The sequence below is a fragment of the Psittacula echo genome (genome assembly GCF_963264785.1).
Source record: "Psittacula echo genome assembly, chromosome: 1".
NCBI classification, from domain to species: Eukaryota; Metazoa; Chordata; class Aves; order Psittaciformes; family Psittacidae; genus Psittacula; species Psittacula echo.
In genome coordinates, this window is record NC_137735.1 from 85,033,891 (window position 1) to 85,105,758 (window position 71,868).

The 71,868-nt window shown below is 45.0% G+C and overlaps 3 protein-coding genes across 3 annotated transcripts in view; 2 read left to right on the forward strand and 1 right to left on the reverse strand.

The window, feature by feature from the left end:
• Positions 1-1,728: 1,728 nt before the first annotated feature.
• Positions 1,729-22,114, forward strand: FAM234B (family with sequence similarity 234 member B; the record flags this gene model as incomplete). Its single annotated transcript, XM_080636503.1, has 13 exons — positions 1,729-1,765; positions 8,543-8,935; positions 9,879-9,977; positions 11,743-11,931; positions 13,387-13,517; positions 14,170-14,317; positions 14,672-14,813; positions 15,457-15,600; positions 19,072-19,153; positions 19,381-19,536; positions 20,149-20,266; positions 21,400-21,626; positions 22,040-22,114. The coding sequence occupies 13 exons, from the start codon at positions 1,729-1,731 to the stop codon at positions 22,043-22,045; spliced, it is 1,872 nt and encodes a 623-aa protein (XP_080492629.1). The 3' UTR covers positions 22,046-22,114.
• Positions 22,115-25,070: 2,956 nt separating this feature from the next.
• On the reverse strand, positions 25,071-31,895 carry GSG1 (germ cell associated 1; the record flags this gene model as incomplete). Its single annotated transcript, XM_080629307.1, has 5 exons — positions 25,071-25,386; positions 26,494-26,605; positions 26,712-26,864; positions 29,042-29,089; positions 31,577-31,895. The coding sequence occupies 5 exons, from the start codon at positions 31,893-31,895 to the stop codon at positions 25,071-25,073; spliced, it is 948 nt and encodes a 315-aa protein (XP_080485433.1).
• Positions 31,896-61,258: 29,363 nt separating this feature from the next.
• The window catches only part of EMP1 (epithelial membrane protein 1), a gene marked incomplete at its 3' end in the record, with an annotated part of 12,803 nt that continues 2,193 nt past the window's right edge, over positions 61,259-71,868 (forward strand). The window contains exon 1 of the mRNA XM_080630655.1: positions 61,259-61,324. The remainder of the gene's footprint in view (positions 61,325-71,868) is intronic.

Genomic DNA, 71,868 nt, shown 5'->3' on the forward strand with positions numbered 1-71,868 from the left:
GCTCTTGCAGTGTATGTGTGCCAGATGTTAGAAGATCACAAATGAGGACAGCAGATTTTCCACTGCTTGCTTCTGGCGGTTTCTGCCATACCTTTGCTCCCAGCTCTAATTGGTGCCAGAAGCATTTTCTTAGAAAGAGCCACTGGACAGCTCTTGCTCCCGTGTATCACAGGCATCGCTAACTGAGACTTGAAAAGCATCCAAGATCTCTCCTGTAAACATTTACACAGATACAAGGTTGTCACTGCTCTTAAATCAAAAAGCAGAGGAAGGGAAATGGCATATGGATTCTGCACTCAGAAAGACCTGGAAGGAAAAGAAACATGATGACTGATGCCTTCTCCAGAATTTGCCAACTGGGACTGTCCCCACAGGTGCTGTGTTCTCAGAAAGGTTCTGAGCTGAAGCCTGATGACATCAGTGGAAAAAAGCCCTCTGGTAATAAAAGGTTTTGGACCAGACCCTGTTTACCATTCCTATCTGAAGAAAAATATCTGTTCACCAGATAAACCACTAGGTATCTCTCTTCTGCTCCCTTTTTATTGCAATTATATAGAGTTGAGGACAGACCTGGACAGGAAAGGGTAAGCACGTTATTTGCAGGAACAGTGCCTGAACCAGGGGAAAACAGCAGCAGCAGATGCTGAGGAAACTCAGCGTGTTCTTTAGCCAGTTGGACTCTCTTTTGATGTATTTAGCCAATACGCCTTTCTCTTCTTCAAGGCCTGGGCCTTGAGGGCTCTCACACAAACAATGACTTGAAAGTGGTGGTGTTGGATGACCCGTGTATGGGCCTGGGAATTAGGAAGCTGGAGCCTTGTGGCTTTGGGGAAGCCACAAAACCCTGCTTGTTCAACATCCCCATTGTGGGAAAGGAAGAGTTCACTTTTTCATTTACTTCGGAAGGCTGTGGTGATGGCTGAGGACAGCTTTGGAAAGTGCCCTGGCAGTCTTCTGTAATTAAGCAAAAAAACAAACAAACAAACCAAAACAAAACAAAACAAAAAACCTCAAAACCAAACCCCAAACCCATTGCAAAATAAAACAAAGTGAACAAGTCAGATTTAATCCAACCAAAAACTTCCCAAGAATGAGGGCATATATTTATACCAAGAACAACTCAAAGGACTGGCACTTTCTGCGTAAACCACTTGGGACAACAAGCCTATTTTTGCATGTTTGTGCCCAGCACAGTCATGCAGGCTATAGAAACCTGGGTTGTCCTTTGTTACAGCTTGTTGACACCAGCCCCCACTGCCCTGAGGGTCTCTGCCCCTGTAAAATAACAGGGAGGAAATGAAGAGCAGTGGAACCAGTTAAGTGCTTCGGTTACGGTGGGAATCCCAAACTTATGCCAAATGGGCAGCCAGTGTTTGCTGGAGAACGACATTCACAGCTGAAGCCCTCAGTGCCATCCCATCCTGAAGCCTTCTGGCTCCTGGCAGGCACAGCCCCACTGGGAGAGGCCCTCAGGGCCCTCTGACCTGTGCCTTCCCACCGAGCTCCCCGTAACAGGGTCTCCCGGGCTGCCCCCAGCCACCTTTATCCCTCTGTCCCAATCGAGGGAGGCCGCCGGGGAGAGAAGCAACGCAGCTATGGGACCCCGCCAGGTTTGGGGTGTGCGCGTGTGGGGAGCTTCTGTCACCGCACAACTACAACTCCCAGCAGGACGCGGAAAGGCGCAGGGAAAGAGAGGGGTGGAGCGCATGGGCACTGCGCCTCTCCAGCATGGCTACGGTGCTGTCGCGGGCGCTGAAGCTGCCGGGTAAGGGGTCTGCACCCGCGGGAGGGAGGGCGCCTTGGGCCGCGCTGAGTCGGGCCGGATCGGGCCAGGCCGTGGCAGCCACGTTCTGGTATGCGCCGGGCGGCGGGGAGGCGCTGTTTTGGCTGCCCGGGGGCGGTGGGGAGCGTTGCCATGGTGATGTGGCGATGTGGGGAGAGGCCCAGGCTAGGGCGAGGGGCAGGCCCGGCCGCCGTGGAGGCGCCGGCGTTGGGGAGTGAGTCTGGCGGCCTCTGCCCGTGTCCCGCGGCAGAGGGAGGGCTGCACCTTGGGGCTCCGGGGGCATCGCGTGCGCCGGAGGAGGGCTTGGGCCTGGCCGCGGAGCTGTGAGGAGCCGTGTGGGGCTGAGCGGGAGGAGGCGCCTTGGCCCGCAGGCCGCGCAGAAGTGGGCACAGGGCTCACACAGCCACCGCGAGAAAGCCGTAGTCCCTCTCTGATCCGGTCCTGGCGGGTTTTACCCCCAAAAACTAGGCTGGGAGTCCAGTAAGTGCCGCTAGCATTACCCAGGTAAATGTTTAAAGTCTGACAACCACCTGCATACTTTCCAGCCAGAGAACTTCACCGAGATGAAAGCATATTCAAGCATAAGGGACTATTGTGTTGGGGAACCAGATCTTTCAAAGATAAGGTTGCAGTGAGCAGCAGCCCAACAACCATTCTATTCAGTGAGCAGATTAAAAGAGAACGAAAACACATTGCAAAACCGTATCTTGAGATTGCTGTTGGATGGCCTGGAGACAGTGCCAGTGCACCTGGCTGCATTAACCCAATGGCAAAGTACATTGTTGCTTCTCCTGACCATGTCTTGCCTTTGGGACAGCTATGGGACAGAGACAGGGTCCCGCTGTGCACTGCTGGAGGAGGGGTCCTCCCTAGTGCCACTCACCACTATGGTCCTGCAGTGCCTCAGTCCATGAAACTGCACTCAGTGGGCAGCTCATACTTTGCTCTTCTGTTGGTCCATGAAGAGCACAGTAGTGTCTTCAGAGCCCTTCCCACCAACTTTTAGTAACTCATATTGGAAATCATTATTTTTAGTTTATGTAGTGCCTATTATATATAATTCAAGGAAGTTTTGTTTGCAAATCAGTTTCTTCCTAACTATATATGTGTGTCTGGTTGGGAAGGAGTATATTTTACATGAAGTTTGTTTAGCAGAAGTGCAAACTTGTGGTTATAAGTGTGTCTATTGGGGTGTGACCACTGGAGAACTGTACAGTAACAGGTACAGGTCTCTTCTGGGAACTCTGGAACCAGCATGATCTATTTGATATCTGCTGTTGGGAGGCACTGACTTGGAAAAGAGAACAGGCCTTGCAACTGCTGTTAAGAAAACTGTTAAATCGCATATATCATACCTTGTTTGTGTGGTGAAAAATGCAGCTTTCAACAGCAGTGAGAAAGCAGAAAGCCAGTTGCTAGTGCTGGTTTTTTTCCTGCTGAATGTCATTAATTACATTAATATGTGACAACTTATCTCCCCATGGGCTTAGAGGTATGTCTGCTAGGGCTCAGTGACTGGCGCCTGCCAACTGCCAGCTGGGGAAAAAAAAAGCAAAATCAGCAGAACATGAAGTGAGTACAAAGGAGACTGGCACCAGTATGTCATCATTGGAATAATGCACTGAAAATTGTACTTGCCTAAAGTCCATGATCTGCTCTTTTCACTCCAGAGTGAGTGCAAAAGAAGAGTCTTTCCAGTAAATCAAAACCAGAAAAAAAGATTGCAATTAATATCTTTCTAGCCGTCAGCACTAGAAATTAGTATTTCATTATAAGAGGGACCTAATTCCAACACAGGTCACCTCACAGATGCCTCCTTTCCAGATCATGGTCACGGGTCATCTTTTCTTCTTTGAGAGGTTGCATTCTTCTACTGCAATAGTTGGAAGAGCTGCCTGTGCAAAAAATACTATTAGGTGAATGCATAGGGGAATTTTCAGTTGAGAGTCTTAACTGCCCTTGAAAATCAATGTATTTGGGGCATTTTCTCTCTCTCCTGCCTTTGAAAACCTCCCTCTTCAGTACTTGCTTTTTCTTTCAGTGGCTGCAGGAAAAAAAATAAAACCCAGGGTGACATGACCAGTAATTTACCCAGAGACCACGAGCCACAGTTCCTCAGGTTGATTATGTTGGTTTTATCACTTGGTACCATGGGGGAAAATGAAATACGATTTAGAGCAGGTCAGAACAGAAGCAGTTTATTTATTTTACCTGTAGGAGATAGCACAGAGCAGCAAGTGACTTTGCTGCTGTCCTGGTTTAGCAGTAGCAGTCATTTTTTCTACTGGTGCAGTGCTGTGTTTTGACTTTTGGCCTGGGAATAATACTGATAAAGCTGATGTTTTCAGTTACTGGTCAGAATGTTTACCCTGAGCAAGGACTTTGAGAGTCTCATGCTCTGCCAGGGAGGAGGAGAAGCCGGGAGGAAGCAGGGACAGGACGCCTGACCCAAACTAGCCAAAGAGGTATTCCATACCACAGCACGTCATGCCTGGGGATGTAACTGGGAGCTACCCGGAAGGGCACGTCCTCTTTTCGGTCGGGCTCTTTTCCGGCGAGCGGTATCATATTTTCTTCCCTTGTTATTTCTCTTATCATTATTATTATTGGTGGCAGCAGTAGTGATTTGTGTTATACCTGAGTTACTGGACTGTTTTTATCTCAACCCGTGGGAGTTACATTCTTTCGATTCTCCTCCCCATCCCTCTGGGGAGTGGGGGGGGAGAAGTAGACTGCGTGGTTCTAATTTACAGGCGGGGCTTAAACCACGACAGCTGCTATGGTCTCCTTCCCTGTAAAGTAGATGCAAGGTTTATATACACTTTGAGAGACTATGCAAAAGACCGGTAGCAAGATGGGAATTATACAGATCTGGTACATACACAAGGCCGTGTAACTGCTCAGGGTAAGGTCTGGAGTCTCTTTTCTTTAGCACAGGGACTAATTTATCATGAAGGTTACACAGCATTTATTGGTACAGGAGATAGGGTGAGAGTTTGACCAAGAAGCTGGCACAGGGACTAACTTATCATGAAGGTTACACAGCATTTATTGGTACAGGAGATAGGGTGAGAGTTTGACCAAGAAGCTGGCTCCTATCTCTTAGCATTTATACTTTTGCGATGGAAATCTGGAAACTGCATAGGAGCATTGGATTTTCTGATAGCTGATCATTTGCAGCAGAGGCACTTTAAGCTTTCTCTTGATGGACAAACTGTCTTTCCCCAGCCTGAACCTTGTTGTTGACCAGAAAGGAAAGAATTTGACTTCTGGAGCACTTCTCAATAAATCATAATTCTCTAAGTGGTGTGAGACTGCCTTCGTTTTCATACGTTCTTTACTGATGTTTATGTCTCTTTATAATTTTCTGTTGAAAAATCGTTTGGGAGCGATTAGTAGAAGTGCTGTCCCTTCTTCCCACATGATGGATACCAGCTGTGGTATCCTTCTTCCCACAGCAAGTGACCTAAAACCTGGAGAAAAAGGTGTATTCCTTCTGCTGTCCCTCCAGCCAGGTGAATCATGAGTTATGTATTCTCTGTAACATGGAACAACCTTGGGATGCCAGGCTGAGCACGTCCTCACCAGCCCTCCAGACACATTCCCAAAACACCTACAGTTTGGTAGGGCTCTCTCTGAACAGTGGCAGGAGAGCATTTGAATCCTCTGAGATTACATATGCAATTGGATTTCCAATGAATGCTCCAATAGCCATTGTTAAAGGACAGGTTGCCCAGGGGGGTTGTGGAGTCTCCTACATTGGAGATACTCAAGGCCCACCTGCAGAAGTTCCTGTGTGATGTACTCTAGGTTACCCTGCTCTTGCAGGGGGGTTGGACTAGATGATCTTTTGAGGTCCCTTCCAACCCTTGGGATTCTGTGAATCTGTGACAGGGGTTTCCATTTTGTTGGCTTAAAAACAAAAAAAATTATTTTATAACTTTATGCCTGACTTTACTGAGTGGCTGTGCCTTGTGAGAGTGACAACTAATCTTCTGAGAAAAGATAGAAGGAATGCCAGTTTGTGGTTCCTGGTCAGGCTTAGCCATGAAATATGACTGAACACCTGTCTGCTTTATATCTCTTCTGTAACTCTATAGACTCTTTCCTGTGTAGATCACCTAAAGCCCTAAGTCGTTGCTGTGTAGCTGTTTTCTAGCCTTTTATCAGTGATTCTCAGCAGGAAAGATGTTCCTGTTCCCACAGATCATCTGTAGTTGACACCACTGTCAATGTTGCCAGCATCTCAGTCCCTGCCAGTTCAAGAAGTGAGTGAGACAGTTTCAAGGTCCTTTCTGCCTCCTAGAGATTCAGAACAAAACTATTCCAGGTAAAGCTTGTTCCCCTGTACGCTTTAATTGCCCCTAGGGTGAACAGCATGCTTCGGTCTTCTGGGTTGACTGTCGGGAATTAAAATAGTTTAAAAAAATGACAGTATATCTGAAGTAGAAGTATGCTGTTGAGTTGTTTTACTCAAAGCACACCAATTTCCAAAACTGGGAGTAGTCAAGTTAACCTAATTGCCTGAGTTTGACTTCCTGGCTACATAGCATTTACTCTTGGGCCAGTAGCATTTGCTTTAAATACCACTCTGTCCTGGCTTGAACTGGCACATCTGGATCTGTGGTGAGAAGTTGCAAATACCCTGCCAGCAACTCCTCTCTGGAATTTCTTATTTTCACTGAGTACTCTTTCAGCAACTTGTCAGCACAACCTTCTGTATAGACATCTGGGAAATTCACACTGTGCTGTCACTGCTCCCTGAGTAGAGAGCTGTGTGCCATCAAGGTCCATGGCCTTCTCTGCTGTTTGCAGGATGGAGCCACTGTTACCAAGATTTCTTGAAGAATCCACACTTTGAATGCATATTTAGGGCAGATCTGTGTGAAACAATGCAATGTCCCACAGGGGTACACTGGACTGTCCCATAGGAATGTAATATCTTTTAGTTGGGTGCTCTCCAGGAACAGCTTTTTGGAGTGTGTACGTGCACCAGATTGTTTTGATGTGAGTCTTTTGTAGAAGCCTCTAATTCAAAAGGGTCTAATTTAGGTATGCGATCTCGTTGGATATCTTTATTTCCCTCTGTTCAATGTGAGAGTGTTGTCGTGGCTGCTCCAGTTAGTGTGGGGCGTTTGGCCTTTAGTGATATTGACACTGAATGCCATTTAAAAGTGGTACAGGAAGTTAGAGTGAAGATCACTTTGTGGGGTTAGAAATGAGAGAAAAAATGAGTTGCACATGCTGCAAAATAGATTCTAGATGATGCAGAATAGGGGTGTTAGATATACAGTACATCTGTAACTGTGAGTCTGCCTTTAGCTGGAAAACCAGAAGTAAGGCTGGTTTATGTTATGAACTTATGCAGAAATATTAATCATGAAAGCCCTTAAATTTCCACTCTGCAAAACCTTCCCATCATCATACTGTCTGAGAGTGGTTACAGCTTGCATTTGTATTCTTGTTATTTATGCCTTGCATGTATCACTTTGAGCATCTTTTAGGCACAAGTTAGAGTCATCTTTAGGCAAAGGGAAATGAGGCACATATCTAGAATAGTAAAATCCCACCTTGAGATAGGAGAGAGAGAGAGAAATAGGCTGAGACCCTGCAATGATCAGAGCAGTGGCCATGCCTGGTGGTGCAGGGCAGCTGCCTGAGATGTGATCCTGCACTCAGCTCAGGGCAGTGAGTCTGCCCCGATAAACAGATGGCCCTGGCCTTAGGCGAGTATGCGCAACCAGGCTCTGCACATGTCCTCCTCACAGTCACGATCTCTGCATCTGTCTAGGGCCTGGGTGACAAGCCCTAGATGTGCCAGGCATCTGTGGGGGAGACACCTGAAGCTAAGCTACTTTCTTGCACCACCACGTGAAGGTGTCTGTACTATGTTCTTTATCTTGGCAAGGCCAAGCACAAGCTGTTGGCTCTGGTGGGAGCAGAAACAAAGCAGGAGCACTGTGTTTTTCTACTGTAGGGGCTGGAGCAGTTGCTGTCACAGTGCTGAGCCATGCAGAGAAGGTTGGTCTCTTAGAAGGGCAGCCTTGATCCCTTCAGACACCAGGATGGTGCTAGCCTAAAAGGGCAAAATCACTTTGCCCTCATCTTCAGGGAGTCTATGCCCATTTTTATCAACACTGCAAGAAACCATGCACAGTATTCTGTCTCTTCTATTCCTCATGAAGCAGGACAGCAGATGTGGCATACTAGAAGGCGGCAGTGCTGCCTGGACCAGGCAGGATGAGGAGGGGGAAAATGAGTTGCAGACGGAGGCCCCCTCAGAGAACACAGGCTACAAGTGAAGAGAGGCTGTGTCAGGGTTAAAAGCTGGCAAATTCTAAGGATGTTCAGTGTCTGAAGTCAAGAGAATGCTGCAGTTTAGGTACTCAGAGCATTAGCATGACTTCATGTCAGTGTGTCTCATTACCAAACAGTACCAGAATGCTATTAATTCCATATATATATATGTACACACACACACACATACATAATGTGTGTGCATATATGTATATAGATAATATATATTTACATCTTTATCTCAATGAAATAAACTGTTGGCATGTTTTCTCCTGCAGCTGCTACTCTGAAACATGGAGAGACCCTGTCTTCTCTCTCACACCTCTCACTTGGATCCATTCAAAATGCAGGCTGCTCTGTTATCCCCTTTGTATCACTCTCCACTGCAGCCTTTTTTTCTGCTGACATCTCACCAAAGTGAGGAATTCATGCTTTATCATCTCTCTGCATCTCTTTCCTCAGGAAAGAAGAGCCCGGACCTTGGAGAATACGATCCCCTCACTCAGGCTGATAGTGATGAAAGTGAAGATGACCTGGTACTTAACATCCAGAAGAATGGGGGTGTCAAGAATGGGAAGAGCCCCCCTGAGGAGGTGCAGGACCCTGACTCTGATGTGGAGGTTGGGATGACAAAGCAGCACACGTCAGAGAGCGCACCTGAGGGTTATCCTGCAGAGGCGGCTGGGAGTTTGGAGCAGAAGTCTGCTCCCTCCCTCATGCCATACCTGCGCACAGCGATCTTTTTGCTCACTGTGGTGATCTCGATGATTCTGGTGCTGGTGTGCGCATTTCTAATTCCCTGTCCCCCTAGAGACTTGCATAACACATGGAACCGCAACCTAGGGCAGGGAACAGGTGAGAAAGCCCCAGGAACAACATCTGGCTGGGGGAGGTGGCAGCTCCCAGAATGGGCATCGGTGGGAGAGACCTATCTGGGAGAGCCAGGTCAGAGCAGAGGCCCTTCCTCACCATTGCAGATGCTCCGAGGTAATAGACAGGCAGCTGTGTCCTGCTCACTCTTCAAGCTGAGGCCTGTGAAATCTGGCATCAGGAGATAACATTACCACAAAATTTTGTTTATGTCAACACCAAAAAACGTTTTGACTCTTCTCATATCCCACCTTTTTGTACAGATGGTGCACTTTGTTCCAGATGGAAGTGGCCGAGCTCACTTTAAAACGTATCATCTCCCTTTCTGCATCCTGGGTTTCACCAGCACCTCCACACTTAAGTGTGTGGGTGTATTCAGGAGGAGAGGGATAGAAGTCTTTGTGTCTTCTAACTGGCTTAGCTAACCTTATTTCTTTCGTCTTCTTGTCCTGCTTGAATCCATAAATCTATATTTGGGATCTTTTGTCATCCTATATGGGCCACTGGTAATATTTCTAAAATATCTCCTAATCTGACTTCTGCAGTAAAGTAACAGTGGTTTGTGAAATAAATTCTGCCAGGTCTAGATATGTCTCTCCCTCCTTGCTTTCTGCCCCTGGCTTCCAAATCTAAGCCTTTCATAAGGTATGTGGCTTCCACATCACTTCGGAAAGTGAGGTGGGAAGCAGAAATCATTTTCCATTAGCTCCTTCATTTTTACCTTTCCTTTCTCTGACCCAGATGATGTATTTTGACTTTTCCATGCAATGAAAGACCTCAGTGTGGTTTGAGCTGCCTGGCATTGGTGCCTAGCAGACTCTGTGAGGCTTGGCTGTCCATTAGTCTCTTTTTGGGTCAGCCTGCCTCTTCACAGTGGGCTGGGTAGCCTTTTTGACAACAGTGTGGTGGTTCTCTATGGCTGCTGCAGGTGGTGTGTTATCCCCGCTGGAGCTGTGTGATGTGAATGGCGATGGACTCTCTGACATCCTGATTGTCTTCACTGCCTTGATGAATGCTAGTGTCATGGGTAAGCACAGCAGCTCCTTTCCATTCCTCTTTCTGTACATGTCAGTACAGACCTTTGTATGTTTGCCGTACATGTGGGAAGAGTTCCTGCCACTGCAAATCCACCGTGTTGCTTTTTTCAGAGTTCCTTAAAATGGCTGGTGGACTGTGCCTGTCCTTGTGTAGTGCTGCTTATAATTTTCATTGCAAGCCTGCACTCCCATACCTGTTAGGTCAGGGATATCTGTTTCCCTTTATCTTGGGGCAAGTCCATCTCTTTGTCTGGTATTTGTGCACACTTGATTTGGAGACAGAGCTAAAGTGATCAGAAAGCACTGCTCTTCAAGTAGCAATTAGAAATAAGGTGGGAGTTTTCCCCCTTTGTTACATCTCTGTAAGCCCATCACAAAAGTATTTATCTTTCATCACAAACATGTACAGTTCTCAGCATGCTCTGAATGTAACTAGTCATACCTAGCTGCATCCTGGATTACAGGTATGTTGGAAGACAAAAACCAGACATTAAAGTTGGTGTAAACACATCACAGTCTTAAACACACGCAGCTGGACATCAGCCCTCCTGTAGTTAGTGCAAAAGCATTCACACAGTGTCAAGTAGGGATGAGCCTGGAATAGATACCTGATGGAGTAAGTTATGACATTGTTAGCTGTTTCTCCAGCTTGTACACACAACAGCTGTGAACTGCATTCAGGAGTTAGTTGTGCTTGGTCCCTGCCAACCCAGTGAAGAGAACTTGGGCTGGGGCAGCCCCCTAGGATTAGCTAGCTGCTCCTCAGTTTGAGAAGAGAGTGAGTTTGTTTTAGAGAGTGGGCTTAGACTTGCTTTTAGTCAGTGATGCAGATATGCCTTTTGTGTGGTCAGGTCACATGTTGTTTTGCTGGTAAGACAGGAGTCAACTGGGACTGTTGTTATTTTGAAATGGATGGGAGTTCATCTTCAGTTGTGATTATTTTATTATTATTTTATTATTATTTTTTTATTATTTTTATTTTTTATTTTTATTTTTATTTTATTATTTTATTATTATTTTATTATTATTTTATTATTATTAGTTTATGATATTGTTGATTACAATAACCACAATTATGTCTGTGGGCCGGCTGAAGTAAAAGTTGCTCACATTTGGAATCAGAGCCAGCAGTCCATTGAAGCAACATAGAGCTTTTTTTTTTTTTTACAGTTACTTTGTGCTAACTGGTGAATTGGAAAAGACCCCTGAGGGACACCAATTATTTGCATTTAATCTGTTTTCCACAATAATAAAACTCATTTGGAAAAAAAAAAAAGGAAAAACTCTCATTGCAAATCACCACCTTCTGCTCCAGATTTAAAAAGAACCCAGGTCTTTCACATGAGGTGGCATCTGCCTTGGGAGTCACTCAAGGTTACCCCTTGGTGCTAGCTATTGTCTTGAGGGAGAGTGGATCAGAAGGATCAGTCGATCAGTCTTGTTTGACAGCAGTACATTTCACACCAGGAAGTCAGCACAACTGAGCAGGTGATCTCCAGGGTCTTGTTCCTCTGTGCTCAGCTGGTCACATTTCGTGCTGTGAGCTCAGGTCCTCTAAGATTGTCTGTGCTGTTGGTTGACTGCCCAACTTGTCTGGACATCACTGCTGTGGGGTGGGATTTGACCTTTGTTTTCAGGCAGTGTGGATGTGGCTTGCTTGAGCTACTCAGCTGTAGGAGCTAGAGCTGGAACTCAAACGCAAAGACCAAAGGCAGCATGGGCATAGCCTCTCACTCTCTTTCCTGCCTCTTACAGGTGTCTCTAGGCCCTCTGTAACTGTGGTGGCCCTTTCTGGTATGAATGGCAGCACCCTATGGTCCATCCAGCTTCCAGAGGAGACGCGGAGTGTGCAGTGCAAAGGACTGTCACTGGGAGCACCTGCAGAGCCTGTCTGCCTTGTTACAGGAACATCAAAGTTCCTCAGCCTTCTCAGTGCCTCCACAGGTAGAGTGAACTACCAGCATATTAGAAATATGCTATTGGTTTTTTTGTTTTCTTTAAAGGACTAATAAACATGAATGATTCAATGCTGGCACTTCAGAGTGGCTGTTACCTAGTGATACACAGGAAGGAGTTGAAACAGTAGTGAGTTTCTAGTTACACAGGATAAGAAAATCTAAACCATTGCAGCTCTGTGGCAGCATCTTCATCAAACCATCTCAGAACATTTCAAAGCGTTAATCTGACCCTGTAGCAAATAGGTCTGCTCTCACCAATGTTGACCTTTTAGTACAACTCGGCATTTACCCAACAGCATTGAAAAGCTTGGAGAAGTTATATAAGGACATGCACTACAGCGAGGAAGCCTTCCAAAGAAATTAGGCCTGTAAAAGGATTGATTAGATGTGAATGAATACTGCATTTTTAATCAGTTGATCATGTGCACCTCCATTCTGTGATTGCTGTTTGGTTTACCACATTAATTCACTGGCAGAATCAGAAGGTAGGTATAGGGATGTTTTTGGAATGAGAACGGAGAGTGGAGACATACAAGAAACCTTGTTTTTAAGTGACAGATCTAGTCAATGAGTAGCAGAGCTTTCAGATGCTTTTAAGGATGAGATTACTTGCACAGAGTTTCCATAGCAAGGACCATAGGCTGTCTCTTTTATCAGCAGTAGTAGTGTTATTAATATGCACAAGTGTTTGCAGGTCTGGTCTTTGGTTTTCTTTTGTCATGTAGGGGCAAACCCTACCCTATGGAGCAGCAGCAGCAGCAAAGCATTTTTAAATTCTGACTGAAGAAGCAGAAGTATTGGCAAAAGAGTCATGGAAAAATAAAATCACTGAATTTCATTTTGCCTTTTTGGGGTATTTATTTGCCAATTTGCTAAGATCAGGTTTTACTGAGTTTCCAGCTGGGGCTATGCTGGACTGCTGAACCATTTGACATCACATCTGCTAGCATGCTTTCACCCTGAGGTAGAGTGAGCATGCTATGCTGCAGGGGCTATTTGATGATGGGAATTTAACAGACACACAAATCTACACTTTGAATATCAGAACTGCCCATCTGTTCCCTTTCCTGGCACCTACCTACATGCTTTACTGTTGGCTGAGGGAAACAACTGCTGTGCTGCAGAGCAGCACTCACATTTAGGCTCTCTTTCCAAGAGCAAACCTCAAATATTCTGTGCTATTTCAGGAATTGTTTTGCACTCAGGACTTTCTAGAGAGATGCTAAGAAGGAAGCACAGCAGGACTTGAGGCATGACTCAAAGACAATCTGAAGAAGTGCTGAGGAAAAGACTTTGCTTCCCACTACAGCTTGTCCCAGTCTGTGGCCTTGTCTTTCCTCTTTTCAGAGAATGAGAGAAATAACCTTTCTTGCTCTCTCCTTCAAGAAGGTTTTGTGGAACCCCAAGTGCTGCAGGCATCTTTCATCCTGTTTTTCCACAGGCAAGACCATCTGGACACTGAATTCCATCCACCTTTCAAGTGGGATCTTGGCTGCACCGGCTGCAACTCTTCCAGATGTAGATGGAGACGGTTTTAGGGATATTGTTGTTCTGGCTCTCAAAGAGACACAGGTACAGCGTATACCTGCTCAAGGTTTGAAAGAACTGTGACTATGTAGAGGGAGAACAGGGAGCCTGATCTGGAAAGGCTGTAACAGGAGCTGCAAGAGCCCCTCATTTTCATTCTCTTACATATCTCTAAAAAGCACATTTTTTCTTTCAAGGGGTCAGAGCAGTGAGATCAAGCAATAATAATAGTACCTGCATTTCTTGTCAACTGGGAATGAACAGAAGGGTTACTATTTACCCCTTGAGAATTACCTGTTTCTGTTCAGTGAAGTCGTGGTTTGAGTTGCTGTTTAGCAGCAGCATAGGGAGCCATGTTGAGATAAATCTCTGGAGAAAGGAGCATTCAGCTTATATAAAAGAAATACATGTGTGATTAATTCTGATGTGGATTACCTCTGTGCTCTTTCCTCCAAAATTCTAGCATCAATATTGTTACAGGCATTCAGGTTTTTGAAGTCCTTTCCATCTCTGATGCATTTGCAGTCAAGAGAAAGGACAAATGTAAGATGCCCAGGAAGCCAGAGAGAGAGACCACTAGCTAGACCTTGCTGTGGGGGGAAAGAACAACAGAGCTTCATGCTTTGGGGACAGAGGAAGATTCTGAGAGCACAAGTGCACAAAGCACTGCTAAAATTTTCTACATGTCTCTTTGCAGCCTGATGTGTTTTTCATCTTGGTGTCAGGAAAGACTGGGACTGCTTTGGGTGGGCCTGTGAGGTACAGCACCAATGGAGAAGGGAAAGTGATTGGTCCCCAAGTCCACATCACCAGTCGGGGAGCCATCTACATCCTGTTTGGTTTTGGTAAGATGCACCTTGCCTCTGGAGCACTTCACCTTACTGAGAAAACATTCATTTTACCTAAAATGGCACAAAGAATCCCTGGGATATTTCGACCATGCTTTTTGCTGTAAAAGCTAGAGAGTAGAGGGCTTGGGAACAAGTCTCACTGCCATGGTGGGGAAAAGTGCATGAGCACCAATACCTACTAGTCTGGAATACCTTGGAATTTCCCAAAGGCGCATGAATGCCAGGGATGTTCCAGCTCTGAGCATTTATTTGTTTTGTACTACAACTGCAGTTGTCCCAAGCACCCTGTGTACTACTAGGGAGTTAACTTTTGCAGGCAGGACTCTTCATCTTTACTCTTCCTGGCAGGTAATATTCAAGCAGTTGCCCTGAGGGATCTCTTTACTCAAGCCAGAAACCGGGACAGCTTTTCTGCAATGCTGCAGCAGGAGGAACCTGAGTGGGAAAAGCGCAGATCTGTCAACCTGTCAGAGCTCATTGACATTTACAGGTAGGAAGTGGACATGTCATCTTGCTTCTGCTGGGAGAGGAAAGGGAGGATAGGCACCTCTTAGTGCTCCTAGAGATGGTCACTTCTACTTCAGTACTGTGCTTCTTTTCATTGTCCAGTTGATAACAGTACTCTGAGCAACCCATTGTTTCTCCCCTGCCCTGTATGAATTTCAAAGTATGATAAAAGGGAGTCCATTGCTGCTTCTGCTTCTTGTCATTTCTCCCAATGCCTGTACATATCTGGAGGAAAAAAAAAAAGATTCCCAGCTAACAGAGTCCCTTTGGGAAGCTCAGTCTATGTACAGCATTATGGGCCTGGATTTCTCAGATCCTTCTTCTTTACTGCCAAAGTGTGGTCAGGGTTAGCCTGGATAGGAACAAAAGGAGGGAACAAATGTGAACCCACAAACTCCCTGCTTTGTGTAGTAACTCAAGATGTTCAGAAGATCCCACATTAATTTAGTTCACTTAACTGAGGAACCCCAAAGGAAGCTATGCTCCATCACTGGGAAGAAGATGGGCATCTCCAAGAATAGTTCTCAAATGTTAGGTAGGATGAATTGCCATGGAGACAGGTAACTGGTGCTGAGATGTGCAGATACAAGCCTCGGAATCTCCTCTCTGCTTTCCATTTGTCCCAGTGGGGGTGTTGACTTCCTGCAGACAATGAAGACACCTGACACAAACTGCAGCAACCTGCTCATCACAACCAAAGAGGGCTTGATCCTACTGCGGGGGCAGGACCTGGAGCCCCGCTGGACCTTGGAACTGCAGAACATCAGCAGGTCACATACTGGGGGTATTTTTCTGCCCTGTTTCTTCTTGTACTATTTACTGCCTTTCACTTGTAAGCACATGTGCTCCTTAAAAAGCAATTGAGACGAATTCTCCAAATCTGCAGAGAGATCTAGGAACTGTAGGTGTGCAGATGCATTGCTGAGCAAGTGAGAAGGGCAGGGAGAGTAAGAAACAGAAGGTTGGAAACTTGAGCTGTGTGCTTGTGATTGATCATAAATAAGGGGCTTGATTCAGGCACCCAACACTGATGTCATGGGAATGTATGGCATTGGAATTTAGGGTTTTACTGGTTTGTGATTCAGCTCAACTGCTGTCCCGAGCTGCCACTTCCCAGCTCAGTGGAGAGGAGCTGTTGCATTACTGATGTTAAGTATTTAGAGAACGTGTATTGAGTATGGCTCACAGATCTTAATGTTCCTCGAAAACTGAAAATGAGCATTCTGATTCTGAAGCTCATTCAGTCAGCACACCATCTATACTAAATGTAAACCCTAAATTAATACTACTCATCCTCTTGTTTCACACATGGAAATTAAGTAATTTGCAAGATCTTGTGGGTTGATAATAACCATCAATTTCAGCTTGCACAGTACTGAATATTTGAAAAGGGCAGTTGGGCACAATTGAGGGAAATTGCATGAAAAACAAATTGCTTGTTCTGCTATCTAGAGGAAAGAAAGCAGCTCAGTGTTACCTGTCAAAAGCATCTATAGGAAGAAGACATTGGAACTTCATTAAGCATAAAAATTGTTGTTCATCTAGGTTTGGTATTCAGATAATGGCCGCATTCTTGAGGTCTGATGGATGACATAAGCAATGGCTTTTAGGAATGGCTTATGTCTAGTGGATCATACTATGAGGAGAAGAGATGAGCTAAAGGTATTTTGGGGCCAGTGTTATGGACTTCTGGATGTGTCTGGGGTCTAGTTTAAAGGGTAAGTGTGTACTGACTAAGCAAAACCATTTATAGATGCTGTAAAATCAGTTATACACAAGAATTTCTAAATGAATTGAAAAAATTCTATGAGTTCAAATCAGGAAGGGTTGAAAGCTGCTTTGCCTGTTCTATTCACAGAATCACAGTTGGTTTGAGGTTGAAATGCACCTCTGGAGGTTGCCTGGTCCAACATACTTGCTCAAGCAGGATCAGCTAGTGCAAGTTGCTCAGGGCTGTGTGCTGTCAAGTTTTAAATATCACAAAGGATGGAGACTCCACAACCAATCTGAGCAACTAGTATTCCAGGTTGCTGCACTCCAGCTCTGCTTTTTATGGTTCTGTGACCTCCCAAAGGACAAGAGTACAATACATATACAGGAGCTGCCAGATATGCACTGAAATATAGTATAAGCAATTCTTGGTCAAGGCCACTGTGATAAAGCCCTGGACTACCTGTTTTCTTAGAATTAAGAGAGACATAATCTGGTAGAGTGAATATATTGTGCATAAGCATTTATATAAGAGGGTTTGGGGTTTTGTTTTTTGGGGGAGTAGGACTTAGAGGAGTTCTGTTTTAGCAAGGCAGGCTGGGGGACAAATTCAGCTCAAGGGGGTAACTGCAGTCAAACAGACCGAAACGCAGTTTCTTGTTAGACAAAGCTTACAGAACCAGCTGAGAACTCCCCTTTTCCTTGGTAAACCTGCCCAGGTACACCATTCCAGCCAGGCAGACTGAGACCAGCACTTTGGGAGCAGTCTCTGGGAAAAACAACCTGGCTGCTGCAGATGTGCTGCATTTCCAGATTGGTTTGGACAAGATCACTGGAAAACCATGAAGACAAATCAGTAGTCATAAAACAAGGGGGAAGTTCAGAGACCATGAAATTGAGTAAGCAGTTGAAAATTGTGTTGTAAATGGATGTTTCAGATGAGAGAGGATTAATAGCAGGTTGCTGTGAGGATTACTGTTGGGCAGTAATAATTACTAGCCTTCTGGTTCATTTGAGAAAGTGCCCAGGGGATTTTTCAGTTGATTGGTAGCATCTAAAATGCATATGTCTGTCTGCATTCAGTCTGTGGGATTTGCTGCTGACTGTAACCGTAAGAGACATGAGAAGAGGCATCTGAAGAGAGGTTTTAAGTTCGTGCCCATAGGATACAACTACCTACTACTTCCTTTTGCTGCTTGAGGGCTTTCACACTATAGGAGTGTCCCAGGATACTGCCTTGAAAGCACTGGTTCTGGTTGCCAAGGGCGTCTGTAGAGTGAATGGTACTGATGGAGTGTGTATAAATAGTCAAGCCACTGCTGTACTGTGGTATTGATGTTCAGGAGCCATACTTGTATGCACATTTTAAAGAGGAAGCTGTTAAGAAATGCAGAAAAGGGCTAGAAAAAAAAGCTTTAGCATGGAAGATTTAAGTCAGTGTGTTTCTGTGATGAAAAAGAACCCTAACAGATGAGTTCATAAGCATGTGTAAGTCATAGGAGCTAACAGGGATTTTCATCTTGCTATAGCGAGAACAAGTGCCTTGCAGTAAAAGCCATTCATGCTCAAGAAGATGAAAATGGAGGCATGTTTCTTTGGGTGAGATTAATCATTAGAACTGACTGTCACGAGAAGAGATGAATTTATCTCACTTTGTATTTCCATAACAAGCCTCATGGATAGTCTAGTCAGTGTAAGCCTATTGATACTTGGTTATTTGGCAAACAATTGACAGCAATCTGTCATAAACAATAAGAGGGAGGACATATTCTGATGATCCTTCCTTGCCATAAAATCTCTGATTCTGTGAATTTTGAGGAATCGTTTGTGCTTCTTTAGATCCATGTGTCTAGCTGTGGTGAATTTAAGAAAGACAGAGCTAAGACTCAGAAAGCCAAAGGCAAGCAAGATGGTTAGAAGACAGTTATGAGAGATATTCAAGTAATAGTCTTATGTCTCCCAGAAGGGAGAGAGTGAGGGGGGACTTCATTTAAACTGCTGAAGGTTATAAAAAGGCTTGTAAAACCGCTGGCAGTAAGAAAACAAAGAATCATGGGCTGACATTAATGGAAGGTATATTAAGAGCCATTTCACACAGCTAAGGCAGGTTGGGAAATATACTTGCAGCAGGAGGTCAGATCTACCAATGCATTTTGAAAGGGCTGGGTAGTTTTTTATGACCATAGCAAAACTGTAGAGGTTCTCATGCTAAGGAGAGAGTAATAGTCATGTCGCAGGGTGATAAACACATGTCTACACAACCCAGCAAGGGATTTCCCCCCCACCCAGACAACTCTGAAGAATGGCTAACAAGCACCATGGGCTGCTTGATCATTTTTCACTTTTGTGATCCACCAACAAATAGTTTCTGACTGTCAGAACAGTTCTGAGTGGATGAAAGCTCTTATTTAGCATGGCAAATCCTACCTTTTCAAGAGGCAAAATGGAGGATGAAAGCAACAATGCTGCCTCCATCTGAAATCCTTGGTTTTCAGCCATGGGGCTGAGTGATTCTTTTTCCAAATTTGCAGCGAGCCTGTACCAGGTTACTTCAGTGCTGACCAAACTCTGGACTTCCTGCTGCAAGCACAGACGGGAGATGGGAACAAAAAGGTAAAACAAGTGAAGGCAAGGAGGGCAGTGGCAGCATAGGAGCGAGGGAGGTTGGGTACCTAAGGACAGGCATTCCCTGCTCCTTGCTCTTCCCATTTCTGTGCTGACCCCTACCACTGTGTGGACACAGGCATGAAATGGAACAGCACAGACCATGCCACTGCAAGGGGACTGTGCATGCCCATACCTGGACACTCGTTAATGCTAGATCTCTTCCCTGTCTTGAGGTGATGGTGGTAGATGGCAAATCCGGCCTCCCTCTTTGGAACCAGGAACTCCCATGGCAGAAGCAACAACTCGATGCACTGTCAGTCATGACTTTGGACAAGAAGTCTGTTTTTCTCTTCTGGGCTGATGAAGCACAGCCTGTGTTACAAAGTTTGGTGAGCAGACATCCTTTCTTCACTTTGAAGTTTGTCTGTGAGGCATATACGGTCTCTGCCTTTTATTCCTAATGTAATTGAACTTTAAACCTGCCATATAAGAAAGCTGTCAGGGACATCTTTTCCTCTTGTTTTGACACTTTTGACTTCTCTGAGCCTGAAGACAGCAGTTTTTGTGTGCTAAGTCTTCAGCAGAAAGCTTTATTGACAGAAAGTTTGCATCCACAAAACCAAAACTTTCTGTGTGAATTTAATGTTTTTTTTTCTACAACTTTGAGATATTTTTACTGCAGATTTGTTTGAGCCCCAGAGCTCTTCTCTGCATGCAGGCACACAGGTCAGCATGGATACTTAAAACTTCTAGACTGTAGCCCATCAAGCTGGCTTCGACAGAGCCAGATATCAGCCTTGCCAAAGAGAAGTTGTGGAACAGATTCTGTTTTAGAAATAAAAACTTTACAGGATTTAATCTGTGTAGGACCATAGAGTTTTTGATTCTCTGATCCATATAAAGACAGCACAATGTCAGAAAACATCTTTATTTCTTTGGCAAAGCTAGACTCCTCTTTGCTAGACAGTTGTAACATTTTTATCTGTCCTTGGTTCCAACAGCATCCTGGTCCTAGACCTGAGCGCCCAGGGCTGCACCACCTCTATCTCCTCCATCCTGTTTTTCCTACAGTCCTTTTGGACCTCACCAATGCAACAGACAAAGTCATTGCTTCAGCAGGTGAGTACAGATGGAGAAGAAACTGTCGGCTAAATGAAATATGGAGGGATAGATAGCTGTGAGAAACAATGGGGTGTAGTTGAGCCTTTAAAGGTAGCACCTGAGGTCCACCACACATAGGCCAGCAATGGGAAGTAAGATTCATCTTATTTGATCCTGTCCAAACCCTACTTTGCAGATAAAAACCCCACCAAGTTTCTTACACATGTTTAAGCAAGGAAAGGTCCGAGTTCGATTTCATGAATGTTTTACACCAGAGAAGTTTCCTTGCTTTCCATGGAGCTATGTGTGATTTAAGATAGTGCTTGAAGAATCACTATAAAACTTTTCTCTCTCACCTGAAGGTACACTTCTGCCTTTGTTGGCCGTCTTCTGCTCCCAGGGGAAGCAGCTGTGCTCTTTCTTCTTTTTTCTTTTTGGAAGGGGAAATACAAAATATTTAAATGTGTGTTTTCAGGGAAAAGTGGATCTGGATTTAACATCTGTACAGGACTGTACAGTCCTTGTTGGATTTCCTTGCTCTTTTTAAAGCAGTTCAGCCAACAGCCAGCTTATTGAGCATGGCAGCATATGGGATAGAAGATCAGTTCATCCAGCACTGGGTCCAGTGGGCCAGGAAGCATAGAAAAGCTGCTACATAGTGATACAGCTTATTGGGTTTGTATCAAAAACACGGCTCAGTCAAGAGCAAATAGAATATAATTTTTAGATGGGTTTATTTGAAACTGCAGTTCCTGAGGTCTGTACAGATCATTTTGCAGTGACTGGAGTGAACTAACTTGCTCGTGCTCTATAGTGGTTAAACAGTAGCTGCTAAGAGGTGTGGGAAGGAAAGCTCTCTGAAAGTGAACTGCATTCATGAAATTTGTGCATCTCTATGGCAAGCTCCAGAATGTCTCCTGGAAGCAAATCTTTTTATTTCTGATATAAATTTCAATTTATTTCTATGGAAAATTTTTATCTTAAAATTATTTTCTCTGATTAACTGAGGTACATGCAATTGTAAAGTCAAACTTATTATACCCTCAGTCCAGTGCATGTTGTGACTGAGTAAAGACTGTAAGATTTATTTTGGAAGAAACATAATCATTTACTCCTCACCAATATTTTCTTGCCCTTTTCTGATGGACTAGTTGGAATTAACGACCTCCAGAAGGATGCATTTCACATCACTGTGACAACAACTGCAACCTCTGAAAAACAGCCAGGATTTCTCTCGGTCAGCAAGCTGGGCCTGAAGTGGGCCATGATGAGCCAAGGTCGAATGGTGTGGCTGAAGGACACCACTACTCCAAAAATCAGCCGTGGAGAAGTGAGAAGATTTCTTGCCCGGCTGAAATTTGTTGACTTTCCTCAACGGGTGAGATTGTACAGGACTCCCTAATGAAATCCAGACCTTTGAAAACATCTGATCTCTTTCCTACAGATACAGTTAGGTGCTCTTTGTAATGCAGAGAGGATGTTTGCAGAGGCTTTGCTGAATGCAGAGAGACTTGCCCAAGACTGACTGTCCCTTTTGAATTTAAACTGCACAGATTGTGAGGTCTGGCTGTACTTTGACAGTTGGACAAGGAGGGGTAGCTTAGATAGAACAAAGGATCAGCAACTGAGAGATTCACAGAGGGAACAGAGAGGTGGGACAGAGATCACTTGTTTTGACATGGGCAGACAGGTGCCCAGATTCAGTTGCTGACCTGTGAATTATCACTTTTCTCTACCAGACTTTATTATAAGTTTTGACTTTATGTTTTTTGTTTGTCTTTCCTTCTCCAGCTCTAGCCTTGTGGTTCCTCAGATTTTGGTTGGACCTGTGGCCTGTATGGGGAACACAGGAAGCTGTGGATCTTCAGGAAAACTGTTGTGTAGAGGCAATAGGGGCTAAAAGCACTTCCCCTTTCTACTGCTCTGTAGGGAATGCTGCTTGAGGCAGGTTTGTCCAAGGCAGACCTGTCCTGTACCAGAGGAACTTTGTTCAGCATTTCCCCCTCCATATGCTGTTCTTGCATGCTTCCTTCTGGGTGACACAGAAATGTGAATTTAGATTTTATATACATATATATAAAAAAACCCAGGTTTTACATATATATGTATCAATTTATAAAATATATGTATATATTTTTTGTATGTTTAATTTATAAATGAGATTTAGGACACTCCTTTTTATGTCCAAACAGTATTCCCAGACAGTCAAACAAGCTCTAGGCCTAGAGTGGCCATTATGACTCAAGGCAAATTGTGTGGCTAAAGGCACCATCTGCTTTAGTCTTTTATATTTTTGGACAGAAGCTTCTATCTGGCCCCTCAGCCCTCTTCTCCATTCTGACCCCAAACTCTCAAACGTGTTAGGTCTCTGGCTGAATTACCCAATCTAGAGAAAGATGGTCCCCACAGCATTTGCCGGCCCTTGCACTTGTATATTTCTTTCCCCAGTTCCAAGTTCACGACAGGTTCATGTGGGTGATGTAGAAGCAAAAGGTTCACATCTTATTTATATCCATTGCTAAGCTTTTTATAAACCCAAAATGCCACTGTAACATCACACTGCAGTCCAATGGACAGAATCCTTTGCAAAAGCGTCACAGCCATTTTGGGATAGGTTCTCAGCAGATCCCCACTGGCACTGTAAAGATCACACTAGATACAGTCATAGCAAAGCTGATTCTTGCACCACTGCTTCAGGATTTAGAGCTCAGGCAGAGGCAGAACTGGAAAGCTTTTCTGTGCAGTTAACCCATATTCTGGGTTTAGCATTACCATTCCCTTGCCAGCCCAGCCCTGTGTGCAGTTCCAGGAGGAACAGGCTACCCCCAGGGCACATTTGCTCATAATATGTTTAGTGCTTTGAAGTGTGCCTCTGAGTGTGCCATCAGTCTCCTGTGTTGTAGTTGCAGAGCATCTACATTTATCTTCTTAGACTAGAAATGACCATATAAAAGCAACCACTCTGTTGCCTCAGCAGCTCCCCACAGTACAGGACAACATAGGAACTCTTTTCCTAGTATGCCTTTCTAAGTGTGACCTTTGATATTAGGCAGAACCAGGCTGAGATGAGAATTGCAAAGGACTCCTCTGTTCTCCTGCCGACACATGCCCTTCCAACCTCCCCATGCTTCCCTTTGAGTGGTGAGGTGATGGCAGGACTTCGACTCTCCCTCCAGATAAACACATCTACGATGGGTTTGCTCTCCTGGGCTCTCGACACCTCTCCTTGCTATATCACTCTCTCTTCACCATCCGTGCTTCTGCCTATAAAGCTTCCAGGATTTCCCTTCAGGATTAGCTGTAAGCCCCAAGGCTGGTCCTTGGGCCCTGCACTCCTTATGTCAGAGCCTGTGAACAGTTTGTATATGTTTAATGGGTTTTTTTGTGTAAATAGCTTTGTATATATTAGCCCAACTGTAGCACTGGCTCCAGGCCTGGCTTTTTCTTCCATACAGGAATTAGTATTTATAATATATAGTCAGTTAATACAGCTGCATAACAGGGACTGAAAGTGTGAGGACCAGTAACAAGGATTAAATAGGAATCCCCCTTCCCTCCTCTTTAGCTACCACCTTGCTGGGAAAGGTGAAGTGACTGTTACCTGAAGTAATTCTCCTGAGGTTCTTCCTGAGAGAACTGGTATTTGAGTGCAGTGATGTTTACTGTGAGGGTGGTGAGGCACTGGCCCAGGTTGTGCAGAGAATCTGTGGCTACTCCTTCCCTGGCAGTGTTCAAGGCCAGGCTGGACGGGGCTTGGAGCAACCTGATCTAGCAGAAGGTGTCCCTGCCCATGGCAGGGGGTTGGAACTAGATGAGCTGTAAGATACCTTCCAACCCAAACCACTCCATGATTCTGTGATGCTATGTTAACTCCTCCATAATGTGAATTCACCCTGCCTGCACGTTCATCCCCACTGTGAATAAAGAGTCTGTCTGTATATTGTTGGGAAAATGTATTTGAACTGTGAACTGCAGTGGAGCAAATAAATACCATGTACAGCATCATGTGTCGTGTGAATCAGTGTTTCATTTCTGAGAGATTATGAGTTTGCTTGTTTTGGGGACTGTTTGTGGTATTTTTACAATAGGGAGAAGGGGACAGATGAAGGGAAAGAAAGGAAAAAGAAAAGCCCAGCCAAGGATCCTTAAAGGTTGTGGAGAAGCACAGTAGAAAGAGATGGGCAGAAAAGTAATGCAGAATGGGAGATTTTGGGGCAAAAAGCAAGAAAGTGGCGTGTGGGAGTCAGAGATAGGAAAGAGGTGGAGAGAGATGTCCGAAAGCAATTCCCCATTTCTATTGCAGCAGCACTTTAAATCTGGGGGCAGGGAGCAGAGGAGGTTGGGCCTGAATATGAAAAACAAACAAGGTGTTCAGAGAGGATTACAGCCAGTCAGAGCACCAGTGCCCTTCACTGTTAACACTGAACCGGGGGTTGCTGGAAGGTGAGCGTGACATCACCCAAATAGGCCCAGCAGTGCAATTTGACAGCTGGATGGGGCTATCTGTTCCCAGGTACAATAGTGCTGGGATTAGGACAACTGCCTCAACTGTCCGCAAGTCTATGGAGACAGCTGGCACCAACAACACGTCCCTCTGGTTTCACCCTTCCCAGCTGAGGACACCAGTCAAACTGTGATCATGGAGGACCTACCTTCCTACCGCTGACACTGCTGTTGCCCTGTCCCAGTGCCCACCTTCTCTTCTTGCTCCCTAAACTGTAGAGGAAGAGCTCCCCAAGAACTTGATAACACTGGTGCTAGTGTTTGGCTCAGAGCTCTTGTGCCTCCCAGACCCCGCTGCTCTTCCCCTGTGCACACATCCCTAACAACGATCCTCCCCGATCGTCTGTCCCAAGACCTCATCCAGATCCAGCTCTGGTTCCCTCTGTAGCACTTTCTGCTGCAGATCAGAGTAGAAGTCAACTCCCTCAGAGACTGAATGGAGAGGCTTGTCCTGGGGCCCATAGTAGCTGCTTATTTGCCGCTGTATGAAGCACTGGTGGTGCTGAGGCTGATCCTTGAAGCACCCATCATAGCCCTTGATGTGGTTCCTTTTGAACTCCAGCACCGTCTTGGTGTAGGTGTTGAGCGTGGTGACAGCAGAGGCCATGCAGCAGGTGAAGGAAGCCCAGGCCATGCTACGAGAGAGGCACAAGAATAACACATGCTTTGAGAAGACAAGTAGTGTAAGGAACTGAACTACATGCACTGTGATGCACCCTAACCTGCCAGGCAGGAGCTGCTGGGCATGGACATGAACTAGAAAGACTAAAGCTCATAACATTACAGTTCTTAGGGGTTATTCCACCGCAAGATCCTTCTTAAATCAGTGGGGTAAATACTGGTGGTCTTCACAACACCCTATCACAGGGAAGGGAGGGATACAGGGAAAATAAGAAGCGCAGTAGGAAAGTCTGTAACTGGTCAGAGCAGGACAGCACAGCTTGAAAGTAAGTTCTATATTGCAGGGCTGCTCAGTGTCTTCCTGGTTATCAGATACTTGAGCATAACAAGATGGCCACACTGACATTTGAGGTCCATGGCTGGCACATGGCACTGGAGTGTTTAATTCTTAAGAATCAATGTAGTCATCATCAGTATAGCATTGCAGACTGAGCCTGCACTTTCCATGGGCACTCGCAAGGTGCATCCAACTGTTTTTCAAGCCAGTTATGGCACATAAGCTGCAGTTACCTTCTTTAGCCTTTAGAAAAAGGCACACTGAGACACCTGCTTTTTGCAGCTGCTTTTCGCAGCTGCTTTTCCTACCTATAGTGCCCTCATCTTTAACCATGTGTCTAGGCTCAGTGCTGCAAGGATAGGCTCTTTGGACATTGGTTAATGGAGATGTTAAACCAGCATGCAACTTATTGAAATGCAGAAAAACAATGCAAATTTGAGAGCATCATCACAAGTGTGACACTGGCCTCTGCACACAGGGAAGAGGTGAGACCAACAGGGCAAACCACCATAGAGGTAAACCTGATCCGTAGCCTGGTTGAAGGCACTTTTTCAGGTATGACCCAATTGTCTTGCCAGACTTTGGTAGTTACTCATTTAAGTGACTCAGCAGCTCTTTATTAAAGCAGTGGATGAGACAAAGAAAGATTAGCAGTAGGAGAACCACAGGACACCTGTCTTTGGAAACAGAAGGTCAAGAAAGGAGGAGGTGGGTTTTGGCAGGGCGTAGCATGGCTGAAGCCCAAAAGGCTGGGGAGGTGAAAGTGGCTTCAGAGTTCACATACTAGAATGCCCAGCCGTAGTCCCAGGAGTGCGGTCTCCAGTCTTCTGGTCCCAGATTAACCGTTGCCTGAAAGACTTGAGTGTACATCATGTGTGCCACCATCCCAAGGAGACCTGGATACAAAAGACAAGAAAACAAAGAAGTTACAGCCAGAGCAGCATACTTCAGCCTTGTGGGGAAGAGGAGGCTGGGATTCCAAGCCTGCAGTAACGCACTTACCTGACAGCACAGAGGAGACAGCAGCAAAGGCATTGAGCTTCAACCCACAGACAGGATTGCCAGTATGCAGCATTTCCACCATCAGGAGGATGAAGCTGATGAGCAGCAAGCTAATGTACAGCATTTCTGATCCCAGCGACAGCCATAGGATTCCTATCAGAAACCAGAGACTTCTCACGTCAATACAGGATGGCTTTTTCAAGGGAGAGTACTCCCCCTTCCCAACCCAATCCTGAAAAGATATCCTCAAGAAAGAAGGAAAAACAACACACAAAAGCCTACGAGCAAGGCTCAAGGGATGCTAAAGCTTACAAAGAGTCTGCCATAGAAGATAGCTTGGCTAGTCTGGCACGGCAAAAGCTGAGAGGAACTAAAATGCTGTCTGGAGAGAAGGGAATAAGAGAGGGGGAAAGCTGTTTAGCATTAGTGCAAAACCCAGTGGTTGTAGGTTGGCCATGAACATATCTGAGCTGGCCATGAGAATGTGCTTACCCATTAGCACAGTGACCTTCCAGGTATGTTTCTCATCACAAGAATAGAAGCAAAAAACTTTTAACTTGGGACTCAACTGGTTAAGTAAAGAACTGTATGATACATCCATGGCTGCAGCTGCGACCTGGCCTCTGGAATTCAGAAAGCCCCTTGCAGGCCTGTATTTCTCACTGAAACCCCCATTAAAATGAAACTACATTCCTTGCAGTGGATATCCAGCTGGGGCAATTACATTCACCACTCACCCTGCTGCTTGAACAGAGTGCAGGTACTTTCATGCTGGGGTTATGGCTGGGACTCAAGTGATACCACAGACCACAGCTGAGCTTCCTGTGCATTAGGACTTGGAGGAGAATGAGAAAAGCCACTCTGTAATGGTGAGCTGTGGAAAGGCACAGGATTCACTGAGGAAGAAATATTAACCTGACAAATGAAGCAGCACTGTGAACACTACTGTTAGCAGCTATTAATGCCTGTAGAGGAGACATTCAACTGCGGAAAATGGGTATGAAGAAAATCCTCATTAATGTGGCACTTACTTGACTCTTCAGTGTTATTAGTGCCATAGAGTCACACAGCTCTTCAGCAGGAACTGATGAGCTACATTCCCTGCTTACAGGAGCTGACTTGCATGCTGCAGTACCATCAAGGAGACCATTTCATTAGGGCTCAGACTGCTGAAAGTATCCTAGGGGCTGCAGCATCACATGGGCACAGAGGCCTCTGCATCACTTTCTCTGGGAGTCCAGGCTGGTGAACACACATGCTCTGTAACCTGGTCTTGTAATGCTGCCTATGTAATGTGGAGCTGCTCTATGCACAACCAGCTCAGCCTAGAATCAGCAGCTACACCAAGTACCACCTTCTCCAGTGCTGGCCCAACTATTTAATGGCAGCAATGATGGAGGCCAAGGTCATCTTAAGATGATGTTACGTGCAGGAAGGGGTGAGGGCAGGTGATATAGTTGTTAAGATCACAGTGTCACTACAAGTTAAGCTCACAGTGACCTTCCAATTAATTTCTAGGAGCTCAGTGTCTTACATGAGCAGTGTTGGGATGCAATTAGACAAGGAGCAGTAGGGGAGGAGTGTGAGAGGGACAGACAGAAAGATTTACAAAGACTCATAATCTGGTTGCATAAATCTCCTTTCTTAGGAAAACAGTCTGTAAGGAAGATATTGGAAGCAACAGAGCCAGGGGCCTGGGCAGGAAATCAAGCACAAGAAAGTGAGAAAGAAGAAGAAAGCATTGCTACTCCCTGTGAGTTGAGCATTCTGCGGTAAATGCAAGAGTCATTCGGTAAATGCAGGTAAGTCATTCATTTTAAGAAAAAGTGGAGATCTGCATGACTTCAGAATGCTCTTGTACACCAGTAGTATCTGAATTGTGTGCATACTGTTTCCCAAAAGAATAAGTAGGTGAGGTTTCTCTACCCTGCTGTTGTGCCAAGAGTGACCCAGGTTAATCTGCCACTTGCACAAGACCCCTCACATGCAAATGTGCATCACTTTATAAAAGCAGGTCATCAGTCTTTGCCAGTGTAAAATAGGGGCAACAAGGCAGAAAAAGAAGATGAGCTCCCTGACAGTACTCATCTCCCTGCTGGCTGTTGAAGTTTCCCACTTCATATGGGAGGAGGTTTCCAGCACTGCACTCACAGACAGCAGTGGTTTAGGCAAACATCTGTGTTTAGCAAATATCTTTCCTTTTTCAGGATTTCATGCCTGGCTCTTTGGGGAGTCACCCTGCTGTCCTCACATAAGTGATATGTTGCAGGTCCCCCATCTCAAGGAGGTGCGATGGGCAGCTATAGTGAGGTATGGGGATTTGCTCTTACCTCTCTCTGCTGGTGGTGAAAGCTCAATAAAGCTACGGCATTTCTCTTCTGAAACACAAAACCAAAGAAAGGCATTAGTTCACAAAACAATGCAGGGTACATAAGGGAAAAGAAAATGTCTTCCTTTTGCTCTTTTCACTGCATAGCTCCAGTCATCCCTGACTCTACCCATCAGATCTTTTCACCTCTGCTCTCTTTCTTACAATCTTCCAGATCTTCACTGGGGCAAGGTAGGGGAAGGCAATGTCTGCCTGGAAAACTAGAAGTGGCCTTTCCAGAAAAAAACCTGAGCAATTTGTAAATTTTATGAGGCTCTGGTGAATATAAAATTCTATTGCTGCTCATTCACAACAGTACTGAGGGTCAGGCCTATTAAGTGTATAACTTATGACAGGCTGAAGACCATCACTTGTGCTGAGGACTTGAATTCCCACTCATCCCAGTCTCAGCAAGAGCAGTTCCAGCACTGCTTCCCAAAGAAAAAAAAAAAAAAGGTTCTTCCTAAATGAAACTCTGCCTGGCAGGGATGCGAGTCCCTCTTCTGTCACAGAGAATCACACAGAGATATGCACGGTCTTCTGTCCTCGCATTTTAGGCATGCTATTTGGACAAATGGTGTTCATATTTACTTTGGCTTTTTACATTGGCCAGATACAAATGATTGTCCCAGCTGAGAGTCCAACATTATTATCTGTGTCTCTTACTGCCTACTGTATTATTGCATTTGAGGGTCCTTTTTTCTACTTGGCACAGTATTTTCTCCCAGAAGTATCCAGCTGCCGCTTGTCATTGTAAGAATCTCATTTTCTTAATTTCTATCCCCAGTTCTAATCTCTCCCAATCTCCTGTATTACTTCTGTCATCCACAGATCCCAGGTCACTACCCAGTTTAGTGCCATCTGCAGTCCTCATTAACTTGCAGTTTGCTACTTCACCTAGAACTTTAATGAGGTTATTCAGTAATGGATCATCTAGACTGATCCTGAGATTAGCTTGAATAATGAAATCCTTTATCCAGCTCAACTTGAACTCCTTCTGCTCATAGCAGCCTCTTTTTTGTTGTTGTTGTCTGTGCACTTGCTTCAAAAGCCCAGAGCGGCGGGTGGGTTGTATTTGATTACTTGATTTACAGGAAGCAGGGAGTATAGACTGACTATGTGCCCTACCCCGTGCTCTGCTGCAATCCAGATGTAACACTCTCTGCATTCCTTCAGGCATCGGGGTTATTCCAGGACAGCCTGGTGGCCAGACAATTCTTTCAAGAAAGCTGTCAAAGGATGTAGTCCCGTTCTCACAAGCACCATGGAAACACACCCCAACCCAAATCAGTCCCAAATATACATATCTCCCTCTGCATCATGTCTGGAAATGCTCATAAAGAAGCAGCCTTCTCATTACAACATGAGTTTCAAGCACATTCTCTCCTGCTCCCACCCCCCTTCTGTCTGCTTTTATCCACCAGTTCTTTCTTTTCAAACCCTGACAGCAACAAGATAAGAACATAAGAAATGCTATAGTAGAATGGTGGCTTAGTTAAAGAAGGTGAGATGTCTGCTTGGGAAGAGCTGGACAGAGGGCTGTGGGCTCAGGTGAATGGGTCTGATGAGACTGACTTTCATCACTGCATCTTTAGATACAAGTCTCCCTGTCGGCCACCTTCCTGGTCAGTTCTGATCCTAGATGTGTGTGCTAGGGCATAAGGAGCATCTGTGCACTGCAGAGCATCCACCTGTGCTGGCATGGCACAGGTTTCAGCAGGGCTGGGCAGGAGCAAGCCAAGGGTGGTGGGAGGCACCAAAGTGGTCTACTACAGGTTGCATGACCAGCCCCTGGCACTCCAGGCTTTACTGTGCCAGTCCCACATGGTCAAAAATCATAAATGAAACCAGTCACAATATCACAAAAGCTGCTAGTAAAATTACAATACTGCAGCTCTAACCCACAGGTCAATTTGCCTCCTAACTTTAGTTTCAGACGTTCAGACCCTCCAGGTTTTCCCTCTATCTATAAGGCAGTACTTCTCTCTCAGCTTAGACCCTCTTCAATTCACAAAATCCTCAGTTTGGTGATTTAAGAACATCATCTACTGCAGCCCTCGCAGTGATAACCATAAATTGTCAACACTAACCACCCCGCTTAGATCTCTGAAGAGACATGCACAAATGTGCCCTAAGAATGTGTAGTAAGCTGTGCGTAGGAATGGAGATACAGGGAAAGGGAAAGGAGGCTCACTGCAGTTCACATCAGGATGAATGATGCTATCGCAAGGTCACTGCCACCACCACTGCTTGCACTTCACAGTCCTATTCCAGACTGAAGGGCACACCAGAGACAACCATTCTCCCTTGCCCCCTCTCTAAACAGCCTAATGAAGGACAGAACTATAATGACCACAGCAGTGCACAGGGCTGATGCCAACTAGGAAAATGAATAAGGCTTTTCTCCCAAGTATTATCAACCTCCCACCTTTCATTTCCAAACCCTTATGAAGTAAATACAAGGGAAAAAGTTGTGGCTATCTACCCAAGATGCTACCTGGCCCTTCCATGTTCTCTTCACAGGAAAGCCACATCCCCGTGTGGAAGTATCGGAAGTCAAAGCGGTCATCCCCTGTCTCCCAGCTGTAGTGCACCACTTCCTGGGATGAAACATTGCTAGCACCTACATCGGACGGCATGGGGACACCAATGCACTTGGTGGCCTTGCTCTTTCCACACAAAGGCTTGGGTACTTTTTGGGTCCCAGTGCACCAGTAGCTGCCAAGCAAGGCAGTGGTGGACAGGCAGAGGGCAAGCAGGTTGAGGATGACAGCCAGGAAAGCACGGCGCCACGGCAATCCCTTCAGCAGCTCCATCTACAACACACAAACAGGAGAAACTGTCACACCAGCCATGTGTCCCATATAGCCTTATAAATCCAAGCTCTTCACAGTGCACACCTGTAGGGAGGGGATGTGAGAACTCTGCTGTCCTCACAACATCCCAACAGCTCACTCAGCATGGAAGAACCATTTCCTGAAGGCCAGGGCAGTGGAGCAATAGGTCAGCTTCAGTTATTTAATAATTTCAAAGTATACTAAATATCTGTACAGAGGAAGAGAGGGTGACTCAGTAGACATTGCAGGGCTGAGAACATCGGGGTGTGTAAGCACATCAGCAAAAAAAAAGGGAAGTCATGTTTGCTCCATCTCAGAGATGGTAGGGAAGAACTGTTAACTAACTTCCCAAAATACTGTATGCCACCTTTAGCTGGGGCATGATGAATGCTCTGTCCAACTAAATGAGAATTCTTGCTTCTGGGTCTCCCAAAACACTTTTTCATGTTGTTCACTACTATAACTAGGGAAGTAGGGAGTCTGTCAATTTCAGAGTGGGAAAAGTCAGGAAAATGTTCGCGGATCACCGAAGATCACGTATCAAAGCAGTGACTTGCTCAGAAGGGGGACACAGCTATCCAGATCTGGCAGCTGGAGCTCAAGCCCTAGAGCAGCACCTCTCACCTGAGCAAGCACTGCTCTGCACATCAGAAATTGGGTATGGTGGTGGGATGGCAATGACTCTGCTCTCACAAAGTGCCAAAGGGCTTTTTTTGGAGAGCAAACATTGCCATGAACACTCTTCCCAGTTCAATCTCATCAGAAAAAATAATCCAGAAAGCAGTTTCTGTACCAGGGTCCTGTGGCCTTTCTAGCTCAGAAGAAGCTTCAGGTTCCTGCAAAACCTTGCACTGACTTCTGAGTACCTCAACTTATCACTCCATGGATTGATTAGATGTCTCCTACCCACACGTCAACTTTCATATAATCAATGCAATGTCTCTTCCCACGTGGCCCTCCCTATGTTTGGCACAACTTCATCCAGATACTCCCACCCTTTCCTATTTATGACTCTCAAAATCTATTTGCCCATGAATAGATTCAAGTTTGTACAGACACTGCCTGCTGCTGGTCCTCTTCAGACAACTTTGGTTGACTCACCCAGCGCTGAAAGGCCCAGCATGCTGTGGACAGTACTGTGAATAAATGACGTGAAACTGAGGTTTGCTTTGTTTACGGGTGCACCAAAGCTAAAAGTGGTGCAGTTAAAAGCATTTGTTCTGCAAACCATCAAGCTTGGAAATGTGGTCACTAACGATGGTGCTGAAGTTCCTCTTGGAAAGCAGGACTGTCATTGCGCTGAGAAAACAGTGCATGATGCAGAACACCCTCATTGAAGAATGAGGGAAGAAAATACCCAGCTCCTGAAAAATTCCTATATGTTTTTATACTCTGGCTTTTTTTTTTCTTTTCACTAGAGCATTTCTTTCTTTCAGCAATGGAGACGCTGCACCCTGGAGATGGCAACATCTTAGTAATAGCATAACTAACAACTTCCATGATCTGAAGGCATGTTGGATATGACCGTTTTCACAAAGCAGATAACTCCTACTAACATTTAATTATGTGAAGGTTTCTGGTGGCAAATTTCTCACTGAAAGTTTTTTCAGTGCAAAATTTGGTTTATGACTGAAAAGGAAATTACAGATACAATTGTTCTCAAAAACATGATTTTTCATCTGAAAATAGTATTCTTCAGCACACATAGTTTTTCATTAATGCTTGATTACAAGATTTTCTGTCGTCAGGTTTCAGTTTGCTTCTGCTTTTATGTTTTAAAAATATCTTTCCATTCATAATATTGACAAAAGTGGGGTTTTTTAAATTTAAATCTTCAATAGTGAGAAAAATATTATCTCCTGTTGCTTTGTGATAGTAGTTGAAATGCCATATAATTTCAGAACAACTGATAAGGAAAAAGGCAAAAAATTATATGAAACGTATGAGTCAGAAGAAGGAACTGGATCAAGGATGAGAATGAACACAGAGAATGAGAAGCAAATCTGAACTACTTCTCCATGAGAACATTGTCAGAAAAGCTCCCCTCCATAAAACCAAGCACTTACTGACAACAACTGACCATAATATCTAGATAGATGAAAGAGAGTTGAATTTACCTTCGCAGCAAGTCCTCAAAGTCCTGTTAATTCGTAGGAGCAATACAGAAATGGGACTCACACTTTGTCTGCTGGTTTTCTCATCTCTAGATACTCCAGGAAACCCAATTGCTTCAAGACCCCTCTGTCCTTCATCTCCTCCCCTCCTCCCCCACATCGCCAGTGATTATTAAGTGCTTTCCTTCCAGCCAGCAGCTGTTTTGTGGAAAATGGTCATTTTGTAATCCACAATGCAATCACAGCACAGCTGTTCTGGGAGATTATACAGGAAGTGATTGGTGCTGTGCCCTGGGACTAAGTGCAGAAGGGAGACCTGAATTGACTGAGCAGAAAGTTTTCATAAAACACAGAAAGATCTCAACCATCTCCATGTGATGGCTGTTTGAGAGCTTGTATGGAGTGAGCTGGAGGCCTTCTGAGGGACCTTAGCTCAGAAACTACCAGTGTCAGGGCTGACCTTAGCATTATGTAACTCCTTGCCTTGTGTACTGTCTCAGCAGAATGGCAAGAGGCCACAGGTCCCCCAGCCCTGGGATATCTGCCTGTCCAGACCTGCCAGTTCCAGAAAGGGGAGAAGAAAAAGAAGTGGGGAGAGGAAAGCTTGCATCTTTGAGGACTGAGGATTTCAGACCCTGAAAAGATGCTGAGTCAGCTCTGCCTATGGGGAGATTTTAATGACAAAAGTATCCCCTCAGCAGAGGCATTGCTGAGTGGCAGACCACCATCACCACCATAACAGTGATGAGTCAAACAAGTCCAATATTCAAAGGATGGGAGCAAGGCTGTCAGTGTCCCTCATAGTGGCTGTTTTTACCAAGGTGTGAAGTTCACCAGGAATCCCAGCTCCCAGCATTTTCACATTGGATGAATTTGGGAAGCTAGTAGGGAGAGACACAAAGATTCACAATCACTCTGAGCTCCCTCTAAGTTTTTGTCCTGAAAGTTTAAAGGCTCCTACAATACCTGAGGGTATTCATATGCCTTGTTTGGCATCAGAACAGTGAGAAGTAAGAATGGCATCACCGCTCATGAGAATGAACTGTCACTAAGAGGGCATGAAGCAGTGCCACACTGGATCAAACTGCAAGGAAAAGGAGCATCTTGAAAGCGTGCACCCCATCTTCCCTGCAAAGGCGTTGCCCAGTGTCAAGCAGGTGAGACCCCCATCACCACTGAGAAGTATCAAGGCAGATTTCTTGCGTGTTTGCCCTGCTGCTCTGACAGGACAGAGGAAACCAGTGCTCCATCTGCTCTCATCCCTGATTCCAGCATCAGAGCCCAGAGGCTGGGAGGCAGGTGTACAAATCTCCCTGGGTGACAGCCCCTGCACAGCAGAGGCAGCAAACAGAGCTGACAGGTCCACAGTCCCATATGTGGCTGTGCTATCACGGGCTCCTGACCCTTCCTGCCCTGAGCAGAACAGTTGGTAGAGCTGTGGCTGCTTTAATCCTAGTCACTGCATAAACTCCTCTAATATAGATAATAATTTCTAAGATGGGCTAACTGAAAGCAATGCTAAATGTTTCCATGGGCCATGGACTGCCTGCAGGTTATCTAGTAAAGACAAAGGCTCTGTTTGACATGGACGTGCTTAATTTACTGGAGGAAGCAGAACAAAGTTGAAACTGTTTAAAAGGAGAGTGGTAACTTTTATTTTCATTATTCAGTTTATTTCATTATTAAGCCTGGACACCTTAAATTTGGCTTCTAAATGCTCAGTAAAAAAAAAAAGCCTGTTTTTCAGGCTCAAGGATAGATAAAGTCCATCTCTCTACTGATAATCCTTAATGTTAATAGGTTCCTAATTTTAAGCTTGATAAGATTCTCATTAAAATCCAGGATGCTATGTCAGTTTCTAAAGCTGGGATCACAGCATAAATACTGATGAAATGCGAATTAATTAGATTTATATGGACAAGAATTCAGGTTGAAAAATAAATTTATCAGAAATATGCCATGGTTTCCAAAATATGAATGTGTCAGGTTTGGTATTCTGAATAATAGCAGATATTTATCCCTCCAGAAGGTGGCAATCTTTCTCTAGTCTTCTTTATGGGAGTCTGCTACTCAAGTCTATTCTGGGGAGAAGCAGCACCCAACTTTAGACTTCTATTACTTCCATCTCCACTCTTTTTTCCCTTCTATCTTCCTCTTTTTTTCCATTTTTATAAACACAGTTTCTTTACCTTGCCTGCAATATGGGGGGCTGGGTCCTTCTCTTTGAGTTATCTGAGCCTGGGGAGAATTCATTGGTGAAAATCATTGGTGAAGAAAGAGGAATGAATGCAGGAGCTTAGCAGGGTATTTGTTCCACCGTCTGCCCTGCACAGAACTATTCTTTCTAATACATTTTCCAATATTTTGTCAAGTACCATATTAACTTTCTCGGTGTGTTTCCATCCCCAGGTTATTGCATGCAGCTTAGAGAGCATCAACTCCAGAGCACATTTCCTGATGCTCAAAGAACTTCCCTCAGTGAAATTTTATGGTGGGATGGGTTTGATTTGAGGTTTGGTGGTGGTGTTGTTTTTAATCTCCCTTCCAGCCTTGCCTTAATCTGACCATTTATGGGCAGGAAAACCAAGCTGTATCTGTCTTTCACCGTGCCTTCCAGTTTTCTTCTCTTTGTATCTGATATTTCCCACCATAACTTGGCTTGGTTAGAGGTTTTGGATGTCTCTTTCTCTTTGAACTCAGCAGCAGCCAGTCCCTGATGACTCGTTTAAAGTTCGCACATTGAAGTGAATGCTCGTAACAGTTGATTTCCGGCACAATCAGTCAAGTGCTTTGCTTATAGAAACAAAACAAGGAAACGAAATGTAAAACACAATCTTAGAACAACACTTCTGTGGAGATTGCCAACTGTAAAAAAGACTGTCCGGCACTGCAGTCCCCTCCTGTACCACTACACGGAAAGCAGGATGTCTCTGGGTGGCAGTGACACCGAGAGAGCCAGGCTTCTCAAACCCAGTGACAGACTGCAAATACCAGATTTCTCCCTGAGCTCTGAATAATTCCACTCAGATTGTAACCTTTATTTAGCTGTTTGCATGATGCATTAACTCTTGCTCTGCAAATGACCTCGCCAGGCATATTTTTTCAAGGCTAAGCACATTTAAAGGTGAATTCTGTTTTTAAACATGAACTGCTTACATTGCTAGACATCAAGTCTATGGCAGAACAGAAATAAAGATTGAATTGGAATAAGTAAATGCATCTTAAAGATGAACAAATAAGCAAAAAACAAAAATAACAAATAAAAAAAACCCAAAAAAACCAAATAAGCTTGCCATCAGTTTGGACCTAAACACATTTTCACCCTGTTTTTTCTTTTCATATTTTTTTTTTTTCTTGAAACAAGTCTTACTTTGCAGGATTTTTTTATAATCTTTATGGTTATCAATGATTCATAAACCACACAGAAAATAGATATGAAAAGAAAAGGACCTCAAACGCAGCAACACACACTATGAGGACCCACTGGGGATTCTAGATGCCTCAATTTCTAGGTAAGCAACATGACTATTTAAAGGGGGTTGCTTTTCACAGAGTACTTACACTCTAGCAACTCTAGGATGTGTTCACGTGAGCACACAGAAAAAAATGTTAGTTAAGAAATTTAGCTAACCATTAACAAATTTACCTAACGGTAAGCAGACTAGAAAAAGACAACTTTTTATATAGATCTATAAGGATATTAAAGAGGAACCAGTCCAGTAAAGGGTGCATACAAACCCCCAAGTAGATAAGCACCTTATCCACTGCTCACTATCCTCATCTGCTCTTCTGAGGCATCCAGTGAAATACTACAAGGTGATCATGAACTATCTATCCCCACTGTTCCTTTCTGACTGAACATGTAGCAGCTGAGAAATTCCATGAGATCTGACCAGATGCTTTGAAATGTACCGTCTGTCATTTTATTGATGGGTTAATTCTCTCAGAGCTTGCTAATTCATCACTGTACTTCACATCAGCTGCAGTTCTGGCAGGGCATCCACTTCTGCAGAATGAATCTTCGTAATTTGGTAGTCTCTTTCATGAAAGTAGTTGTCAGTTTTAAATCTGTCGCTTATGGGATCTCAGTCTGTTACTCCACAGAAACACAAACACCCAGACTCAATGACTGTCACAGGGTCATGGGATTTTTTATCATTAAGAGGGACCATTGCAACCACATAATCTCATCTCAGATGTAACAGAATCCAAGGAACTTGAAACAATCATTTCCAGTGATACACAGAGTTCTTGCTGGAGCTATAGCACATATTTTATATAACTAACTACTATCAACTGTGCAACAGAATATGATGGAAAACCATCACATCCTTAGAAAAGTTATTCCAGTTGTTAATTAGCCTCGTTCTTACAATTTTTCTTTTGATTTGTAAGCAGGGTCTACTTTAGTTTCCCAACCTCACCAGGCTGCTACAACACACAAACAAATAGCCAGTGAAATGATTTCCTAAAAATGTTATTGTAAGAGCCACAAAACAATGCATTGCATTAGAAGCACACAGTGTGAGCTAACAAGCTGGCTGACAGCCCAAATTCCTGGTTCTGTACTTGGCTCTGACACGTAATTTTCCCCTCCCATTAGCCAAGTCATTAGTGGTGCATTTACACTGCAGTCAAAGCAGTGGCAGTGATGGGGAGTAAACATTCAGTGCTTGTTTTAATTGGGTGTTGCTAGCAACTTCCCTCCAGCAATATGGAGCACAAAGCAGAGTACAAACCTCAGTCCAGAAACGAGCAGAGTAAGTTCTGCTGAACTACATATTGACAGGGCTGGACTGATAGCTCAAAAGTACTTCTTGTTTCCCTGCACTATAAAGTTGGGTCTTCATAGTCATTCCCAGAGATGCAAATCTACAACACAGCTTATCCTTTTTGCTATTGTAATCAGCACAATGCCGGTGGGAAAGTAATGTTCTGGTTTGATAATGACAAAACTTGAGGATCTAAAATTAATCTCTGCAAAGAGTACATCCCATATGCAGGTGACCTTGGAGTCAAAGAAACATTTAGTATCAGTTTTAAAGCAAAAATAATTGAGAGAGTACAGTTGAACCATACTGCACTTTGGTTTCATGCATGGAAATGAGTAAGACAAAGCAATTGTTCTTTGCTTCAATTTATCTTTTCCTTCATTTCACTGTGGTGAATCAGAATAAGCTGATCTAGAGGAAGCCTCCAAAGTTTATCTAGTCAATCCACCTACATCAATATGACCTCTGCACCCTGAAGACCTTCAAGCCTACTGTTAAAATTTTCTGCAAGTCAGGTGCTATTTCATCCTGGACTGAAGTCTGTATATTCCCTTGTCATATATTGATTCTGATCAAATCACAATAGCCAACAGAAAACTTTTCCATCTCTGCTAAATGCCATGGTCTCCATCCCTCATCTGAATTATTTACTCACATGGATTGTCCCCTTGGAGGCCATTGGAACTACACGATTTACTAAAGTTATACTCACGCGTTAGTATTTGAGGAACCAGTGCTTCAAAGGAAGACTCTAAGCTAGCAGGAGAAGTTTGGAAGTCAAAAAGAGTGAGTAAGACAGAGAGTTAGCTTTTCTGAGGTGAGGCGTGGGAGGTGTTTTCGTTCTTTAGCTATTAAAAACTCCTTGCTTTGGCAAGAAAAAGAAAAGAGGGGAGAGAAAACCGGGAGGGGAAAGGATTCATGAATAAAAAGGGAGCGTGGCAAGAGATACAGCAACCAGGGTGGCCAGAAGGCACAAGTGAGTTTCTCACGCTGGCTTCCCTGATGGAGCAGAGATGGTTGCAAGCACAGGTCAGATAAGCCAAAGTCTAATACACTAGTCCAAAGGGAATAATGAAACCAGCTTTCTTTACAGTGCTGAGCAGAGACGTTATGTTACAGTGGGCGTTTTGAAAACAACGGTGCTAGATGTTATAATTGAACCTTTTATCTTCCTGGACATCCTGCTAATTATCCAGGATTGAGAGTGTCTCCATTTTTTCCCAGATTTAATGAGAATTTAGGATCTCTTCCATTCCTTCATGGCATTCTGGAGCTGTGGCTTCACAGACAGTGATGCTGTGGAGTGCCATTCCTGGTGCTCAAGCCCCTCATGCCCTTGCACACTGTGTCAGGCAGCACATCAGAGCTGCTTGTGCACTGGGGAGGGGACAGGTCAGGACAGGGTTGCAGTGACACAGGTTTGGGCCCCCAGCCCTGTGCGTTGGAGGCCGGCAGGGTGCAGGCAGTGCTGGGAGCAGGCAGTATGAGTGCTACGGGTACAGGGGGGATGCAGCACATGCGTGCTATGGCTGGGGAGCTGCAGGGTGCCCAGGCTTCCCTACATGTCCTGCGGGGAAGGAGAGGCCTGGCAGTTGAAATGGAAAGGAGAAGTACTTTGGACACTGCCAGCAGAGAGGTTGGGTGTCTCCCACTCTTCTGCTGGCTTTTTTGGTTGGGCTATGTTTGGTTTTGGTTTTGTATTTTCGTTTCTCTCTACTCCTCCTCCTCCCTCTCTTCCTCCCTGTTTCCTCACAGCCAGGTTTCTGCTTGCCTGGGCAACCCTGGTACCACACAGAGACTGGAGACATCACTTCCCACAGGCAGGAGGTGTCCAGGAGCAATGACACCATCCTAGGCTAGGAGAGGTCAGAGAGAGGTGACCCTGTGGCCACAACCAGGGCCCTTTGTGCAAGTGCATTGTAACCTGGACCTTAAATCATGTGCTATTACTTCTATCAGGCCCATAGTTTAAAAAAATAATAATGAACTGTCCTTCCTGACTCCTGTTTGTTTGGTTTTTTTTTATGAGCAGTATCGAGCTATAATTACTCAAAGGCTCATTATTTAGCCAAATTTGGGGGTGGAAATTTTGCCATAGATGGCAAAAGGTGTGCTCCTGACAGAAAAATTGTGATTTATTTTAAAGCAAGCCATTGCTCAGGAGGTGTTTCTTTAAAAGAAAAATTCATTGAGATTTTTTAAAATGTGGATAAACCAGAATATTCCTCTGCCAACCTTGTTCTCAGAAACAGCTAAGTGGTTTTGACTCAAATTAAAAACAAACCTGAAAAGAACCTAATAAAACAGCTGAAGCAGATGTGAGCTACATGATGCCGGCTTCAAGTCTGGCAAAGACAAAAGCAACCAAAGCCAAACCTTGTGATGGGATGTGTGAAGTGGCTATTGTAATAAAAGGCAATGCTATTAGAAATGTCTTATATGTTCTGTGCACCCGTTAGCATGCTAATCTCAACATTAGTCTTTCCCAGGTAGCCAAGGATTACAATTGCTGAGCTTTAAACCTAAGCGTGGCCTTCAGCTTGACTGAACAAGAATTATTTGCCATCACCTGAAGAGGGTAAGCATGAAGGAAGGAGAACATTTGGCTCGTGTGTTACCATGGGCAGAGCTTACAGAAATTAGGTCAGGCAGAATGGAAAAAGAACCTTCAGAAACCTCTTCCAAACAGTGAGAAATAGTTATCTCATGGGAAGCAGAGGATGCCCATTGCTTAAATCATACACAACCAGACTGTCTAATGCACTGGAAAATGTACGGTAGGGAAGAATCTTGCAGGAACTGGGCTAGGCTAGAATGTGAGAAGATGGGCCGAATGAGCTAGCAAGATTTTTCCACCTCTTATTTCTGTAACTTATTTTTGTTGTTTAAACTGGCTGTAGTTTGCATTGCTTCAAATTCTTTCACATGAGTTACAGAATCTCTCAGCCAGGCAAAAGATGGGGCTGGGGAGAGAGAGGTGGGTGTGTTTCCTGAATGACACACAAAAAACAGAAGCCTGCAGCTTCACAGAGGCTGTGAAACTAGAAAGACTGGCTGGAGACAACAGGAGGGAACACAGCTCAAAGGGGCTGCTCCTGTCAGCCTGAGCTATGCTGAGGACACCATGGGTGAGGAGTAAGGGTTAGGTCAGTAGTAAAGAAGGTGGCTTTGAGAGAGCCGTGATCCTAATTAAGAATGCTGCGGTCACTCATGGTCAGTCTTCAGCACTGGAAAGAAGTGAGAAGGCTCAGCTCTTGCTGTCTGCATGACTCTCCCCTGCTGGTTTTCACTGAAGGATTTTTGAGCTAGAAAAACATTTGGTTAAGGGCTTTTTTCCCCACTCTTCTTCCTTTTAAAGCAAGAATTTTCTGGTTTACTTTGGTTTGAAATCAGCTTTCAAAGCTCCGGATTAAAACACAGATTGCAGAGCTGGTCCTTCACTCCTTTGTTAATCCAGCGCTGGACACAGTAAACATCCTTAATTACCCCCCTTACTGAAGCCTCACACGCAGCTTTACTAATGCACCACAGACCTGACTTTCAAAATCCCTAGTATTTCGCTTCATGACTGGATGCAGTCACAGGTCAGCCGCTTCCCTTTCATGAGACTAAAAACAGGTCACTGGCCTGTGCGACGGCCCTTTACCATTCATCTTAAATTTGTCTGTGTTGCAACCCTAAGGGTGTTCTAGAGGTCCACTAATGGGCACCTGAATGAGCAATCCTCAATCAGCCCTAGGAAAGTCTGCCTGTCCTACTGTACCACATGTTTTACTATTCCAGCCTTGGAACACCTCCTGGTTTGGGCTAACAGAGCAGTTCAGCATAATATCTCCCTCTGCAATAGTCATACTCCTGGTTTACAGTGATGTTTGAAGTACAATATTGCTAAGATTCTCCACAGAACCATTCTGGAATCTACTGGTGCTTCTTTCCACCTACAATCTGTTACAGACCTTAAATATGTGCTTCACAGCTTTGCTGGAGCTGATCTGCTGTTCCCCTTAAGATGTATTTAATAGTTATTAAATGAAAATTAAAATCTGTACTGATTGAACTGTCCCACCTCCTTCATAGCCATTTTTACAGCCAGCTTGACCTCTGCACTGGAGATCTGGAGACTTCTTTTAAAAACTCTAATTAGGCCCTCAAGAGGCTTTGAGATTCTCTAGGATGGAAAATCTACTGAAGTCTTCTTGGTGTTGCTAAAGAAACCTGCAGGTTTCAGATAAAATCCGGTAAGGCACAAGGTGTCCCAGACAGCACCAATTGCTGTCTTGGGGATGTATCCTGGCGAATGGAGGTATGGATGTCAGAGGAGCCATACCTCCAACCTGTCCTTCTTTACTGTATTTCCTAATGGGAAGATTCCTGTACTATTTCTTCTCCACTTCTTCACTCCCAGGCTTTCACTGGGGCACACCTGGCTCACTAGAACATACACAAAATGTACATCCAGGGAAAGCAACTCGATACCTGCAGGATCTCAGCCAGTTTATTACATCACTGCTGGGAAAACAACCATGGTTTGGAATGCTTATGTCCACACCTAGAAAGCTTCTCTCTTTTTTTTCTGAGCCCCTCCAGCCCCTCTTGGCTACTGGGTTATATGTAGGTGCCGAGACTTTCCACAGAAGAGAGCAGCAGGGAGTATAGGGATTGCCACTTCAATCTCCTATCCTAGAGGCAAAGAGATTTAATCAGGTGCTTTCCATAGATCTTAGGGCTCCTAGCAGTGATGATGGAAAATGAGTCTCTGATCATTAGGAGGTTCTCACAGAGGCTTTTCCTGTAGTGATCACACCCTTTAGGGATACAGGTGCATGTTCTGGACACTGCAGAACCCTGCTCTGATCCCATCGTGCACAGTATTCACCTTTGGGCTCTCTCCTGCCCACACTAAAGCCACATTTCTCTGGCATCTCTGTCTTTTTAGGATGACATCCAAGCTGGACTGAAAGACTGCAAATGACAAGGAACTGACTGTCCTGAAACTATCCCTCTTGTTAACCAGACTCATACTTTGGAGTGCACACCCTATTTCTAGATGTCCTTCAACTGCCAGCCACTGAGGTGACTTCTGTAATAGTAAGCTAAGCAGCTGAGGCACAAGCCCTGTCATGCAATTTTCTGCATTGTTAAGCTGTTAGAATGCTTCATGGAAGGCTTTGCCTTGTGGCAGCAAGTACTCTCCTACCAGCAGCAGGGATAAGCCTGACACCACAGGTCAGGACATTGTTCTCAACAAGTTATTTGGGCAAAGCTACCTTCTCTGGGGAAGACGAAATTTTGTTCAGAGGGATGTTGTGCCATCTGCCCTCAGGTTCAGAAAACCAGCCCTGGATCACTTTATTTACTAACGTAGGTGTAACGAGATTTCAACGAGACCTTTTCTGCCAGCATTGTTTACTATTAGAAATCTCTCTCCCAAGTGAAGTATTTGTAGACTGTGACTAAGTCAATTCTTAACTTTCTCTTATACAAACCACATTTTGAGTCCTTTCCAGTTTTCAGCATCCTTCGAAAATTTAAACAAAAGACTGTACTCTGGTATGATCTCACCAGCCATGCCTGTACTCCAGGTCCTTCCCAGGTTTCCTTCCCCTTACTAGCCTAGCACAGGGCATGAGTTCTCCTGTTCTTACCTGTGTACTTCACTTTCAGGGCCAGGAATTCTACATGTATGTGCAACTGGACAATATACTAATCTGGTCCCTAACATGAGCTCTCAGGGAACCAGGATTTTGAAGGGACCAGGACACCTCTTTGACACAGAGGTTAATGGGACTGAAAACATGAAAATGTCCCATTTGCTATTTCCCTCATACATTTAGGAGTGATGTCTTTCCTAAACTGTTGAGGTTTTTAGCTTAAACTTTATTTACCATGATGCCCACATCCTCTGTAGTGGCACTGTGTTTGAGGATACTGACTTCAATTTCCTTGGCACATCCCACATACATACAACACTTTGCTATGAGAAGGTAGCTGTGGCATTTCATTGTTGGAATGAACTCAAGAATCCATCTCTGCCTGTGTAATTTGAGGTGACTTTGCTGTTGTTGCCCTCCCCACTATTATTAGTGTGACATGAAACTATACCAGTAATTGAATTTTTCTGATAAATGAGTTCAGTACCATCAGGCTAAAAGTCTACCTCCATAGGAACCCCACTAGAAAGGTTCCTATGACAAGAAGATCCCTCTCTGGTACGTACTTTCTGAAGTCTGACCATTGATAAGCTTTCATGCAACACAGGTTGTGTTGGTTGTCTTTGCCTCTAACCCTGCCGTCCACAAGGCTTCTGCATCACAGCCCACACACTCTTACATGCCACGGTCTTGATCATCACATTATAACATGAAAATAACTGTACTACAGATGAGAGGGTGGTTTTGTATGTTGGGCATTGCCCTTGAACACAGTTCTAAGCTCAGCTGGTCTACACAACTGCCGCTCAGCCACTGCATGTGTCCATATGAGCACAGCAAGGCTTGGTCTTTTCTGCTCGCAGGGATGTTGGTAACGTCAAACCAGGGAGCCACTGCAGGGTGATAGAAATTAGGTGAGCACGTAGGCAGTGTCAGCCTGTCACAACGCCTGCTTGCATGACTTGTGGTTACACTGGGGCAAGCACTGCACTGTTGCAGAACAAATATTGCAGAGTTTCAGCCTCACCAACCCTCTGGGGTGACACAGCTGTCACTGCCACCAGTGGCACTCATCACCAGTGTCATCACCTTGCTAGGCAACCATCACAACATGGTAATGGACTGTCAATATATGCAGGAAGGTCGGAAAACCAAATCTTAAGCAGCAATCTCCAGGACTTCTTTTGTAGAGCTCCTCTTGTCTAAGTATCTGAGGAAATGGAGATTTTCTCCAGCAAGCAGTATTTGCATGGGTAATTAAAATAGAAAAAAGGAAAATAAAAGCCTCATCCTGTTTTGCAAGCACAAGGGCAGATTGCAACCATGAAGCTGAATTTCCCAGCCATCAGAATGAGTTTTTCTCCGTATCTGTCCCTTTTTTCTTCTCCCCAGGACAAACCCTACACTCTCTGAATCAATGGCAAAGTTTTAGGGGTTAAATCCAGCCCCCTTGTAAAACACCATACCTGCCACACTGGGAGCTTAATGTCAGCCCTTGAAAATGACTGATAACATCTACTGGGGTGCTGCTTCTTGGAGGAACAAGACTTTGCCTTCAGCAGAGATCAAGCTAGTTGGCATTAAGTGCCACTAGATAAAGCTGAGCAAGCAGGAGACTTATTGTGCTAACCCTTATCTCCAGAAACACCTTTGACATGCAGAAGGTTTGTTCACTGTGATTACCTGGGTGGAGAGGTTACTGTTGCTCAAATTATTTACTTTTAAAACCACAGTTATTTGCCTCCACCCTGCTCATGCTGCCCCGTGCATCGCAGCACTAACACACTTGAGTGTAACTGGGGAACACCAGGAAGGACTATACAGAGCGCTAGGGGGATGTCTCCTCAGTGATACATCTTGCAAACCACAGAGATGTCCACAGGGACCAGCCATCAACACAAGAGATCAAAAGTGTCGCCTGCTTCTGCTACCGGGCAGAGGAGACCCAGGGGAGCAGAGGGCACAAGTGAAGAATGACCAAGCCCCGTAAAGGCATCTCTTCCTTCCCCTTTTCCTGCCTATGCCAGATCAGAGGCCAGGGTGAGTTCAATTAGGCCAATAAACACAGCTCCACAGGCCTTATGCACAGCATGGATGTGCTCCCTCCCATCCCAGCTGGTGAGTACATCTGGATCTCTCGTGCTGTGCTCTGTGCATCTCAGAGACACTTGCACTCTTGTTCCCTTACAGCTGCCTGAAGGGAGCAAGTGGCAAAATTGAATGGAAAGGCATGGTTTTGAAAATCGTGGTAACTGTGCCACCACCACTGCACTGACAAGAAACACTTCCAAGTGTGGAAGGGAGCTGGAAAATCAGCACTGGATTACTGTTTAGAAGGAGCCTGAGTTCCCTGAGGTCACTGGAAATGCATTGATTTTTTATGAAGCAGGGTCACACCCATAGTCTTCTTCCCAGCCAAAGCAAGTTCATTTCGTGGCCTGCAGTGTGTTCTCCTGTGTCCAGTTCAGTTTGGGACCAGACCAGAACTGACAGGCTAGGCTTTCATTGCTGGATTTCCTTTGGAAAGCTGTTCCACACACCAACAAAAGTCAGTTGCTAGAGAAGATTTCCTGATATTCAACGGCAAGATTTCCTTCCACTCAAACTCTTTCCATTACTCCAACTATATTCTTTTGGATCTTCTCCCTTAAGCAGCGTATTCCAGTTGCCTCCATCCTTCCAAGACAAAGTTTCATCACTGTGTGTGCAAGCCCAGCTTTTTAGAAGAACTGCCTGTCCCAGCTCTGCCCTGCCCTGGCTCACCCCACTGTCAAAGGAAGCACACCACTTGCAAGGCTGGCAGCAAGAGCCAGTGACAAGAAACCACAACTCCAGAACTATAGGAATAGCATCTGTGACCATCTCCTGCTGCCCACAGCAGGTGAAGAGCCTACAATCCTGGCATGACAGGACTTGCTCGCCTCCAGAGGCAGGTCTCACTGCTCCTGATGACATCCATGTGGTCACCAGCAACAGAATAACTGAGGTGGGAAAGTCAGCATCACATGTACAGAAATCTTCCTCAAGGTATCCAAACTGAAGAGCACATGCAAAGAAAACAGCTTCCCTTCAGGCCAACCCTTGCACTCTGAAACAGGGACTCAGATCTTTGTAATGGCCACACTAATGGTCACGATTGCATTTCAGCATCACACTCACCCCTAAGGACAGTGGTGGCTTATTATATTTCTGACCAGCACCTAACACACTGGGGCCATAGCTTCTCAGCATTGCCATAGAGCAGATAACAGTAATAATCATGAGGAGTAATATGGTTTGGTTTCTTTCCTCAAAGAGTTAGAATAAGGTGTCAGTAAGAGTAATGAGCATTATGCTTGCCTTTTATACCAGTGCAAATTTAATCCCAGCACTAAAAAGGTATTTCTTCGTGTATATGAAGCCTTAGGGACACTCTAGTTCCAGGCACAAGCAGCCATATTCCCCAAAATATATGTATATTCCAGATCTTCTAGTGATTGTATCACACAAAGAACAATTCTAGCTTGATATAAGAAAAAAAGGTAACTTATTCACCAGAGCTATTAAACCCTTGTCCTCAGCAGTCTTATCAGGGAAATAGTCATAACATATGAGTCAAACCGAAGTAGCATATAGGCTGAATATGGCCCAGATAGTTGCAGACCATTGTATTATGTTACATTATGTTGAATAGCCTAGAAAGCTAAACTGACTCAGACAAGTCCCTATAAAATGTGCCATGGTTTAAGTCACTTTTGTTCAGTGGTTTATTACTGTCCTCTCAGCTAAGACACTGAGCTGAACTGTGCCTGTAGTAGTATGAAGTGAAACAGGACAGCACGAATCATACCCTGCAATAGTTAACTTTTTAAAAGGTGAATGGGTGCCTTTAATCAATCAGGGGTTGACAACTAGAAAATTGATACAACTCTTTTATAATATATTCCTCTGTCTCTTAAGTGCATGTACATTAACATCTGTTCTCAGAATAAAGCTCACTTACTTAAACAGTAAAAAATTAACAACCAACCATTACTGGTTCCCAAATTACACTAATGTAGAAGAACATAGCCTCTCTAGTCTGCTCAGATTTGCAGTACAAGAAGGAGCATCAGGGTGGATGTTTCCAGGCAAGTAGGCATATACTATGAGTGCAACAATACCTTGGTGTGTTGCTAGAAGTTAGGGTAGTTGGACCCCTTCAGGTCCCAAAGACCCAATATAGTATGAAACACTGCAGACCAGTGAGCTCTTCAGGGAAACAGACGCGTTACAGGGCATAGAGAGTCACTGGCCTTTATCAGAACATAAAAGGAGACAGAATCCCATTGAGCAAGAAACAGGACAAGCCCCTTAATTTTTTGTTTGGGTTTTGTTTTGGTCTCTTCTTTTTTTTTTTCTGTAGGGAAAATACACACCTGCTTCCTCTGTGCCAGGCTTTAAATACCAGATCAATTATCTTTGTCCTACTAGTCATGACAGGTGCATTTACGACAATGACGAGTGTGGTTGCTAGCATTGTAAAGCACTCAGCAATGCAGTCATAGATGAAAGCATATACAGGCTAAACAAACACAAAGATAACAAGTAAGTCTCTGTTCCAAGGTATTTAAAATGGAATTACAAATTATCCACCTTCCTGTCAAGAAGAGGTCAGAGTACAACAATTTATGTGGGCAAGGAAGATGCAAGAAATCTAAAGTTTGGACAGTCTGGACAAAATCAGTTGTGGAAGTTGGAACCTACACAATGCTTCAGACAGCTTAATTTAACTGTTGCTGGGTATGTTTCACACCCCAGAAAAATAAAGCTCCCTTTTTGAATTGCTTTCAAAGTGGATATTTGGCAACCTCAAAACTAGGAAGCCCTAAGCCCAAATAATAATTGCCTTGTGAGGAAGAATGTTCGTAGTCTCTAAGTCTGGCATTTGCAAAAGGATGTAGGGATCACAGGCTTCTTCATGCACTCTCCTTACAAAGCTCCTTTCTGAAGAGTATTTAGACAGAAGGTTACCCGGGTTGGATTTCAAAGCAAGGAATGTCAGAGGAGATTTTGCAGCTGTGAATGGCCTCCAGATGTGGGCTTTTCTTCTCCAGGCCTGGGGGAGGGGATGAGAATGCCTTTCGTTTGTCTCATAAAATTAAATGGAAAAACATTGTCTACTGAGGAGGGTGGCAGGCAGAGAAAGTGGAGTCAAACTGGGCAGAACAGAACAGGAAAGAAAAAAGCACAACCACAGCTGAAATGGTTCAGGACACATATCATCCTAAATGCTGAAGTCTCTGAATAGATGTTGGTCACTAAACGACATGGCACATTGGCAATCAAAGCATTTGAAATGGAAAGGGCCAGATAAACCAAAATGCAGTTTTGGTTCCAGAAAGTACATTGTGTCCTTCCCAGAGCTGTGACATGATCTTCCTTTGTGAAACAACCCCAGAGAGGCTGTGGCCAGGACTGCTTGATGTTTGAAACTGTGCTAAGCCACAGCCAACATGTTTCTCTTACCATTGCCCCACAGTCCTGGACTTGTAGCTAGTTATCTTTTCCTCTGCAAAGATTGTTTGTGGACAGTTCATACCTCCTTCCAGCTTATTAATGTCAAATTATTCTCCTCTATTGAAATTCAGCCCCAAGCAATGAATCTGTGCAAGCTGGAAAGATCAGAGACCCTGGGGACAAATTTTACTCAGTTATTTCTGCAAAACTCAGTATTGCAAATACATAGAATCCAAATTTCATTGCTGATATGGAACTTGGCATTTCTTGCTTGGACAGGTGTAACTGGATCAGACAGCCAGACCATATTTACTGCTCATCCTGCAAGAGAAGACTATGTATCTCTTCTATCTATCTCCTATATGTATAAGGATATCTACTGTGCTGGCAAAGCTAATAGGTGAAATAATGCTTCTCTCATTTTAAAAACATGACCACAATCTTTACCTACTTTCACTCAAAAGTCACTATTTCTGGTTTAGGGCATGGCAAAACACACCAGTGCGAAGAACGTTAGCAATGTCCATAAGAGTTTCATCTGGAAGTTTGTGGTCTTCTCCAGCTCCTTGGTTCACTTTCCACTTCTCCTGTAATATCACACCAGGTGTCAGATATTAATTTGGGAAATGACCATAAGAAAAAAAAAAAAAAAGAAAGGTTCTGCTAAAAATGTAAGATTATCTTTACAAGCCCAGGCTGAAGAACCAGTATCTCTCGTCTGGCAGTCACAAGGTATTAAGGAAAGAAGTGTATGAAACAGAGGAAACATAAATTACATCCCATTACACTTGCTCACCCACCATTAGTCTGCTGTTTAAGACACTTATGGTGCACAGGTAGCATCTGTGCTGCTTCATTCAGCAGGAATGAATTCATTCAGGAGGAATTCAGAAGGAAATATGCTGCATAGATGCACCCAGCCCATTCATGCACTGTCTTCCACATTCAGTCTGTGGCAACGAGTTCCATTATTCCTTGATGCCTATGTGGAAAAGTCCATAGTTTGTTTGTTTTAAACCTGTTGCCTAACCATTTTATCAGGTGGCATTAGTTTCTGTGATATGGGGCTGCATGAATGTTAGCTCTCTGTTGACATTCTCCATACCATTTTTTATTCCCTTTGAGTTATCTCTTTTCCAAGATTAGCAATCTGTGCTTGCCCAGAAACTATCTCCTACTTCAGATCACTGTTGATGTCCTCTCTATTCTTACTAGTGTTTCTTTATGCTCTTCAAATGAGTAACCAGAAGCACTCATAACTTTCAAACTTTCATCAGACCATGAAGTCCACAGAAGTGTAATCATGTTCTTTGTTTCTTCTGTACTCATTCCTAACATTTCAGTTTGGCTTTTTAACCTCTACAGAGCCTTGAGAAAGTGTTTACAGCAGGCTGTCTGCAATGAATCTAAGATCTCTTTCTCTGCTGGCAGCAGCTGACTTAGAATCATTCAGTGTACCTGTAGAGCCAGGCTGTTTTCTTCCTTGTGGAATTCCCTTGCATTAGCTTCCACTGAATTTCATCTTCCATAGAGTGCCCAGCCACTCAGCACCAGGAGATTTTCTGCAGTCTTTTGCAGCCAGCTCTATATTGCCCCTCTGGAATAATTGTGGGCCATGAGTAAACTGTTAACTTGCTGCTCACGTTCCTCTCCAGATCATAGCAAGTGTGTTGAATAGCACTAGTGTTAGCAAAGAGCCCTATGAGGTCCTTCTGATGAGTTCTTTGTCGAGACTGACCATTTGAAGTGCTCAGGTTGATGCTTGTTTTCTTACTTATGATCCCATTTGGCAGGGATCTCCACAGTCAGAGAGTGGTCCAGCACACAGGACTGCCTGGCACCAGCCTTTTACAGATGCAGTGTGCTCAGACAGCAGGTATGTGAGAACCCTCTCTCTGATAACTAGACGTAATTGCTTTAATGGCCTGGGCCTTAATTAAATATGGCAAATCTGTGATAGAAGAAACTGGACACAAATGCTTGCTGGTTTCTCTGCTATTGAGTTCCAGGAGATGTGAAGGCTGCATAGGAAAATTAATTACTGCATGGGAAAGGATGGGACTCTTCAAGTGAGTGGGGGATAGTGTGCAGATCTGTACCATCCCACTGCAACTCCTCCCCTCTTGATTTGGATCATTCCTGATATGTCACTTTCCTTTCTCAATGGGGCTGTGATGGCAGACAAAGATGCCTTGGGCAAGTTTCCATCAGCTGTGAACAAATCTGCACACAGAAGCATCCTCCTTAAGCCATCCATCAAGAGTGGGATGGAAACAAATCAGTGGGCCAAGTGTGGGCACAGCACATCCTCCACTCTCCTCTGTGTAAACACAGGCTCTCTGAGCCAGAATGTCACCCTGTTGTCTTCTTCTGGTACCCCCTAGTTCCTCTATATCCAGCCCCTCCCAACTGGCATTTGGATCTGCAAAATACATCTTCAGCTCCTGACTTTGCAGCTGTAAATAGGCTCATGATCATGTGGACCATGGTTTCAGGTGCCACACTGTCTCCAAGGTGAGAGGGGCCACCTCGGGGGAAAGCAAACAGGAAAGTATCCCAGGCATGAAAATGCTTCTGTGGTTCTTGAGACAGGAATTTCTCTCACACCCATCCCCTCCCCTCTATTCCTCCCCACTGCTCAGTGCAGCTAAAACCCAGCAGCAGCAACAGCGGGCAAGTTCAGTCATTCCACCACCTGGGTATCGATTACACATGCAGGTGGGAACCAAGGAAACAAAACCAAGATGCCAGCTTTGCCAGAGGATTCTCCTCAACTCCCAGTTTGGGCCTAGTGCCAGTCCTCACCCTGTTGCATTTCAGCATCCCAGCTCTTCCCATGACAGCCTGGCAGGTGTTTATTCAGGCAGAAGCATTTCACTTCACATGTCTTCAGCCTTCATGGAAAGGCAGAGAAATTCCAGAGCTGTTTTCCTGAGTAGCATTGAGCAACCCAACACCACTGACGATCAGGAGAGGCAGAAAACAACAGCTTCTTTGTGTCTGGGTCAAGCCCTCCCATTACTTCTTTCTGCCTGCTGACATTTCCCTAGACGGCAAAAGGATTTTTAAATCACAGCGACAAGCTGCCCTTGTATTAAGACCTCAGCTTTACAAACAGTACCTGGTACCCAGCAAGGCACTGGCTGAACAGCAGCGGGCCGTCAGAGACTGCTCTTTTGGGAGGAGAAGCCTCTCAGCTCCACAACTCTCCCCAGGCATTTTGGGAAGAACATAGTGCATACCCAGTGAGACATGCTGGTGAGCAGCATCAGGTGCTGCTGGGACAGACTCAGCTGCCAGCCAGCACAGGGAGAAAGGACAACCATTAGTTCCTTGAGTATTGGGCAGGATCAGTTTTCAGCAAAAAGGAAGGCTGGAGACATATATCAGTTACCAAAGACTTTGCAGCTTCCATTTTTCATCCTGCTTTCACTCTGCAATCTCTTACTTTGGTATCTGTGACATGCAGAAGTCTCTGTTAACTTTCAGAGCTCCGTCATGCCCACTCTTTGGCCAATGGCATGGATATCACCTCAACATTGAACCATGAAGGTGACAGCACTGGACTGGAATAACCACATTGGAGGCAGCAGAAGGAACCTTTGTAAGCAGCAGTGCAGCCCACAAGTGTTCACTGCCTGATCAGAACTCATCTACCCAGCTGCACCACTGCTGCTGCTGAGTCACATGGAGCCTGTCCTTGGGATGCACTCTTTACCACTCTGCCATGTTCTTTGCTTCAGTTCATTCATTCTCATTGTTCTCTGGTTGATCCTATATCTCAAAAGGCAGGCAGTGCCCAGGCACACCTATACAATTCAATCAATAATTTTGTGCCATTGAGACATCTTGCTGATTTTTGTTCCACACTTCACAAAGCATCACCCTTTGTAAGCACACTTGAAGTCAAAAAGCCCAGGCTTTTTCTTCTATGTGCTATCTTATCCCCACAGACAGGCAATATGGTAAATGCTCCCTTTCTCCTCCCCCTTGTCTAGCCCATGTCTTCCTACACACTCCCAGCCTGGACAGGGATATGATGTCTCTGACTAGTATGAAGGCACCACAGACCAGCCAGGCAATTCCTCAGTCTCACAGCACTGCTTGGACTACACTTGAGTGATTTCTTGCCATAGGATTTGAGGCAAATCCTCTCAACAGTGAGAATCTCCAGCTCTTGCTGTCATTGCCACTGGTAGGACCACTCGGGTGAAATATGGTTCTGAGATTTGTGGATGCAAGAAGGACATCAGCAGCTGAAGAGCTTTAAATGACACTGGCTGCCTTCTCACTCTCTAAGTGCGTGCTTTATCACATTGCAAGCTCTTTTCCAGCTCTGTCTGCTGTCCTTGTTGTTTCCAGCTTTATTTCTTTCACAAGTTCCAAAGGTTCCCGCCCTCTGAACATCTAACTTTGAGTTTATTTTCCTCCAGATAATAGGTTTTCATTTTTCTAGTTTGAATCTTGTGTTACTATTTTCTGCCCATATCCTGCCTTAAACACAAGGGAGCCATGAAAGTGATGACTGTAGATTACAAAAGGAGAAGGAATGGAGTCATGAAAATACTTGTGTTTGTGAATGAATAAGGCACAGAAAAGGAACATTTGTGTATGAGGGGAAGCAAAGCATAATTTATGTTCCTTCTTAGAAGACCAATGGACAGCTGACAAGAAGCAGGCGAGCAGGTAGCAAGGAAGAAGAGAGACATTACTTCAGTGGTCAATCTCTGTGCTTGTAGTTTTTCCCCCTCACAAATTCTCTGTTTACCACCAGTTTCCTGACACGGTAGCACAGCTTCAGCCCCTGATTCAAAGTTAGAAAGACTGCTATGAAGTTGATGCGAGTTTTTCCAGTTCTGCGCTGCTGCAAATAAACTCAGAGGCTGGCCCGTAGTGTGACATGTGTAGATACTTCCTCATTCAGAAGGGAACCATGCCTCTGTAGCCAAAGGAATCATTTCCCTCTTTATCAGGGAATGAAAAAGAAAACCTAGAGATTGACTTCTCCCTTCTGCCATAAAACAGCAACAGGAGGGAAAGGACTTTGCAGCCTCTTAAGAGCGCTCTGCATTTTGCTCAGGGACTTGGAGCGAAGAGATACTTTTCCTATTGGCTGCAACACCCATGGTGTTCAGCCCTCTCTGCCCTGCCCTGATCCTTCAAATGCCCAGCCGATCTTTCCATCTCAGCTACACTCCCCTGTTTTCGTTCTCCCTTCTCACTATGGTGCTTTTCCTCTCCCACCAACCCTTCCCCTTATGAGGACACCAGCACAGGTATCACTGCCCTTCCTAGCAAGCCTTCCCTGGGCTGTTCTTCCAGCTTGGTTGAGAATGATCTGCCTGAATGGTTTGTTCATACACCAGGTCCCCTGCAGTCTCCACCACTTATTTTCCTAGGCTAGCACTCTCCTTTCCTGTGTACATGTAGAGCCTGCGACACTGTAATGTTACATAAATAAATGCATCCTAGGATTCAAAAAAAGCAAGATATTGCAGAAAGTGAGAAGCAAGTAAAATTGGCCTTCACACGTCCTCCAAAAGTTATCTCTGGCTGCACAGGGAGGCTTTACAACTTTCTGAAGACACCAACATCTGTTCTAAGTTCAGAAAATCTTGAGTAGAGCTAACACATGGAAACAGCCTGTGGGAGCACCACGTAAATAGAAAAATGTCCCATTATTAAACCTCAAACACATCACAAATGGCACTTGCCCTTGCCTTGGCCTCTCAGCCAAGGTCCATTTCTACAGCCAATGACCCAATTGCAGTCCAGGCTGCAGGGAGGGTCATGCTGCTAATTCCCTTTGTCGGCACTGAATGAAAGGACAATAATAAGGCACTGCCATTTCTTGGTGCTTGCAGGGTTTTTTTTCTTCACTAAAGTGGTAAAACCTGTTGGTGAAGCAATTGGTAGCATATACTGCACAATACAGCAGCCACAGAAGACAGAGCTAGCAATAAGCCAGGAGCAGGAGAAACCAATAAAGAAAACCTCCTTGGTTGCCAAAATCGATGACATAGGCTTTCGTGTGCAGGTGGAGAATACCACCAGCCACTGCCTCTTTGATGTGGAATGTGAAAGGTGCTTCAGGAAAGTGACAGCTCAGATGGGTCTGAGGGCAGAGGTAACACTGGCTTGTTACAAGCAAATGTCTTCAGCTGGGCTGTTTCGAATGATAAAAAAAAAAAAAATAAAAGGAAGAGATAGAGGTAGATGTTAAAGTAAGGGAAAATGAGATGTGGAGTGGTTTCCCCTCCCATAAAAATAGGGAAAGACCCGTGAAATCATAGAAATTATAGAAATAATAGAATGGTTTGGGTTGGAAAAGACCTTAAGATCATCTTGTTAGGAACCCCCTGCCGTGGGCAGGGACACCTCACACTAGACCATGTCACCCAAGGCTCTTTCCAACCTGGCCTTGAACACTGACAGGGATGGAGGATCTACTGCTTCTCTGTGCAACCTGTTCCAGTGCCTCATCACCCTCACAGTAAAGAACTTCTTCCTTATATATAACCTGAACTTCCCCTGTTTCAGTTTGACCACTTCATTTCAGATCGCTCTCATCTCACCACACCTTCTTTTGCTCCACAGCATGGAAGAAAGTTATGTTTTCATAGGTTTCATGTTTCCCAGGTTCAGGTATCTATTCACAGATATATTCAGTTCATGCTGCCTCTTCCAGGTGTTCAGAACCTCAGCCTGAGGATCACATTCAGCCCATGCAACAGTGCCTGGGATGGCAAGGCACTTCTAGCCTAACTGGCCCTCTGAGAACTAGTCCAAACCCCTTGGACAGTTGCAAATGGGTTGCCATTTATTCGGTCTGGCAGAATCTCCAAAACTGCTGCACAGACCACAACATGAATGTCTGTATGCTACAGCAGCATGAGGTGTCAGAGGAATCATAATCCATCTTCATCTCCCTTTCCAACATAAGTTTATAGTCTATGACCCTTTTCACATGGTAGGACAAAACTAAATGCTAATCACTCTGCAAATTATGGTAGGAATGGTTACCTTATCTCATACCCATATTATTTTTTTTTTATTCCTATTAAGAAACAAGGAAAGTTTTGGGGCTTCCCAGATGTGGTAAGCGGGATGTGAGGAATGCATTCTGGCATAGACCCCACTCATAGTGCTCAATTTGCCTGTTAAAGCTTTTGACAAACCATTCCTACACAAATACTATAAACCCAGGGCATTTTCAACTCTGTACCTGTCACCCAGCTTAGGAAGATCAGTCAGTCTGGCAGGTTTCTGGAAAAATTGGATGTAGATGTTTCTGTCGGTTTTGTTCTTCATACACTTTACCAAAGTACTTGGGCCAGACAAAACCAAAACAAAAAAAACCTTCACCAACAAAAGAGAAGACTGAACGGGAAGAGTTATATCTGTTCAGTGCTGACTGCAAAATCGTCCCTTTTCTTGTACCACTGAGCTTGTATCATCAGCCTCCCTAAGTACTGGAACTCTAGCAGTCCTTGGAGGGGCAGGAACATGACAAGACACCTTAAAGAAATGACCAAAACCGTAGGTGTGACTTCCAATATCTGCTTCCTCAGAACTTAATGAAGCTATAAGGAAACCACCGCCCTTTCCTCTCTGATGAATGAATGCTCCCATTTGAAGCCCTTCAGGTTCATGAGTGACAAACGCAGTTTATCATATGGCTCTGAGACCTATCATATGGCTCTGAGACCTATCATATGGCTCTGCAAATTACTGTATCACACTGATAGGTGTGATATGAACACACAAACATATTAGTTACACCACTACAGAGAAGTATGAAACTTGCTGGTTTCTATTTTTTTAACCCACACGTTAGCTCGGGCTCAACCCCGCCTTCTCCATGTCACGACAAGCAAAGAAGTAGCAAACAGCATGGAGCATTAAACTTCCACTTTTCCTGCAACCAGCCAGCAGGATGTTGCACAGAGTAAATAGCACATACAAGAGAGAGGAAAGAGTTTAACTATTGTTAGGTGGAAAGACATGCTGTTTAGACTGGGGGGGTTAATGTGCAACATGTGTTTGCAGATAGTTACCCAGAAAAGCAAGTCCAAATAGCATATGTTGAATTCATGCTGAATTTGTACTTGAAAGTATCCCAGAGAGCACAGGAACTCAGCTGCAGACCTCTCCCAAGTGTAGATTCTGGCATCTAAAGAAACTGGAGAGAGACCATGGCCTATTTCCCCTACCCCCCCTACCCCCTTCCCCTACGCCCCCCCTCCCCCCCCCAGAAACAGTATGTTCTGGATGCTTTGAGCCAAGCTTGACCATACCTCCTCCACCCGTAAGTCCACTCCCCATCTCCCATTCCCTGTGGTCCATTCCTCCTTCAATCTGGGCTTGCAAAAGCTTGATGTTTGTCTTATCTAATGTCACTGTGGATGCTCATCTTGTTACACCAAGGGCTACTGTGAGCATTCAGTAGTGGTGTCTGCAAATGTGTGGGGCATGACAAAACAAGCTGACATACAGCAGACACAAGCTACTTGTCTGGGAAGAGCTTCAGCAAAGGCATGGCACACCTGGGACAGCTTTGCCCCTACTATTGCACATGGAAATGCAAGTCCAGATTTCCACATCTTAAATTCTCATGGTTTTGACCTAGCCACCTCATATTAGTTGGCTGTTGGCATTCAGAAAAGCCTGTGAAATGCATGATGCCTAGGTGAGGGAACACTGTGGACTATGGTGTGAAGACCTTAGGCACACTATGGTGTGAGTGCCTTAGTATGTCAAACTGGCAGCATGCTTTATTCTTCTGATCCCATGATGAGACTTTTCATATCATGAGTTTCCTATTGCAACCTGGCTTGTGAAAACTACACACCCTAAAGGAAGAAGTTGCTGGAGGCACGCAGAAAGACCAGATGGGTGGATAGAGCTGGCTCTCTGTCACACACACAAAGGCTTAGTGAGCTAACTTCATCCACAAACAGCTACAGAAAACATGATGAATCTTATCAACATGAAATGTTCTCCTACTTTTACCTATTGGTAGAATGTTCTCTCACTTCTACCTGTCTTCTTGTCCAGATGCAAGGTGGGACTATCCCAAAGAGCTAGTAATCTGCTCAGTGGAAGCTGAGCTCTCTCGTGGCCTCACCATACCCTGACATTAGGGATTACCTTTACTTGCTTAAACGAACATCTTGCCCACATGCAGCATTGCTCCCGAACAGGAGCAGATATCCACACCTTTGCTCCCTTGACACTCACTGTTACTCCCTCTCATACCTGGCTTGACAGGTATGACAGCAGGGATGAAGGCAGTTGCTGGCAGGGTACCAGTGCTCCTCCAGGGCCACAGTCACAGCCTATGTGGCCTGTCTGGTTCCTTTTCTTTACTCTGCTGTCTGGGCACCAACATTTCCAGATGGAGAGTTAGGAAGTAATACTTCTGGGGGCAAGCTGACGCTGCAGAACCCTACTGCCTCCCTGCGATGCGTCTGATGTTGGCCATTGCCTGACAGTCTCCTAGGCTAGAGAGCAATTTATACAGAATGTGTTTGCTCTCTCTGGACAAATAATGCTTTGCCATTCATGGGTCACTTTATACCCAACTTCTTAGGGTGCTCCCCTGTAGTTGCCCCACGTGAATGTGTTTTAGATGCAGGTGTTTTTGGCTGCTGGATCTCAGATAAGGAATTCTCCGAGCATTCAGGCAACTGTTCTCTGGCAGGTGGGCAGTCACCTCTGAACAGGTCTGGAGCAGAGGATGCTTCACCACAGCTGAACTCTGGTCCACACAGTCTGCTTTGGGATCACATATTCCAGTATTTTGTGTGCACCTGAGCATCCCTCACTCCACTAAACTCTGCTGGGAGACCAGGGAAGGGCAAATGGACAGTGCAGCTCAATGTAAATGCCAGTCCTTCCGCAGGGTAAGCAAATATATTTTAATATCACTGGATACTATATTTATGCAAATCATCAAGAAGCACTTGTTTAGAATAATACCTATTCTAACCCATAGGTATTAAATATACTTAGGCTTATTCTGTCCTTGGGGAAGAAAAATCTGTATTTTCCATCAGTGGCAAAATTCCCATGGGATTGTCTGGGCACAATGTCTTTGCCCACCAGTGTCATCTTTGCTGCTGTTTCATCCACACTTCTGTTTTTAAGCAGGTTGCTATAGTCTAGAAATTAGACCAGACACATATCAATAACACCAGAGGGAAAGAATAATCTGAAAAATAGCAAGGACTTTTAATCTGTGTAGACTTCAAAGAGCATCAGCTTTGTCTTTTAAATAAAGGCAACCCAGTGTCCTCCTCATTTAAGTGGGAAAGGCATTGTTTACCAGGTTTTTTATCAGTATCTGCTTATCTCTTTCTGGGCCTCTACAAAGGCAGACTTGATTCCTTGCAGTATCAGATCACCAACTCTATCACAATATGCATCACATTTTAACCCAAATGCTTTCTGACACACTTCTTCCTCCTTCACCCATGTCTCTAGCACATCCCCACTCAATATTGCCCATAGCATCCACGAGACAACTAGACCAGCCAGTTCTCTGCAAATTTCAAGGATCTATTTTTAGAGCTCTTTAAGATGACAAGAAATGCTGACCTCAGAAAACTGTGAAACACAAACTCCTTATTTCATCTTCCTTTCCTGCTCCCTGGAAGCAAACCACCACCATCTGGCCAACTTGCTCCGGGGTCACCACCAAACCAGTGCTAAATCTTCATCATCTCTGCTCCTTGGTATATTCCCAAAAGTTTTGTCCCTGCCAACCCCACATGTCCGATTTCCATTCCCCAGTGCTGCCAACTTTGGTGACTTCTCTCTGTGCAGCACGGGGAGGGGATGCTGTGACTCACCCGGCCTCATGATGGATGCCCCCTGCCAACCAGCTGTTTGTTTGCTTGAGTGACTGCATTGTTGAAGTCCCGTTGCCACATTTGTAACTATACTTTTTTCTTTTTTTTTCTTTTTTTTTTATGACAACCAGAAGTTCAGTTTTATAAACAGATGCTGTTATGGGCCTCTGTTACTCAGCTGGATCAGCGTCAGTCGTTTTTCCAGCCTGCGGTCTCTGTACTGCACACTGAGTCAGATGCAGCCCTGCACAGACTCCTTTGACTTGCTGGTTTCCTCCCAGCGACTCTTGACTCGCTGCCAACAAAGCAGGGCGTAGCTCGTTAATTTTTCTTCCCCACCACCCCCCTTCTCCCTCTCTTTAAAGGCAGACTGATTCATAGTAACTCCTTTAAAACAGAGGGGAACGACACCACCCTCCCACACCACCGGAGGAAACTTAAACCACCACCAGGTCACTCCCCTTCGTTACAGCTCTGCGCTTCAGGACATCAGCACTGCAGCCCAGCACGCTCCTGCTTCTACAGGTGCCAGCCCACAGGGTAAGACCTGCTCTCCAAAAATCCTCAGCAACTTTTCTCCTTCAGCGGCTGCTCCCCTCATGCAGCAGCTCCTGCCTCCTTTTCTCCTCTACTCTGCAACATCTCTTCGACTTGGCACACGAGCTGGCAATGAGATGCACCTTAACCTTTCAGCCTCTGCTTTGAAATCCAGCTACATTATGGGGTAAAGTGATGCTGCAAGGCACCTGATTGCAACCCCGAAGCGCTGACAGCAGTGATGTTGTTTTCACCTCCAGGGCATGTGCAGCGAAGGGGCAGGCAAAGGGTGCCCAACCTGAGCCAGCCCTGTCATAGGAGCTGCCGTGCTTTTGGAGTAGCATTGTTTACAAACGTGGGAAAACGCCTGCTTGAAATGAGGGCTGCTGTTTCAGCATTTCTGGCTCTTACTCATGTTTTTCTGCATGTCTCTCTCGTCTCCATTTGTAGTTTGCTAAGCTTTAACGCAAAAATCATTCCAATCCATGTGAAGTCTGAGAGGAACCAAAGCTGCAGATTTTGGGGTACAATGGGGAGGAGCTCTCATTTTCTATTGGGCTCCCAGCTCTTGAGGGTGAAGCTAAGCCCGAGCTCTTCGGCAAAGCCACACTATGGGCAGAAATGCATGCTATGCCTTCCTTGGCAGCACAGACCCCGGAGTGGAGAGTACTGAGAGGTGAAGTGAGGAAGCAGGGGGAATTGTGAAGAGCACCATGGGCTGCATGGTGGGATTTGAGGAGGGAGATGCTGATGGGAAGGTAGGATGGGATGGTAGGATTGCAGGGACTGTCAATTTTCCCTATTCACCTGCCTTTTTCCAACCAACCACCCCCTCCCTCTTCTTCACCAGTTCTCTCACTTCATCTGTCTGCTATGGTTTGCATCCTGTGGTCAAATCTGAACTATTTTTGAGGTCTGAGAAAGGGAGTGAAGAAAGCCAGTTTGTTGGCACCAGGCTTTGGTTCCTGTTGCAGGAACCCAGCCCGCCTCTGCACAGTTTCATGGGTCTGGAAGAGGCTGAAGCAGTATTTAGCCCACTCTGGCCAGGAATGGCTGGGGCTCAGGCTGGTGCTGGGGACAGTTACTGTATGAATGGCCAAGAACATGAGCTGACCTTAACGTTATGGCAGAAGGATGGATTTTGTGCATTTCAAGTCCTCTCTGACTTGTGGCTTGGTCATGCAAGGATGCCTCCTGCCTGAGAAATAGATGTTTTGAGTGGTAGGGAAGCTGATTGAGGCAACGAGTGTTTCCAGGGCAGTCAGCAATCAGTCTGGGTAGAAAGTGTTCTCAGAAGTTGTGATTTAACATGGTTAACAATGAAATTTGGGTGGCATGGTTTAGTGTAAGATGTCCCTGCCCATGGCAAGGGGGTTGGAACTAGATGATCTTAAGTTCCTTTCCAACCCTAATTATTCTATGATTCTATGAAATCAGTTTGGAAAAATTAATAATACAGAAAAAAATGCTGTGGCGACAGAGCAACTTTCACTCAAAGGCTTTGAATTCCTCAAGGCACCTCTGAGAGCAGCTTTGCCCTGGAACTGCCCACTTGACATTTCTGTACAGAGTGGGATTCTTTTCTGAGCAAACAGGCAAGAGTGAGCTGGGTATGAAAAGTGGAAAACTTGGAGCCCATTAGCTATTGTTCCTATGATAACAGTCAGTCAAATGCCTCCACCCAGCCCGCCTCACACAGCTGCCAAACCCGGGGAGTCTGTGCACTGAAAGAGTGCAGCCTCAATGACAGCTTATTTCTATTTGCTTCCCTGGGGATCAGCCTAGGGAAAGGATGAAAACTGAGGCATCTTACTACCACTAAGTGCTGTGCCTGGAAGCACACCCTGAAATGCAGCTCGTTCATGCAAGGCACTACACACCCACCTAAGGAGTTCCTCCCAGTAGGCTCCCGTGGAAGCTCCCTCCAGCTATGACTAACCATTCAAACACGAGGCACACAGCCTTAGCCATTCATGCAGGCTCACCCTCGTGTGAGAGCAGGGCATCCACAATGGGCACGTGCCACCCCGAGGTAAACATCAGAGAGATGGAATCACGCCACATCCCAGGGACACATTATTGGAGGAGGGACTTGGGATCCTGTGGAGAAACACCCCATTTTGGAGCGGGTGCCTCAAAGCTGCAGGGCTTCTAGTGCTCCACAGTACCCTGCTGAGGACAGAGAGCCCTGGCTGGGGAAACTGGCCCTTCTGGCCCAGCCACTGGTCTTTGAATTGTGCAGTGTGCAAGCAATGCAAGTGCATGGAGGAATTACTGTTTTGTGGCGGGGGTGGAACAGAGGTTGTATTTTGAAACAGTCCTAGGAGATCTGCTGATAACAGCTACTGTGTTTGCAGTAAAAGACCCATCTCAGGGCCTTCTTTAAGATGAGATGGGAGAGATTTGCGGCAAGCACTAATCCTTCTCTCATTATCCTCCCAGCTGTAAGGCTGGCACATGGCACTCTGCCGGCCAAAAGTGGGAGGGGTGGTGGGTACAGCCTGCTTCAGTAGCCCTGCCTGCTCCCATGGGGCTTCACAGGTTCCATCAGTCCCATGTAGCAGCCATATACAACTTCCACAGCACATTCCACTTGCTTACCCTCCCAGTTGCCTTTGGCTGCTGGATGGGTGCTCTGTTCTTAATGGGGTGCTAGACTTAATGGGGATACACTTAATGGGGATAGGGCAGGCAGTTGATAGGGGCCTGGGATTTGCCCTTGGACACTCGAGTGTCCCACAAGGCAAGAAATAGCACTACAAGCCCCCTTTGATCTCAATGGGCTCTTGTGCCTGTGCCCTTCAGCAGGGAGGTGACAGCACTGTCACCCAAAACAGGGTGCAGGGTGTGGCACTCCCAATTCTTCTCCTTCCTCCTGTTCTCCTACAAAAAAAAAAAAAAAAAAAAGGCAATGAAAAAGGACCAAAAATTGGATTTCTTTACCCTTCCTTCAAGGCAGGGAGGAGTAAGAGACCCAGAGGTGCTCTTTTACACCTCCAAAAGGGAGGGCAAGGGATTTCCTATCTCCCCATCTGAAGATGGATGCTTAATATTTCATGGGTCTTTTCTGCTGAGGCAAAGCTCCTCTCCATGGCCCTGCTCTTTTGACGGCACCTGCCAGTACTGATCACTAACTGGTAGCCACAGTGCTGTAATAGTGACGCTGACTAAACGTGCTGAAGCACCAGCTCAAATGTGACTATGCAGATCCTCAGCTAAAGCCAGTCTACACCCAGTCAACTCAGAGCATGACACAGGGCCCAGTAGCAGTCCTCCATATAAACTGCCCAGAGGGAAATCTATAGTGGCTCCTTTCTTAAATCTGCACTCTTCTATCAGACTGCAGGTGGGGCAGCAAAGCAGCCTGTCTTGGGGCTGGCATCTGGAGCATGATTTCTTCCAACCCCACTGGGGGGATTTTGCACAGCACCTCCTTAGTTAGAACAGCTGGACATTGAAAAAAGGAAACACTAGCCAGATTTGCAACCCCACACACCCTCCTCCCAACTGTTTGCAGTAGGGCAGAGACTACATGGAAGCTGCTGTCTAAGACCAAAAGTAGCCCATGCCTTGTCATGGTAGGGAGAGACAGGTTAGAACAATTTAGCTCCAGAACCCATGTTGCCCAAGGGAGTGACTGGTTTGCTAAGCTCCTTTCCTCTGTGAAAACCAGACTGTACTGCCGTCATAGAGAGATACCTATGATGGGAGCCCAGGGACAAATCCTGGGCTAGGTCAGCCCCAGCTATGCACAGAAATGCAATAAACTTAATGAGCATTGGAGTGGCTGATAGCAGGTGAGCTTGTCTGAAGGCTGAGCTCTTGCTATATGAGGCCACCTGGTAACACATTTGGATTAGAGGAAATCCTGGGCAATCTTGGCTGCCCACCTGCCCTAGAATGTCTCAGGAAGGGGAGTTGCAAAAGCAGCTGCCATGAATGGGCCCAGAGTCCACATTCTTCTCATTCCAGAGAGACACCTCCCCTATGGGCTTCAGCAGCCTCCCAGAAAGGACAGTGAGAGCAATGGGAGCAAGACAGGGGAGCTGCAAAATGCTCAGGGCTAGGAGCAGGCTGGTCAGAGCATTACTGAAGATCAGGTCCAGGAATGTGGACCACTGCTGAAGGAAAGCTGGGTTCTGAGGCTGGCACAGTGGCTGTTGTGCAAGCTCAGGCAGCTGAGACAACTGTCTGCTAGCTGGCCTCCAGCAGCTGCAGCCCAGCCAGTGTGTTGTGCCCCGACAAAAGAAGCTCTTGATGCCTAGTGGAAAGCCATTTCTGCATGCAACATGAGCTAGAATGAACCTTACACTGTTCTGCAAGACCCTACTAATCACAGGTGTAAAGAAGCCCTCTTGAAACCAGACAAGTCATTTTACCTTACGACCACCTTTATCCCACCCTTCACAGAGCACTGACTGACTCCAGGCTGCACAGCATCCTCTTCTGCTTTATACTCATGCCCCTGCTCCACCCAGTCCATCACTTGTGCACTGTGGTTTGGAAGAAGGAACTATCGCACAATTTTGCAATTTAAACCTCCACAGTCTTTTGTAAACTGGACTGCAGGAACAGGGACACCCTGGAGGTAGACTGACCTAAAAGCTCAGACTCTTTAGATGCCTTAGTTGCATTGACTTCAGTGTTTCATAGCCTGTACTGACATGTTCAGATGTTTTGCAGTCTTAAGAGAGAGGGATGCTATCTGATAAGGAGCCATTTCAGAGTTAGTCCTTTGAAACAAAAAAGGAAGATCTTTATGAAACTGTCTATGTTAATCAGAGAATTGCAGTTTTAATTTAAAAATGCAGCCAAAAGCACAGCTGATGTGGGCTTCGCAGGCCTTCTACCTCTATCTAAAGGCTGTTGCAGGGAGGAAAAGCAGGAAGTCCCACCAGAAATGATCTGTGCACTTTTAGCTCACACCACACTGTAACCTGAACTTTCCTGTTAGAGCTGTCAGATGGTTTCTCCCATGTGGGCACTGTCAGTGTTGAAGTTAACAGATAGATACGTGCACCCATGAGGAAGCTGTGCATGAGCACACACGCAAACAGACACGTGCTCACAAACACAGTGCAGCTCTGCTCACAGGCAAACCGTGGGTGCACACTCCCATTCACAGCATGAGCCATGCAGAGCTGCAGATGCACACCCCTACACACATACCACGTCATCACCCAGACTGCCAGTCCTCCCACAAGCATTTCTCCTGTATCTCGGCATCTCGTCTGAACCCCTGCAAGTCTCAGCAACTCCCATGTCTAATTAGCACCCTCGCACTGAGAGGTGAGGGTGCTTCCCATCGCATCTTCAAAGGTGCAGAGGAACACTCGTGTACTTCCGTTAGGTCTGAGGTCTTACCCACACCTCTCTGTCACTCGCTGCCCATCAGTCCCAGTCCTTCCTTGGTGTGTCTAGTGTGAGGAGTGACAGCATTTTCCTCCAGCAGCAGCTGATGGCTGCCTGCCAGGCCCCAGGCAGTTGTCTCTTCTGACTAACGAAGGGAGCTTTGGAGTTTCAGTTGATGTTGTCACATGGCTGAGAGCTCGAAGGTGGTTTCTTCTGGAGAAAATGCCAATTTCTCACTGTCTGCCCTAGGAGCTGATATTTCCCCACTCTCATATGAATCACGAGCATGAGAGCTGGAAAACCCTTGTGTGTCATCTTTTGTGGCCCCTCCCTTGCATAGAATCATAGAATAGTTAGGGTTGGAAAGGACCTTAAGATCATCTAGTTCCAACCCCCCTGCCATGGGCAGGGACACCTCACACTAAACCATGCCACCCAAGGCCTCATCCAACCTGGCCTTGAACACCGCATCTCTCAGTGAGTGTAAGTTTGTTACCAAGGGTGGATTCTTGAGGAATTTGTATGGTCCGTCACAAAAATGTGAATCAAGAAATGATTCACATGCTGGGGCTTTACCACTCCTCTGGGAAGGCAAGTCACTTGAACCCTTGGAGACCATACCACCAGGAAATACTTCCCAAGGACCAAACAAAATCTTCCATTTACTTAAGCTTATTTTCAGTTATAGCCCCTCAGGCAGCTCTGCACTTTCCTTTTGGTTGACATTGTTCTGCTACATTTACAGCCTAACTGTACCCCATGTGGTCACCACAGCCACCACCCGTGCATGCAGAAAATTTTCTCATTGCCATAAATCAGAGGCTGCAAAGGTCACCGTGTGCCCACACACACCTCTTTCCTAACCCTTTTCCCACACATACAAAATCTCTTTCCAGAGGCACCAGCCTACTCATCCACATGCCTATAAAAAGTATCTGACTTGTAGATTGAGTCAGTCCAGTCTTTCAAAACCAGGTTGCCAACAGCAGTGCTGGCATACACTTAAAAACATACTTATAAAAGTCTTAAGTCTTATAGGTCTTATAAAAGTCTCAAGTCTTATACATACTTATGAAAGTCTGGAGTCAGCAAGGACTTTGGATTCAGCTGCATCCAAAGCAAGAAACAGAGCAAAGGATGAAAGCAAAAAGATGCTTCTTTGTGGTTGTTTAAAGTTATCACGAACTTTCCAGTAACGATGTGATGGGTTCAAAGTCACCATGCCACCAGAATATCACAAAGATCTTCACGTCTTTGCATCCTGCAAAATGACCCTGGGCACAAGGAGGACTCATGCTCATTTGTTTTTTTCCCTGAAATTCTCTTGTTGAGGAATTGAATGTATCAACCCAAGGGACTTCAGCTGAAAACCTGAGTTTTAGAGGAGTCAGAAGTTACAATGGTGCTTATAGTGCGATTCAGATGTCCTCTGCTTCCTGGACACTGCAGGCTGCTATAGGCTATTGGCTGAGTTCTCCCCTCAGCCAGCATCTCTCACAGTACGCCTTACCAACTCACCCTGGGAGAGGCAGTCCCAAGCAGGAATCTCAGTTCAGAGAAGAGAATGAGAATGGAAGTCAGATGAGCAACATCCCTTAGGAACACTTCAGATCTGAAATATTTCAGATTTAGTTGAGAGTACTCTGATTTTTCACCCCAAACAACCTGATCATTCCTGAAGAAATATGCTGTACAAATCCCCTCTACTCCTTTCACTGCAGTGCACTTTCTGCCAGAAGCAAAGGACCACTACCTAATCTGGTTCACCCTCTTGAGTAACCCACTCCCTCTATTTGAGGAACTATACTGCTGGCCTTTGTCGTATCTCCAAGTGGCACTCTGCATTCCATCCTAATGCTTTGCTAAGTAGCAAACCAAGGACAAGGACTCACTTCTCCAGATTCCTTTCCATACGGGAGGATCCAAACCAGTTAAGTAGACAGAGGGAGAAGATGGGTGGCTACACTTTGCCTGCATGAGAAAACTTCATCTTTGTTCTTAATGGATAGCACTTGCCTGCTTGAACTTGAACTAGGGTGCAGGAGAGCTCTGTGTTGTTCTACAGTGTGTGTACTCTTGCATGGTCAGAGAATACAGATAAGAGTCTGTCATGCTTATCTGTAGGTCTTTTTGTGCTGAAGGCTGCTATGGTGATTGTTATTCATGGTTACTGTTGGTGTGGCTTGTTATTTCTCCTCATCCATCATCCCAGGAAAAGGAAATTCAGTCTACTGTCATCAGTGCAAGACCTTCTCTTGAGTCATGCAGGCTGTTCAGCAGGTGCACAACATTGACTTCTTCTTCCCCACTAGCCTGTCAGACCTCAGTAGTTATTCTACTGTCATGTATCAGCTCTGTTTTTCTTGGCTTAGCTGGGGTCTCTAATCTAGAAGATGTGCCAGGAGGCTCAGTGCAGGATCCACAACCTGGTTGCTTGAGTGATTCTTGAGAAGCAGTCCTAAAACTAACAGTGTCCTGAACACTTTCAGGGTTAAATAATTGTGGTTTGGGGAGCCTCAGGCTGAGTCACTGGAAAAAACTAGCAGCTCTAGGAAGTCTAAGACTGACTCATAGGCCAAGAAGAGCCTAAGGAGGTCCAAATGCAGCTGCAGTTGAGGTAGGGAAATGGAAGAAAAGGCAGTTGCATGCAATTGTGTCCTATTGTTCCAGCAATATGACCCCACCCTGTAGCACAGAAAGATATCTCACACTTAGAAAATGGATAGCTATCCTGTCAATCACCAGTGCTCTGCCTGCTTCTCTGTCTAAAGGGGGAAAGGTCCATGCTGTACCATCATAAACAGAGATGACTGTACCTCTACATCATTTGTTCATCTACTGCTCTTTTGGGATTGTTCTTCAGTGTTTCATTTAAAAGCCAGGAAGAGATGAAGGAAAGGGAAAAATAATGAATAGAGAGGAAGGTTTGTGCTTTAAGTCACAAAGAATCAAAACTAACCTGTGAGCACATATCCCAGGGGGAGTTTGCATTTGATAGAGTGTGTATTCAGGGAGAGGTGGTGATGTTCTCAGGAAGGAGGTGCACTGAAAGCACCTGAGCTAACAGTGTTCTCAAGCAGTGTGAAAATGGGGCAGAGAAAGCAAAGAGAATAAATATTTTAGGGCTTTTTCTTAGCACACTGGTCAAAGTTCTGAGTGTGGGTTGTTTTTGTTTTTTTGTGGGGGGGTTTACATTGAAAAGTAACATTTATCCCTCATTTTCATTTCTGAAAGCAAAGAGAAGATGCATTTTAAATTACTGTTGTAGTTCTTTAGGGTGTTATGAAAGTTCATTTTCAGTCTTTCAAGAACAGGGCTTCTTAAGGTCCTCAAAAATAATCAGCAAGTAACTTCCTAAATGAGTTTTTAAAGAGACCATGGAAAACTACATTCATCTAAGAAAGAAGAAAGCTTAGCCACTGTTCAGCAAAGGCAAATTTCAGGCAAATTTGCCACAATTTGGTGTATGCATACCCAATGCACTGGTGGCAAGAGTACTTGTTACAGTTTGTGTAAGAACCAAGGTAATCAGAAAAAGGATGACAAGTAGTCAAAGGTACAGGAAGATCTGAGTCAGAAGCTCTGTTCAAGGCATCTGCTGCAGATATATTACTTAGTTATGGCAACAGCAATAGTTTCTCACCTCAAGCTCAAAGTACAGTGGTGATATCCATATCAGTTGCCATCCAGCATTTTGAAACCCTCATTCCTTTTTCAGCCAATGGAAAGAAGGGTTTTAACCCTCAGGTTAGGTGTGTTCATTCAGTAGCCTGCATATAGTATTGAGAACCTGGATTTCAGCAATGCTCAACTCATAAGTGACTGTCACTACTCTTAAGAAGGCTGTACTTTCACTAAGTTCATCACTAGGGGAGGTACTGTGACAAGAGAGGACACAGGGACCAGGCCATCCAGGCAAATCAAGCCCTAGAACTTGAGGAGTTTGCTAGGACACCCCAAAGTAGACAAGTAAGCCAGGACTAAACAGCTCCAGAGAGTTCTCCCAGGTGAAGGAAACTTCACAACAGACAAGTTCTTGCTGGGTAGATAGGACCAGTCAGTCACCAAACCTAATCTGTCCTAAGGAATGGCCTCATTTGTGTGGGAGAACTGACCTAACAGAGTTGGCTCCTTGAGATCCTGAACTCAAGGAATTCTTCCTGGTCATGAGCTAATACTGAACCTAACAAAAAGCCACTGACGGAGAAGCCTGCCTGCCTGCCTGCCTGCTGTGGTTTGGGAAACTATATCCAACACAGTGCAAGGAATAGCTGCAGCACTTTACAGGAATACACTCCCACACATGTCCGCAGTGAGAGGAAAGACAGGAGTAGAGAAGGTGAAGTCATTGAGTAAAAAACCCCACATTTATGAGACTTCACAAAGCCTTTCATTACAGTTTGTGTGAAAGACATCAGAAAGTATAATTGTGTTGTTCAGTGACAATGTTACCACACCCTGTACAAATGGTGACAGCATCAAACCTTACCTGAGTCACCTGGACCACAATAACTTGACAGCCAACATTAATCACGTCCTTGATGCTGCTCTTCATTACTTCAGTACTACCAAGAGAAAGCAACACAGCCCTTTGAAACTTTCTAGGAAGCAGTCTTTTTCACAGAGTGGACCCAGTAAACTTTTCTGCCTGATTTCTATGGCTATACTGCATGATTACTAATAAATGCCTAGATGGAGGGGAAATATACTTACTCACTTTCAATGAATTCAGTCTCACAACTTAGATTCATTCCTAGTACTTTGTGTTTTCAGGGGATAAGTCAGCAGCCTTGATGAACAGTGTCATGAGAGCTATTCAAAGCACATTCCTCTCCCTTTCCAATTACGTGTTCATCAATGACAGGGAATCTTACAGAAAGTAAAAGCTTGCAGAGTAGAGAGGGAAAAAAAAACCAACAAACCCTAAACAAACCACAGAGGAACCTGTCTTACAAGAGAATCTTGTTGCAGTAATAAAGCAATCTGCATACCTCAAGTTTTAAAACGAAAACAGTGGCATTTATGTTCTGGTTATTCTCTTCTTCACATTGAGTAAGGGCACCCCCAGTCCACTCTACGGCTGCTCAACACGTGATGCACCCAGCAGCGTACAATCCTGCACTGCACACCCCTCAGCAGCGTCCCAGACCAACCGGAGGAGGCTGCACCACGAGAGGGAAAGGGAGAAGAGGAGG